Source organism: Triticum urartu, chromosome 5A (genome assembly GCF_056163025.1).
Source record: "Triticum urartu cultivar PI428250 chromosome 5A, HENAU_Tu73, whole genome shotgun sequence".
Lineage (NCBI taxonomy): Eukaryota > Viridiplantae > Streptophyta > Magnoliopsida > Poales > Poaceae > Triticum > Triticum urartu.
In genome coordinates, this window is record NC_141877.1 from 552,756,241 (window position 1) to 552,828,329 (window position 72,089).

The 72,089-nt window shown below is 49.3% G+C and overlaps 2 protein-coding genes and 1 long non-coding RNA gene across 4 annotated transcripts; 2 read left to right on the forward strand and 1 right to left on the reverse strand.

Annotated features, from left to right (window-relative positions):
* Positions 1-13,296: 13,296 nt before the first annotated feature.
* Positions 13,297-15,734, forward strand: LOC125510509 (9-cis-epoxycarotenoid dioxygenase NCED3, chloroplastic). Its single transcript, XM_048675717.2, has one exon. It carries the CDS (start codon positions 13,420-13,422, stop codon positions 15,193-15,195), a length of 1,776 nt encoding a protein of 591 aa, XP_048531674.1. The 5' UTR covers positions 13,297-13,419; the 3' UTR covers positions 15,196-15,734.
* Positions 15,735-19,685: 3,951 nt separating this feature from the next.
* Positions 19,686-21,252, forward strand: LOC125556639 (uncharacterized). The gene is made up of 3 exons (XR_007305160.2): positions 19,686-19,839; positions 20,509-20,611; positions 20,716-21,252. It is a non-coding gene; the product is annotated as an uncharacterized LOC125556639 (long non-coding RNA).
* A 13,473-nt stretch (positions 21,253-34,725) lies between these two features.
* LOC125510510 (protein WHAT'S THIS FACTOR 9, mitochondrial) lies at positions 34,726-37,345 on the reverse strand. Of its 2 annotated transcripts, XR_015602674.1 has the most exons (2): positions 35,876-37,345; positions 34,726-35,016 (listed from the first exon to the last, which is right to left on the reverse strand). XR_015602674.1 is itself a non-coding variant. In XM_048675718.2 (1 exon), the coding sequence occupies exon 1, from the start codon at positions 37,249-37,251 to the stop codon at positions 35,989-35,991; it is 1,263 nt and encodes a 420-aa protein (XP_048531675.1). In that variant the 5' UTR covers positions 37,252-37,345; the 3' UTR covers positions 35,647-35,988. The 2 variants fall into 2 exon arrangements, 1 of the variants encoding a protein (XP_048531675.1); XM_048675718.2 differs by lacking the exon at positions 34,726-35,016 and having other exon boundaries at positions 35,647-37,345.
* Positions 37,346-72,089: the final 34,744 nt, after the last annotated feature.

The following is a 72,089-nucleotide window of genomic DNA, read 5'->3' on the forward strand; positions in this document are numbered from 1 at the left end:
TTGCATCCGCAACAGCGAATTTCACGCTCCTATTCGCCACGTCGTGTTTCCACTCTCGCCGATCAGGGGCCGGGAGCATGTACATTCCACTTACCTGAGCTGGTCCTCTCCTCCGTTCTCCACCCCACAATCAAGGAGGAGGAACATGTGGGACGCAGTAGCCTAGCCTAGCATCGCTGCACTAGTACGTACGTTACCCTACGTCGACGGGTGCTTGTGGTGCATACGCCACCGCCGTGGTTCATGGCATTGCACGCACGGGCGGTAGACGTGATAACCATCGATCCCCACTGCCTCGCAACTTGCAACTTGCTAAGCTTAGCTTGCTCCATTATGCTGGGGAATTGACGGGTGCATTAGTGACTGTCTAGCTCACCAGCTAGCTAGAGATCTTATCATGTCATATATTGTCCGATCGATTAATTAGTTAGAGCGAATGCACACTTGCACGTACCGATCAAACTTTCAAGTGAACTACTGGTTGAGAAACGAGTGGATGTAATAGCAGTCAAGGGGTGTCTAACTTGCGGACGTGATATATATAAAAAAACAACATCTTTGGCATTTGAAAACTCCATTGTTTGTTTTAGCTGGAGCAAGTACAGTGAGCTTAGTTTTCTAAGCGAATTAGGTGGATCAGGAGCTCTGCGGTCCATGGGATTTGATGGAGTGCCGCCGCACGCATAGAGCGGCACTATTTCCGGTCAAGTCCAGACATCATTAGTCGGGTGACCTGACATCCTAGCCACTAAACGGAAAAACGGTAGGCGAACTACAAAGTATAGTAGAGGTCAGGCGGGCCGGGCCGGGCCCGCAAAAATGATTGAGGAGAAATAATTGTTGGCAAGCTAGAAGCATCTGCGCCAATAGCGATCCGGCGAGTGCCAAAGTGCAACAGAGATGGGTAACGGAATCAACAAACAAAGTATATACAAACGAAAATTTTATTTTTCAGAGGTTTGTGGCCAAACCTACTTGGCGAGTGACATAGGCTTAACACGTGTATGGCCGTCGAGGTTATGCCATCCAACTACCGGTCAGCAGGTGGCTGGCCATGCATTTTCTACTTATGTAAATCTTTTAGGATCCAAAAGTGTGGTCTAAACTTTTATACGCAAGCGATCGACGTGCACAGGGCTATTGCGCTGCCATTCTTTTAATTGGCTATAGCCTTTTTTGCGAGATTAAATTGGATATAGTTTTTTGTTATAAAAAAGGAGGGAATACCCAACCTCTACATCATATGATGCACACAAACATTCTATTAAATTGAGAAACAAGCTCAAATCTTCCAAAAAAAATCTAACTAATAAAATAAAATTATTAGTTATGTGCTCTGTATTATATGATTACCTTTTTAGGGAAGCTTCAAATTATACTAACTAATAAAACCATTTCCCTAAAAAAAACAAGAGTAATAAAATCATTTAAGAGAAGTGCAAGCCTGTTCTTCTAGCTAGCTAGCTAGCTAGTTGGTGCATGGCCAATTGGAGCGTGAAACGTAAGCACGTAGCGTGCAGCTCTTCCATCATCTCTTTTCCTCTGGCTCCGAGATTAAGCTGATCAATTTATCGGGTCAGTCAGTCAGTTCAGCTTCAACGAAAAATAAAATAAAAATGGTCAGTTGTAGTTGCAGTTAGCGGGGACATGGAAAATGACTGGCCCAGGAAAGTATAGAAAAGAATTCGCCGACCAAGGCACCTTTTATCCATTAATATAAAGAGGAGCGTCGACCGTCGTTAATCAGTTGTGTTAGTTAGGACAAAAGGGCGCCTGATTAGAGTAGCTAACGTACGCGATCAGCAACAGCAGAGAGAGAGAGAGAGATCTTGAGATCATTTTTCTAAATAAATAAAAAAGAAGCTCGTCGTTGAATTGATGTCAAGAAAGCGTCGATCGGAAAAGCGCACGTAGAGACAGGAGACAGAGGGAGGGAGGGAGCGGGAGAAAGCGTGGGCGGCGGCGTCGCTGTTGCCAGTGGCGGCGAGCGCCAATGGAGCATGGGCACCTGCCGTCCGTGGTGCGCATGTAACGTGCGACGTTGACCTCACCTGAGCAGAGCAGAGGAGACGAGAGGAGAACCCATCCGCCGCCGTCACTGCTTGCCGTGCCACTCATGCATGCACAGCGCAGCGCGGACCAACACAAGAAGAAAACGGAAAAAAGATGGACGGAGAAGAAGAAGAAGAAGAAGAAGAAGAAGAAGAAGAAGAAGAAGAAGAAGAAGAAGAAGAAAACCTACCTGCAAATTGCGAGCACGTTTCGCCTCTATCTTGGGTGTGCTAGCACGAAACTGTGTGTTTGCTTTGTTCGTTTCCGCGGAGGACAAAATCTGTGTTTCACGTCACCGGCCATTGTACAGTTTCCTGTCACGTACCAGCACTATACTGGTCGTTGATTGACCGGAGTAAACAGTCCGTTCAGACGCATGCACATGGTGAAGCAGGAAGAAGATATTTCAGACCCCGGAGGCGGAGGACTCCCAAATCCATGGCCGCCGAGGGAAACCCGGACGAAAAATATGCCGTCGACACATGCCCCTGATAGCAACTGCGTGCTGCAGTGCAGCGCATCGGCAACACTGACGCGCGAGTCCAAGGCCATCATGCAAAATATAAAACGACAATTAGTTATAATCCGAGCGCGATAAAGTGGTCCAAGGCCGATCCGGATAAAATAGAACGAAATGTTTTCTTTTCTTTTTCTTTTATTTCATTCCGATCCCGACGCGGAATGTACTGTGGCTTGATCCATCCGGCCATGGAAAACGACCGGCGAGACAGGAGCAGCAGATTTAACATGCAGAGCACGGCACGCGCCCGCCCGCCCCGGCGGCGAATGGGCGCGCGGCACGTGCCCCCAGCCCACGCCGTCAGCCGCTGGTCCAGGGCGCCACCTCACCGCCCGGCGGCCAGTCGCGGCGCCACACGCGTCCCGGCAGCTTTTCTCCACGACATACAAATGGGAGGGAAAGCATGTTTCCAAGTGTAGCACTACAACAGTGACGTCGTCGTCGTCGTAGGGCGGGCGGCCGCAGCAACAGAGGCGGACGCGGGCTGCGCTTTGCCGTTTTTGGGCGCTGCTCGACGCCCATCTGTCTGGTAGCAGCGAGGCTCAGGGAAAAGGCCGTGTCGGTTTCAATTTGACCGGGCTCGATCGCGGGAATTTTTTACGGGCGCGCCAATCCCCGCGCGACGCGTGTGCTGTCACGTCCTTCTCAGGGTCGGCATCATGCATGGCAAACGGGCATGCCTTCCTATGTCGGCCTTGCTCAGATTTTAGGTTCGGCCCCTTGAAAATTGTCTATCTGATTGATTAGGAAGCTTCGCCTAATTAGGCGCGTCTAATTGCGGACGCGTCCCGCTCTGTTGTGCAGGAACGTGGTTTGTTGTCGAATGGCGGTCCACACGTATACATGCATTTTCATTTCTTTCCCGACTTGTACACACAAGATTGGAAATGGAAATTTATATGCTTTTTTTTGAAACATGGTAGTACGTACGATTTTCACCATGATTTTATGAGTGGGTTTATATTTTTTTTCGCAGGGCCGTGTTGTGTTTAGTAGTACTCCCTCCATTCTTAAATATAAGTTTTGTAGAGATTTCACTATAAACCACATACGAATGTATGTAGATGCATTTTAGAGTGTAGATTCACTAATTTTGCTCCGTATATGGTTTATAGTGGAATCTCTTTAAAGACTTATATTTAGAAACGGATGGAGTATTGATAGAATGCTTTGGATCGGGACGGTTAGATCAATCCGGTAACCTACCTTCTGCCTTCCCTTGCGAGCTTGAACCAGCAGCCATGGTGATGTTGTGGCGGCTGTGATGGCAGCGAGATGGCGGCGGTGGTGTGCTTCCCATGAGCACCGCGCTAACCCTAGATCGGTAGGGTGTGTCGGTGGGGGTTGTGGCAGCGATTGACCTCGTGAAACATGTCTCGGCCCCCACCTCTGTTTATATAGTGCGGGTCACAGGGGCCCACCAACCATGGTTTGCTTGGGAGCCCCCAATCAGGGCGTGAGTCAGGGGCCCGTTCGACCCGTTGGGTTCGAACGGGAGAGAGATCAACCTAACATTCTCCCCCTTGATCTCAACTTTACTTTTAACTTTATATTTTCTAGTTTATTTGTTTCATTACATATTGGTACATAGAGCATGTTTCATCGTCACAGCTTAATTGCCGATAGAATCATACAGCTACAACATACGTTATGTTCAGAAGCAAATTCTGTTCCTTTTGGGCCTATCCAGAAATCATAAGGCTTTCCCTTAAACCCATGCCGGCTAAGTGTTCCTTGAACATATTGGGTGGTAAGCCTTTCGTTAGCGGATCCACAAGCATATCCTTTGTCCTTATATGCTCGAGACTTATAGTTTGATCCTAGATTTTATCTTTCACAACATAATACCTTATTTCTATTGTTTTGGCAGCATTACTCGACTTGTTGTTGTGAGCGTAAAATACTGCGGGTTGGTTGTCGCAGTACATCTTTAGTGGTTTGTGAATACAATCTGCCACTTTCAAGTCGGGTACAAATTTCTTTAGCCATATCGCGTGCCCCGTGGCTTCGAAGCATGCTATGAATTCTGTATACATCATGGATGATGCAACTATCGACTGTTTGGAGCTTTTCCACGAAATAGCTCCCCCAGCGAGAGTAAAGACATATCCTGACGTGGATTTTCTATCATCTCTGTCCCCCGCAAAATCTGCGTCTGAATACCCTTTTATCTCTAGGGAATCACTTCTCCTGTATATTAGCATGTAGTCCTTTGTGCCTTGTGCATAACACAATGCTTTCTTTACCATCTTCCAGTGCTCCATGCCTGGATTCTCTTGATATCTACCGAGTACCCCGGTGATAAAAGCTAAGTTAGGGCGAGTGCACATTTGTGCATACTGTAAGCTGCCAACTGCCGAAGCATATGGTACTGCTTTCATTTGATCGATCTCGTACTGGTTCTTGGGACATTGGAATTTCCCAAAACTATCGCCCTTGACTATAGGAGCAGGTGTGGCTTTACTCGCATGCATATTATACTTTTTAAGAACCTTTTCTAAATATGCGTTCTGCGATAGTCCTAAGACTCCATTGTTCCTATCTCGGTGAATTTCTATGCCCAAAACATATGATGCTTCACCAAGATCTGTTATATAAAAAAATTGAGAATAAGTATTTCTTTGTTTCTTGTAGTAGACTAACATCACTGCTAGCAAGCAGGATATCATCCACATACAAGATTAGGAAAATATATTTCCCATTTTTAAACTTTGCATAAATGCAATTATCCTCAATATTTTCTTTAAATCCAAAACTTTTAATCGTTTGATTAAAATTTAGATACCACTGCCGAGAGGCTTGTCTTAATCCATAAATGGATTTCTTCAGGCGGCATCCCATATTTTCCTTACCTTCCATGATAAAACCCTTAGGCTGTTTCATGTAGACTTTTTCTTTTAAAACACCATTCAGAAATGCCGTCTTAACATCCATTTGATGTAACTCTAAATCAAAATGAGCAACTAATGCCATTATGATTCCGAAGGAATCCTTACATGAGACGGAGAAAAAGTCTCATTGTAATCTATCCCTTCTCTTTGTGTAAATCCTTTTGCCACGAGTCTTGCTTTATACTTTTCTATATTCCCTTTAGAGTCATACATAATTTTGTAGACCCATTTACAGCCTACTGTTTTGGCTCCTTTAGGAATTTCCTCTAAGTCCCAAACATCTTTGGAACTCATCGATTTCATCTCGTCTTCCATTGCCTTCATCCACTTCGATGAATGAGGGCTTCTCATGGCTTCTTCATATGAGGTGGGATCTTTTTCCATATGAACCATTTCCGTGTTATAAACTTTAAAGTCAATAGAAATAGCTGACTTTCTTGGTCTTGTAGACCTTCTAAGGGCCTCAGTCTCTGGCACATTCTATGCCTCAACTTCTGGCACTTCTTCTAAAATTTGCTGTTGCACCTCCCTTTCATGCTCAATAATGGGTTCAGTCGACTCTTGACAGACAGGTTCCGGGTCTACTCCCATAGTTTTCATGGGTGAAGTTGCAACTGGTAGTGAGAAAAATGGCTCTTGAACCATCGCATTAGGTGCATGCACCCTCTTCTCCTCAAGATCAATTTTCCGAGCTACCAAGCTCCCCCTCATTATTTCGTCCTCTAAGAAGACTGCATGTCTCGTTTCTACAAACTTTGTATATCTGTCTGGGCAGTAGAAACGAAAACCTTTTGATCTGTCTGGATAGCCAATGAGGTGGCAACTTACTGTTTTGAGATCTAACTTTGCAATGTTTGGATTAAACATTTTGGCCTCAACAGGGCACCCCCACACCCTGAAGTGTTGTAGGGAGGGCACCCTTCCTGTCCATAACTCGTACGGTGTTTTGGGCACCGACTTGCTTGGTACTCTATTGAGAATGTGAATGGCGGTTTTAAGCGCCTCCATCCATAATCTCAATGGCAAGTTGGAATAACTCATCATGATGTGCACCATATCCATAAGTGTACGGTAGCGCCTTTCAACTACTCCATTCTTTTCTCCCAGAGTGGGATACATTAAAAGCACATGAGTTATCATATCTTTCTCTTGCTATAATTTCTCCCGCCATATGGGATTGTTGACATAATATTATGTCAGCTTTACCCCGTTACGCACGTATTTTCCCAAACTTTTCCCTCCATGCAGGTTTTATCATAATCATCTTTTCCCGCCATGCGGGTAATTCCCTATAAGGGGACATTAATGCCATAATTGGCTCTTTTGACTGCATATTCAATCATCAAATTTAGGAATAAATCCGAATGCTCTTTGACACACATGCTTGATCCGACGTTGGTCAAATTAAACACGCATGTTGCTTGTTTCATCTCAAATCATGTTGACTAAAAAATCTTCTTCATAGAGAGTACATGAAAGACATTCATCAACCAAGACTCTCAATGATATATCTCTTTTCTTTTGATGCCATTCTTTAGAGAGAACATAATCCCTCACGTTATGACATCTTTCGGGTCACAAGTACCCAGCCATTCGCTTTCACGAATGAAAGCGTGGAAAACTTTTAGTCTGAGAAAACATAGCCAATAATCAACAATAATGGGCATAAAAATAACCCTATGTTGGTCTGGTTAAAAGAAATGCACATTAAACTTTTGAAACTTTCTTTTATATTATAAATCACTGTTGTGGTAGAATTAAAATAACACATCATCCTTCTACATTAATTCCATATCACCGTTGGGCGGAAATGGAAATAATGCGTATAACTTATAAACAATGTGATGATAGTATTTCTATTAAACAACTTTGCTAAGAATTAATCATCATCATCAACTTTATTGCAGCGGGAACAAGGAATATACATTTCTCTAGTTCAAGAGCATTTCTTGATCTTTATCCGTTCTCTAAAAATTGATCACTTTGATACAAAATTTATCAAAGATTTAAACTTTGAACATAAGACTCACAGAATTATAGCATTGTTATCATCAACGTTGGTCAGAAAATAACAATACCATATTTTAACTTTAAACAAATATCTTTCTTTTGTCATAGCAGAAACTATCTGCATCTTATTTCACCCATAGGGGAAAAACATTGCTAAGAACATTTCTTTCAATTAAAATTTTCCGTTGGTTCCAATTTAATTGGATGATAAAACTTTTACTTTGCAACAGAAGCTTTACAATATTCTATTCAAAAAAAATTCTCTACTCTTTTACTCTCTAAGAAATTTTAACCGCTTGGTTCAAAAATGCATTAGAGAAGTAACAATTTAATCTTTTACTTTAGTTCTATTAACTTTTAAAAGAGCACTTTTATTTTCAATAATAAAACATGATCATGTTATTAACAACGTTGGTCGTAAAAATAACATAATCATTTCATTTCAATAATTACTTTAATATGCTCTTTAAATATAATTCTATCTAAACTTTTATTTTCTTTGTAAAAGAGCACTATTAATTATTTATGCAACGGAAAAACTTGAATAAAAAATTCATGAACTTTTTAATCTTTACAGTAACTTTTCTTTGACCAAAAAAATTCATGAACTTAATTATTTTCTTTGTAAAATTCATGAACATTTCTTTTTCTGAAAATTTTCTATTTTAATTTTCAGAAACTTTTCTGTTTACTTTTCGGTTCTCTAAACAAAATTTCGTTGGATGATTTTGAATAGGAAAACTATTTGAAAAACTGCCCAAAACTGGACTAAAACTATTAAAACGAAATTAGACGTCAGCTCTAGCCGGCCTCGGCCTGGCGCGGGAGGCCCGCAGCGGCCCATGGCCTGCTCCCCCGCGCGCTCGCGCGAGCCTAGTCTGGCCTCGGCCTGGGCCGCTGGCCTTTGGCCCAGCGCAGCCTCCTCTTTTGGCCCAAAAGGCCCGCAGCCGCCCGCCCTGCTCTCTCCGGGCCGTCGGATGAGATCCGACGGTCCAGCGCGCCTGTAGCCCGAGCAAAAACGGTGCCCAGCGCCTGCGGGGGAAAACCTAATCCATTCGCCCCCCTCCCCCCCCCCCGCGCCGCTCTTCTCTCGCTCTGAGCCGTGGCGCTCGACGACGGCCGGCCGGTCACCGCGCCGCGCCGGTCGCCGGCGACGGCGGCGAAAAGCCACTGCACGCCACTGCGCCGCGCTTCGCCTTCCTTCCTTTCCTGCGGCAGAGAGACAGGGTCGGACTTGCGCCCTCCTCTTCTCACCTTTGAGCCCGCCTATGTTTCTCTCTGTGATGCAGCGGGGTTGGGGCTCCGCCAGCCGTCGGCAGCGACGGCGCGCCACCGCGTCGCGCGAGCACCCTTTCCCCTTCCCTTCTTTTCTTTCTCCTGCCACCTACAGCTCCAACACGAGAGAGAAAGGCACGCGGCTGCGCCCCCTCTCACCCCCCTGTTTTCTGTGGTCGTCGACGTCGGAGCAACCGGTGGTTTTGCCGTTGCCATTCCCTTCGCCGGCTGCGCGTTCCCCTCTGTGGTGAGCGCGCCGCCGTCGAACGGATCGGCCGCGGTGCACTTTGCCCCTTTCAGGGGTTGGTTCTTCGTCCCTGCACCTCGGCTTGCCGATGCGTGTGGGGATCGAGAGGAACAGGCGCGGCCATGACGGCGGCGCACTTTGCCGGCGAGGCCCGAGGCCATACTCCGGTCAACTTTTGGGTTTTTTTTGTTTGCTTTTCTCTGCCCTGCTATGGATCTTTGGGGGAAGGACGATACTTTTGCTTTGAATTCTTTCTACCGAAAAGGTCTAACCCGATCTGGCTCTGATACCATTGATAGAATGCTTTGGATCGGGACGGTTAGATCAATCCGGTAACCTACCTTCTGCCTTCCCTTGCGAGCTTGAACCAGCAGCCATGATGATGTTGTGGCGGCTATGATGGCAGCGAGATGGCGGCGATGGTGTGCTTCCCGTGAGCACCGCGCTAACCCTAGATCGGTAGGGTGTGTCGGTGGGGGTTGTGGCAACGATTGACCTCGTGAAACATGCCTCGGACCCCACCTCTATTTATATAGCGCGGGTCACAGGGGCCCATCAACCATGGTTTGGTTGGGCGCCCTTGATCAGGGCGCGAGTCAAGGGCCCGTTCGACCCGTTGGGTTCGAACGGGAGAGAGATCAACCTAACAAGTATATCACAACTCCACCACAGACCCTCAAATCGAACACTGTATCCGTCCGCGAACCTATGGGGGTCAGTCTCCGGACAATGATGCGATAGCACGCCATCTAACCATGCCTACATACATATCAAATCGGATTTTAACAAATCGCAAGAGATTACATGCAAGCTGGATGATTTTCATCTAAACTGAAGCACATTCAATTTACATTTTCGACATATTTCATTGAAAAAGTGATCGAACCTAAGTCTACTCTAAATCTATGGCGGCGGCCGTCTTCCAAGCCCTTGTTACCATCCAGTGTTGGCCGTGCCCATTTCCGGTGCAGATGAGACCCACGAAGTGAAGGTCCGATCACTGGCGAGGAAGAATAGGGCACAGATCGGCCCACTTGGGACTCGGGGCCCCACCGCCTCCCACGCACTACTCCTCGTCGGAGTCCGTTGCTTGTTCACCGCCTCCCATGCACTATTTATGTATATGCATGCAACCATGTCCCCCATTTCACACCGTGAGATTGTCCAGTTACATGCTTACGATTGGTCGGAATGAAGAGAGAGAAAAAAGAAAGAATGAAGAAAGAGAAAAATGGTCCGAGATGGGCAGCGTCCTACAGGGCAGGCTGACTAGGCTTGTCCGTGAGCCCTCATATCCTCCCTAGATATGGGTTGGATATGAGGGGGGGGGGGGGATTACAGGGAGGGGGCTGGAGATGAGGATTTGCGAATAGTTTGGGCATATGGGGACAAAGTGGGGGAGGGGGCAGGGGTAGGGGTGGATTAGCGAGCTGCTCGACTCGTTAAGCTTAACGAGCAGAAAACCTTGCTAGGCTCTGTTCATTAGAAGCTCGATAAACTCGTGAGCGCTTACGGGCTCTCGTTAACATACTACGATGTGTTCCCTTCTACGAGATGAGAGTGCATGTGTGGTTTTGACAAAAGAAGATGGTGACTACATGAGTATGTGCACTAGTGTTCTACCTCCTATGGTCTAGGTTGGGTCGATTAGATGTGAGACATGCTACAAAAATGTTGTGACGAAGACAAAAATATGTATTGTGATGTACTAACGAGCTTAATGTGTTGCTCTTGAAACTTGTTAGTTTTTTCGTTGAACTCGTTAAGCTTAATGAGCTGAAATTGTTAATCGGCTCTGATCATTATGAAGCGAGCTTCGAGCCTAACAAGCCGAACACAGGCCTCATTCTGGATGGACTCCAGGATGGCCTCCACACAGGCCTCGTCCTAGATGGACTCTAGGATGGCCAGCTGCTCCGCCATCTCAGCCGCTTGTGCAACCGTGAACTCCGCCTCCGCATCCTCCATGTTGAAGCTCGGAGCTGGCGCCATCTCCGGCTGCTCCTCTTCCTCCCTCCCTCCTCTGGCTCCTCCTTCTCCTCCTCCTCTGGCGAGTCCGGAGGCAGGCCGGCAGCGATGCGGGTGGCGCGCCTCGCCCAGATCTCTTGCTCAATCTGGAATCGACGCTCTGGCGTGAGCATAGCATGCATGGTCTTTTTTTGCCGAATCATGACGAAATCGAAGGGCGTGGGAAGAGCGGCGAAGCGGGAGAGAGGAGGATGGGCTCAGGCTGACGGCGCAAAGAGGGATGAGGTGAATGTGGCTAGGGTTGGGGGGCGCCGACCGGCTTAAAAAGTTTGATTTGGCCTCAGCGGCGAGCCAGAGCGGTGCCACGCGGCGTTCACGAGCCCTACTGGAGGAAACGGCTGTCGGACCGCTGTGTTGGTGTAGCAAATGCTGATTGGTTATTTTTATAAACTTGAGCAGATTCAACATGGTTATTAAAGAAAAAAAAACACGTGAGGATATATTTTGATGGAAGATCGGAGAACATGACATACTTGCATGTGGTTATATGCCTATCTAAAAAAATAAAAATATCGCGGGAGGTACTCCACTGGAGCGTCGGCCCGAGAGTGATCCACGCCGCCGTGCACGCTGTTGTTTTCCACCACGCCGACCGCGTCGTCCACCAACCATTCTCCGACAGAGCATGCACGCTTAACCACCTTGCAAAGCGAAGTCCGCGTACTCTACACTCTGTTGTACACTACTGTACAGAGCTGAGCAAGCCCCACGAAAGTGAAGCCATCACGTATGCATGCTTCGAATCGAAAGAAAAATGAAACAAAAACCAACTTATCATTTTCGTACTAGCTATAGTTCGCGCTCACTTGGGCACTGGTCGCTGCTAGTACTCGTTAGTCAAAGACACTGTCGAGCCCGCGCGGCCCACCGTGCGGCAGTGGAAACAGAACCACCGGGCGGTCGGGGTGCACCGACCAAATCACCGTTGGCCGGCTCACTCACTCACTCACTCACCAGTGGATGCCAGTGTGAAAGCAAGATAAGGTCATGTGAAACGTGCAGTGCGAGTACTAGGAAGTAGAGAGGCCGGCCGGCAGCGAGCCGCCCAGCCGTGGCCGTGCCAAATGGGGCGCATGTGGGGTGTCAAGAGGGGCGGGGGGCATGGCATGGCCGCGGCGTGGGATGGGTGGCCGCTCTGCCGCTGCGGCTGCGTGCGTCCATCTCGGCTCCGGGCCACGGGTGACCACCTCCTCCGGGCACGCAGCAGAAGCGAACAAGCGCCCGACGGCGTACGTGGCGCGTTCACGCGCCCGTAGGGGCATGGGGGGCCGATGGTAGAAGACGCTGCCGGGCGCGGCCTGGCTCGCCCGCTCGGCCATGCCGGGGACCATGTGGGCGCGCGCGGGCGGCACCTGAGCCCACCACCCCGCGCTTGTCCCCTCCCCGCCGCTCCGCCGTCCCTTGATACTTGGAACCACCGTGCCGTGCCGGAGTATACGATCTAAGTAAAACGTGTCTCTGTTCGGCATACGGATGCTGGGCGATCCCCCTGGCATAGCCTCCGTTACACCGGGGAAATGATGCTCCGGTCGAGACAATTCAGCCGACCAGGCGCAATTGACGAGCGTGGTGCCGCCAAAGGGGCAGCAAATTAGGGCCTCCGCGGTCTGATTTGCCCAACTGTCCCCGGACGGACGATACACAAGGCCACACCGCGCGCCCTTGTCGCAGATGCTGAGCCTCGCTGTACGCTGCAGGCGCGATCGTCGACGGCGGATGGTCGGGGTACCCTGCGAGCTACATCAACGGGGATACTGTTTAATTATGCTGCTAATGGTGCTGCTACCGGAGCTGAGGGAAAAATATCTGCTGATGGCACCGCGCTGTCCTCCAAGCAAGCAAAGGAAGGGATAGGGCACATGGAAGAGTCCAAGGTGCAAGTACCAAGGGCAGAGAAAACAAGAGCCTCCGAATTGGCGCGAGGGAGAGAAACTCGATCGTTAGTCGGTACTCGCCCCCTACTGTTACCTGTCGACACATGTTATATGGATTAAAAAAGGGAAGAAAAGCCAGCAAGAAGACGCAGCGGCAGCAGCAAAGTGGGCGCTCGGGGCACGTCCCAGTCAGCTCGTCCCCGCTGCCGCCCCCCGCAGCGCACCACGTGGGCGCCCCCCCACTCCCCCCAGTGTGTGCGAGTCCTTGGACTCCCCGTTCAAACCGTCCACCACACTCCCGTCGATCCATCTCTTTTACCAACGCGTATCGGCCTCCCCTGCCCTGCCCGCCCGCTCAAACTCTATATATACGCTCGCCCTCCGACCTCCAGACATCAACCATCCACCGGTCCATCCAGACCTCCTCACTCCCGCACCGCACGCTCTCCCTCTCTCTCTCTCTCGCAACAAAACCCACGCCAATTCCGCCCAAACCCCACCGGAGTCTCGCCGCCGCCGCAGATGCAGACACTCACAGCCTCCACCTCGGTCTCCTCCATACAGCGGCACACGCCGCGCCGCACGGGCCGGTCCGGCTCGCTCAGCTTCTCCGCCCGCGCCGTCAGCTCCCCGCCGCGCGCGCCGGCCCCGTCCCGGTTCGTGCGCGGCGCCGACGCCGCGCCGGCCAAGCCCCTCATTGCCGTCCCCAAGGCGCCCGCCGTGGAGAGGCAGGAGAAGAAGCTCAACTTCTTCCAGCGCGCCGCGGCCACGGCGCTCGACGCCTTCGAGGAGGGCTTCGTGGCCAACGTGCTGGAGCGCCCCCACGGCCTCTCCAGGACGGTCGACCCCGCGGTGCAGATCGCCGGCAACTTCGCGCCCGTCGGGGAGACCCCGCCCGTGCAGGCTCTGCCGGTCACCGGCCGCATCCCCCCTTTCATCAACGGTGTGTACGCCCGGAACGGCGCCAACCCGCACTTCGACCCCGTCGCCGGGCACCACCTGTTCGACGGCGACGGCATGGTGCACGCCCTGCGGATCCGCAACGGCGTCGCCGAGACCTACGCCTCCCGCTTCACCGAGACGGAGCGCCTGCAGCAGGAGCGCGCGCTCGGCCGCCCCATGTTCCCCAAGGCCATCGGCGAGCTCCACGGCCACTCCGGGATCGCGCGCCTTGCTCTGTTCTACGCCCGCGCGGCCTGCGGCCTCATCGACCCCTCGCGCGGCACCGGCGTGGCCAACGCCGGCCTTGTCTACTTCAACGGCCACCTCCTCGCCATGTCCGAGGACGACATCCCGTACCACGTCCGCGTCACCGACGACGGCGATCTCCAGACCGTCGGCCGCTACGACTTCGACGGGCAGCTCGAGTGCCCCATGATCGCGCACCCCAAACTCGACCCCGCCACCGGGGAGCTCCACGCGCTCAGCTACGACGTCATCAAGAAGCCCTACCTCAAGTACTTCTACTTCAAGGCCGACGGCACCAAGTCGGCCGACGTCGAGATCCCGCTGGACCAGCCCACCATGATCCACGACTTCGCCATCACCGAGAATTATGTCGTCGTGCCTGACCATCAGGTGGTGTTCAAGCTGCAAGAGATGCTGCGCGGCGGCTCGCCCGTGGTGCTCGACAAGGAGAAGACGTCCCGCTTCGGCGTGCTGCCAAAGTGCGCGGCGGACGCGTCGGAGATGGTGTGGGTGGACGTGCCGGACTGCTTCTGCTTCCACCTCTGGAACGCGTGGGAGGAGGAGGAGACCGACGAGGTGGTGGTGATCGGCTCCTGCATGACCCCCGCCGACTCCATCTTCAACGAGTCGGACGAGTGCCTGGAGAGCGTGCTCACGGAGATCCGCCTCAACACCCGCACCGGCGAGTCCACGCGCCGCCCCATCCTGGCGCTGTCGGAGCAGGTGAACCTGGAGGTCGGCATGGTGAACTCCAACCTGCTGGGCCGCAAGACGCGGTACGCCTACCTGGCCGTGGCCGAGCCGTGGCCCAAGGTGTCCGGCTTCGCCAAGGTGGACCTCGCCACGGGGGAGCTCACCAAGTTCGAGTACGGCGAGGGCCGGTTCGGCGGCGAGCCCTGCTTCGTGCCCATGGACCCGGCCACGTCCCGCGGCGAGGACGACGGGTACATTCTCACCTTCGTGCACGACGAGGCGGCCGGCACGTCGGAGCTCCTGGTGGTCAATGCCGCCGACATGCGGCTGGAGGCGACGATCCAGCTGCCGTCCCGCGTGCCATACGGCTTCCACGGCACCTTCGTCACCGGCAAGGAGCTCGAATCCCAGGCCTGAGCCGATCGAGCCCGGCCACGCTTGCCGCCTCCACGTTTCCCGGAGGACGGCAAGAAGCAGAGGAGGAGATGGAAAGAGGAAGTTGCCAGAGGGAGCCTCGCCTTAGGCATAGGAGATCCCCGGAATCTTCCCTTCCATCCCCCCCTGCACCTGCGGTTAGCTCACACTAGTAGTTGGTCTCTGTTCATATTCAGTTAGCTCACACTTGCTTCAGCCCACACCAGTGTAATTAAGTAGTGCTTGTAGTAAAACCTAGCTGCCACTCATGGTGGCACAGGGAAGTGAGGATTAGAAATAGAGAGAGGGAGAGGAAGAGGGGCCCAGCTCGTAGCTGCTCTGCCGGTGCTTGCTTCTACAGAGCGACCGTAGCTCAGCTGGTGCCCGCTGCTAGTTATATTGTTCATTTGATCACACATGTTGGTATATGTACACACTGTTGAGTGTCGACTGCTATTGCCTATGCTTGTTGGCTTATGTCATGCCTCGTGTGTACATTTGTTGATAGTAATGATAATCATATGGTGATTGTGCTGACTACAGTTTCTTGTCATGTGTTCGCGTAGTGTTACTTACTTTCTATGCATCTCTGCTTGTGTGTTTCTGTTGGGGGTGCAGTGCAGTGAATAGCAATATTTGGTGCCCATGTAAAACTGAAGCTTGCTTGCTTGCCTCTCTGCTCTGTCAGTAAAAGATCAGAATCGGATAGATTGATCCATTGCTGCGAGTTACAGTAGTCCAATTCGGATGAACCGAGGTTTTTTCTTTGCTTCTAGGCGTTTTGGGTTGAAATGGGGGCTTGTCGTTTGTATTTTTTTCCCACGGCCACCGCCCGTCGTCCGTCGTCAGATGCGAGAGGGTGGACGCTGAATCTGGTGAGGAAAATGTTGCCTCTCTTGTCTTTGTTGTGGAACTTGGTTTCGTACTATGTTCTCTTCCAAACATGACCGCGGGAGGCTCGAGCCAAAACGCCGAACGAGCGATTTGGTCCGTAGTGGAGGCAGCATGGTTATCCGTCCGTGAAATTTGACCCATTTTTGTAGCTAGGCAGCCCTTTTGCAAGACGGACACCTAGTCAGTACACGGAGGAAGACAAGACTTGAAGGTGAGGGTATTAGCGGGCAGGCACGGATCGGCGGCGTGAAAAATGTGACGTTTTGGGTCCGCCCCTCCTGATCGATGGTCGGTCTGTAGCTTTCGGCATGTTTGTATGGCCCTCGATCGTCGTCATGTTTCTTGCCGCTCTATCGTGCGAGTGAGAGACGGTGACCGTGTTTCACAACCACCGCACCGCAGTACTACAAGGTGATGAGGGGTCCCCCGAAGGAGGATACAGGAACCGCACAACCCCAAAAAGCGCTAATGGCTCTTTTTAATCGGAAAGAAAAGGAGAAGACGCCCTCCCACTCTGCATCTCTTCAGAGTTCAGTCCTCAGTTCTCACCTGAACGAATGGAGCTGTGTTCCTTCCTGCACGAGTAGTTGGATTTGTTTATGTTTGTTTAATTCCACTTTCTGGAAAACGTGTAGACACACTTTCGGAGAAAACAGCAGTGCGAAAATGCTGATGCAGTACTGTTAGCTGAAAACTAATGTATCCGTCCTTGAACACAGGACTAGCATACAGGTCTTTGATCAGTCCATACGTCTTTCGAAAAGTTTTTTTTTTTTTGAAACGCGGCAAAAAATTTGCCATTTTCATTGCTTAAGAGAGAAGTTTAAGAGGTTAAGGCCCATGGCCGAATTACAACAACTACTCTCGCGGCATTATGTTACTTAAGTGCCTCGCCCCCGCCATGCTCCAAAGCGACGCCTCCTCTTTAATCCTAGCAACAATGACTCCAACCGGGACATCAGTATTACGAAAGATCCGCGCATTCCTCTCATTCCACAGCTCCCAAGAGATAAGAAGTATCAAGGAAGTGAGTGGTCTTCGCAATTGTGTCTTCTTGGTAGCATTGTGGTTCCACCACTCTTTAACGGAAGTCGCGTCACTTCAATCACTAGAATGCACATCATGGAGACCCGGCCAATCTTTGATCATGCGCCAAACTCTCATAGTGTATCTGCATTGGAATAGAAGGTGGGCCGCTGACTCTTGAACCTGCTTACATAGGGGGCAAAGGTTACAGTTTGGCCACCCACGACGTTGAAGCCTATCCGCTGTCCAGATCCTATTGTTGATTGCCAACCAAGCGAAGAATTTGCATTTAGGAGGCGCCCAAATCTTCCAAACGGTCGATACCATCTCAGTGTCAGTACGGCCAAAGAACTGTGCCTTGTAGGCCGATGTCGCCGAGTAGTGTCCATCAATGGTGAACTTCCAGGTGATAGTGTCGGGCGTGTCCATGTTGAGGTGGATATGGAAGACTTTCTCCCAAAGGATGACAAACTCAGAGAGGTGCTCGACAGTGATGCCGCGAAGGATGTTCACCTGGGAAGTCTAGAAGTTGTCGTGTAGAGCCATTCAAACCGAGCAATTCTTCTTCTTCGACAATTCATATTATTTTAGGGGCCATGTCTTTCGAAAAGGTTGGTTGACACACTAGATCAAGATCCAACTAACAACCAGACGAGCTGGTAGCAAGTCCAAGCACCCGAGCTACTGATTAGCGTGCACGACCCAACGAGGCCAGGCCATATCCCGCGTGCTTTCGTTCCGGTCGGCCGTGCATCCATCGACCGCCCGATCGACAAATGGACGGCTGGTGCACGGAGGGCCGCACACATCCGGCACGCTTGCGTGCATGCCATGCATGGCGGATGTCGATTAACCACTTTACCCGAAAAACGGCCCCGCGAGGACGGAGGGAGGCTCGGCCGTCGACGTCGGGCGGTCGGCGGGCGTGCCAGGGCAAACCAACCGCTCCCTCCCCACACGTACGCGCGGGGGAATTTAAAGCGCGCACGCGCGGCCCGCTGGCGATCGGCCGAGGGGATGAGGCGACGGGTAATATCGTTATCGATCTAATCGCGTCGCGCCGCCAACCTCCTGCCGCGCCGTTGATGCGATGCCATCTACGGACGCCTGGCCCGGCCGCGGGAATGCCGTCGAACCGACGCCGGTGCGTTTCCGGAAGGGCCCGAGAAGGATCGGCCCCGGGACGAGCGCGAGGGGGGCGACGTGTCGGATAGGCGCGGTGGATGCGATCCCTCCCCGTGGTTACACACGATTTTTATCTTCTTTCGGTTTTTGCTAATACTACTCCGTATTAATCAGCCAACTTTCAAAAAAACAAGAATTTGTAGCGCTTAGGCGTCACAACAACCGACATACTTCAAGATCCGTGCAACAGTATGTTTCATTAATTACGATATATACTCCGTCAAAAATTATGATAATGAATACCTTTTTGCTTATATGAACGCAAATTGCTAGATCACATATTTACAACTTTTTTTGCTAACCACAAGAATCAGCCAATGGTTGAATAGTCAAGAGCTGTAGCAAATAGGACACTGTTTCACAGTGTAGCAAGTAGCCCGTCTGGGCTTGCCTGGGTCCTAGCTAAATCCTGGCACTGTCACTGGTTAAGAGGATGGTGTCTCACCGATATTTCCGTTTATAAATAGATTGATTACCATGATCCAAGCATTTTTGTGTCAGCTACAGTGAAAATTGTCAATAAATGTACATTCTCCTTTATTAGTTGAATACAAGGGTACAATCCATCGATACTCTAAAAGCTTTGACTACATGGACTTCATAAAAGTTTTGCTACTGCCTTGTTTGTCTACTTATTTTCTTAAATATGAGTTGATTTTAAAGACCATTTGAGTTTTGCTTTGTGATTTACACTGGGCAATACTATTTTACGCAGAAAAAGAAAAAGATCGATGGAGATTCAAGTCTCTGAACATATTAACATGTTTTTCTTCCAATAGGATGATCGCCACGTGCTCCATTTTTACAAATTGGATACTTAAAAATCGAGCCAAATATCCTATATTAATGTCGACAAACCCTTGCTAGGTTATCCTAAAAAAAACTACACACATGCCCTTGTGAAATTGGGTGTTGTTTACTTCGTGCACTTGTCGGTGCCGTGCCAGAGTGAAGCTCGATGTCACATATGCACCTCTGAAACACCATCAGAGTCATGCTAACATTGACGCATCAACCAGGAATTCACCAATCGGAGTAAGAAGATGTTGGCGATAACAATTTGAAAAATAGATCGTTGTCCCGAAGAAGGCGAAGAAGAGGGTTGGACAACATCTAGAATCTAACTAGAGAGATTCGATGAGACATAACCTCATAAGCTCCCCGACGACAGCAAAATTGGCGAACGTTGCGGACCAAAGGAGTTACATAACCAAGACACGAAGCGACATCGTCTACTCTAGCGAAAGACATTTGATCGAAGACCACCCTTCACACAAAGGGGGAATTTGACAATTTGCCACCCCTTACTTGGCACATTGACGATTTTCCACTTTTTATTTTGTATTTGATCTGGTGACACTTTTTACCTAGTGTTTGATATTTTGCCCTCTGTCAAATGGGTCCCACAAAAAATGACGAACTTGCCCTTACCTCTCGATTGACCAGGAACAGAGGAGCTGTCGGTCGTTCTCATCCCCTCTCTCGCACGCAGGGTCGAACGCAGGTGACGACGGCGGCTACTGGATGGCGGCGGCGGCCCTGGTGAGTCCCTCTCTCTCGCTCCCTCCCTCTTTCCCCTCCCTCTCTCGCGCTCATCTCCTCGGCGGCGCCCCTAGGGTTAGGGTAACAAGCAAGCGGAGCGGCGGCGGCGGCCGGTCAGAGCCTCGCCGCTACTCGCCGGCTCGTGACGCTCCGCACAGCCCCCGGCTCGCCCGCGCATCGACGGCCGCCGCTGCACCTGGAATTCGCGGATTCTCAGGTTCATGCTTCTGCCGTGGCCGCTATGTGCTGCTGCTGTCCATCTGCGCACATACATAAGCCCAGGCGAAGACATCAGCACACAAACTCTTGCTGTACATGCAGTGCTCATACATCACAAGAATCTACATAGTCCTTTTTATCTCCTTGTCCTTTTGATCTGAGGCGGCCTTGGGGGAGCGCAGTAGGAAGATGTAAGCGCAATGATGTACACTGTCAGGTAGAGCGACCCTGGCATCAGGTCGAACTTGTTGTGCACTTCCAAGATCCAGTCCACTAGTTTGCCCCTCATCTTGGCATTGATCTCCACCTGTGAGTCCATGTAGTCGTTGTTGCTGTTCAGGCATTGATCTCCGCTGCTATGTGCTGCTGCTGTGTATTGCTTCTATTGCCGCTGCTGCTTACTTGCTGCTGTACATATCATGATTTTTGCTTGATTTTTTGCTGTTACAGACCACATAACTCAGATGAGCTAGGTGTTGAAGACTGCTGAACCGGAGAGAGGTGATCACTACGACGGCTTCGACTTTCCTCCTTTGTTTGTTCCCAAGCCGAGGTGAGAAAGCAAAGTAGCTTCTTTTTGGTGCTCATTGTCCAGTACATTAGCGAATACACACTAACTCCATAGTATGTTGCTCCTTATTGGTCATTGTCGAGTAGGCCGCCTCCTCTGCTGCTGGTCTTCACATTAACTATTAGAGTAGCTCGTTATGTCTACAAGCTTGACGATGGAAGCGAGCAAGTTGTTGCCTTCGGCATTGGCTGATGAGGTAACACATGCAGCACCACAACTTGATGTGGCTGTCACTCCAACAAGGCACATGATCACTATGCCAGCGAGTCTCCAAGGACGTCCCAATCCAGTGACAAGAAGGATGTTGGCCATGGCATAGGCTGATGAGGCGTCGCAGAAACCTACCCCAACTGTGGAGGACACCATGATAGAATATGACATGGCCTCAAGCTCAAAAGCTAGAATGTCGACCCCGAAGAGAAGGAAGTACTAGTGTTGTGCTTGATCTTCTCTATAGTTTTGGTTGTAATATGACAAACTTAGCATCCTTTACTTTGGATGTAACATGCCAGCAGCTATTGTTTGTAACATGGCAACTACTATGGCCTTGTGCTTTTGTTTGTAAAACATGACAGCAATTATGGCCTTATGGTAGATGGTATATAAACATGTTAAATGCTTTATTTCGCTATATTGTCTTCATATTCTGTCCTGGTGTATGAATATGTCCATCTGAAATATATGTTTGAATTTGGATGTTGTGCGCATACATGTCTTCAAAAGTGAAAAAACAGCCAAAATGCTGTCCAAATTGATCCAAAATGCTGCCCAAATTTTGAACAATTTTTTTGAACCACCTAGAAAATTTTCAAAGAATTACAGAAAATCATTCATATATGTGTGACTAATCTGGAAAAGTTCCATGCAATTTCGATCATCGGTTCAACGGCAAAATGCATTTTAACTTTGAGTTTAACTAGTTTAATCATATTTTGGCCGAAATTTGAAAGTTGTCAGAAAAGTTTCAAATAATTTCAAAAAATCATTCATATATGTACGACTAGTCTGGGAAAGTTTCATGCAATTTGGATCATTGGTTCAACGGCAAAATGCATTTTGGACTTTGAGCTTAACTAGTTTGACCATCTTTTGACCGAAATTTAAAAGTTGTCAGAAAAAATTCAAAAAATTACAGTAAATCATTCATATATGTGTGACTAATCTGGGAAGGTTTCACGCAATTTGGATCATTGGTTCAACGGCTCTATGCATTTCAGTTTTGACCTTATGGAGATGTATAATGGAGCTCATGGGAGCAGCAGGGGCAGCCCGCGTACGTGAGGCAGCAGGAGGAGTCGGGGAAGCTTTTGAGGCAGCAGAGGGCGAAGGCCGCAGGGCAGCAGCAAGGCCCGGCGGGGGAGCAGCAGGGTACACCGGCGGCGGCTGTGGTTATGTGCAGGGGTTCATGCACTGATTTGGATGGGAATGGCTAAGGATGTGCTCTGTTTAGGTCAAACAGGTACAAGGGTACAATGGTCCTCTATTTCTTGTACTTAGTTTGTCTATTATTTTCATAAATTGTTTTTGTGTTGAAAAGTGGCAAAAGATCAAAGTCCAAAGAAATAAGTGTCATCAGATCAATTACAATGTAACTAGTGGCAAAATGTCAAAGTCCAAAGTAAAGGGTGGCAAAAAATCAAATCGCCCCACACGAAGACACTACCAGATCCACCACTCCATAAGAGCAACGACCAGACGACCCCCCTGCCCTCCTCCGTGCCACTAGTTTGGAACATGTGGAACCCCGGAGGGGTCGTCTACTTCGACTCTTGATCGGCGAATTGTCTCGGAGAAATTCTCCCTGCTGAGAGGTATAACCTAGCTGCGGGAACCATCGGGCTTCACCAACAGACTACACCGCTTCTGCTATCTATGAGACCACCGGTGATAAGGTTGATCAGGAGTTGGGGAAATTTTATTCTAGATTATACGAGTATAACTTTTTTATGTCTCATATTTATATATCATAAAAAAGTTATAAAACAACGATGGTGGTTGAAGGTAATTTTTGAAATCCATTACGTCGTAACATTTTTTTAGCGAAGATAATTGTCACCTTACCCGTTCCATTTTGAGTTGTTGAATGCATTACAATACTTCCCACAGAAATACATAAATAAGAATGAATTATAGTACAGTATCCGTTTGCAACTCAAGCTATCCAAATACTAAAGTGACTCAACCAAATAAAGGGGATTATGAGATGGATCGAAGAAGGGAAGCTCCTGCACCACGGATAACGTGTGTGGTCCAGGATCTCATGCACTAGTGCATGTCTAGCACCGAAAAATTATACGTACTAATGAAAGTAACCCTAATATAAGTGTGGATCAAAGAGACAAGCATGACGCCCGGGGTTCCCTTTAGTTTGGCCAATTCGCTTTGCTGCCCAGATACACTATGAAATGAAAAGGTGTGTGATCAGAAGGCCACACGATCGACATATATTACTTCCTCGACCGGTGTGGCGTGGAAACGAACAGCGCGTTCACTCGATGAACTACAGCACCTCCGGACGGCATGGCTACCGAAATGAACCACACGCTTTTGTTTAGTTGTTAATTCAACGGATATGATATGATAGTGTATCTTTTCGACGGCCTACCTTTCGACCGGGGATGATGATGACGATGACTAAAAGGCGCAGGAGGAGGCCAAACCTCTGCAAGCCCGATCAGCCGACGATGCATGACATAGGCTTCGCATCCACTGGACACTGACCGGCCGTCGGCATAATTCTACTGGATCATTATAAAGAAATGGGGTTAACTAACGGAACGGACGTAGTAGTACGTCGGCACGCCTGGGTGCGAATCTTGTGCCTAAAGAGAGCTGCTTAAAATATGCGGCGCTGCGTGGTCTGCAGTTCTGTGCACGTGGGAAGCAGCTGAGCGCGCAACGCATGCTCGCTAGGCTTTCTAAGCTAAGACCAGTAGTCATTATCTCGCAGACGTGTCCTGATCTGTTGTTTATGTGGTATACTACAGTGTGCTTGGCGGCTGATCACGCGGGATCAATGCTCCAAACATTTGGTAGTGGGATTGGGATAGACTAGGGCCCTGTTCGGTACCACTCCGCTCCACAACTCTCGGAGCGGAGTTGGCGGAGCTACAGTGTAAAATGGAGGAGTCGTAGTTTCCCCGCTCCGCAGGTTCTGGGAGCGGGTGATTACCGAACAGGGTCTAGGTAGGTAGTTTGGCCAAGCTCCGGCTGGGTTTCTTGACCTACCTTTAGTTCCACGGAAAAGAAAATGCATTCAGGAAACTAAACATAAAATTCCAGTAGCTGAGAAAAAAGAAAAAGGAAAATAAATAAACACATGCACCGCACACGAAGGGTCTGTTTGGATGCCTCCACCGTTTTTGGGTCAATTGCATGTATACTCAACTAGGAGAGGCTGAGTGCAAACGACAATGTTCTGCATCGCACCACTGAGCAGACTTATACCTGTTGTTTGGTCGTCTGTATTTGTGATTCGGGTGTGAGCATATGCAAATCACAACAATTTGTTTGTGTGCAATGTGTTGTTCTGCTATGCAAATCACAACAATTTATTTGTGTGCAATATGTTGTTCTGCCCGCCCCTTTCAAATCAAGTAAACTAGCAATCAATGTGCACCACACTTCATAGCTTAATACACAACACATAAAACATGCAACAACACAAGATTAACACATCAACGGTGCCTAAATTACCAGTTAACCGACATCAACGGTTTAACATATGTTAGTTTTTAGAATAGTGGGGGCATCCCTTTCCCCCGCACCACATCAGAAGGGTGTTCCTCCCTGAGTAAAATATGGCCAGTTTTAACAAACCCACCGATCAGACTACTACTGCTTACATCAAACGGCCTTCGCGGACCTTCAGATTGCCTGGGCTGGGTTAGATGACCCTTGATAGACGCGCTTATGGCATCTTAACCGGCAAATCCTAGAGTTCTTGACGTCGATATCCGAACCTTCGGGTCGAGGTTATCAAGCTTGACAACAATAATGTCGCAGGGCTTGATCTTGTGCTTCTGGGAGAAGCCCTGCCAGCCCTGCCCTAGCACAAGCTCCTCGTTGAAGTCCTAGACATGCACGAAGTACTCGTACCACCTGTTGGCGGAGAGCTTGATGCTGAGCGTGAGGCAGGCGTATATCCACTTTCTCATCACAGGCTGAAAAGCCTTTGGGACGACGAACATGGTGATATTCTCAGCATTTCGGATCCGCGCGCAAAATCCTCGGTGGACAACCAATCTTGGGCAACAGCTTCGCCGCCTCCTTCCTCCTCCCTGACATGTCTATCCTTGCTAGTCACTGGTTCTCGGGGATGAAGTCCTCGACGCCGTGTCTTCCACGACTGGGACCTCATGACCGACTCGGTCTTACTCAGTCTTCATCGCTTTTTTAGTTCATAAGACAACAACGAGTAACATCGTTGCACTGCACAACTAGGCAGTGACTTGAGCAATGCATGTTGCTATGATCAGTGGGCATGCACATTGCTATGGCCAGTGCCTACTGATCATAGCACTGATCAGTACGTATGCACATTGCTATGAGCAGTGGGCATGCAAACATAGCAAACACATTTAACAAGCATATCATTCCTAGTAATCATGCAAACATAGCAAGCATATCATTCCTACTCTGATCATGCATGTTCTACGATAGCATATGGCAAGCACTAGGCTAACATTCCTAGTAATCATACATAGCACCAACATGTTTCTAGCATTGTTAAAAAAATCAGTAATCATAAATAGCATGGACACATTCGTAGGAACCATGCACATAGCATCAACACGAACACATTATAAGCACATGGAAAGTACAAATTGTATGCACATAGCATGGTTCAAATAGATTCGACGCGAATAGATTCGAATCTAATCTAATCCAATCAAATCATTCAGATCAAAGCAACTGCCCCAACAAAACCCTAACCGCCCCACAATTTGAATATGTAGACAAGAGATTTACTTACCAGATTTACCTGGGGTGCCACCGGAGGTGGAGGTGTAGACTGCGCTGGACCAAACCCAGATGGGAATGATGGTCCGGCCAAGGTGGATGTGTCGAAACCCAATCTGACAACCCAATTGTTGCTGCAACAGCCGTCACAATCGCCGCACTAGAGGTCCACAGCGTCGCAGTTGAGGGAGTGGCCTGAGCGAGTGTAGAAAACTCTCGCACGAGAATGGCAAACATCACCCCGGGTGCGGTCGAGGTGCTGGCACGTGCAGCTCCCATCCAGTATGTCGCCGCCGCCACAACTGAAGAACTACCGGTCCCTGCCGTAGACATTGGAGTGAACGCCGATGGAGGATTGATTGTTGCGGACCATGGCCTCCTGCAGAAGGGGGACGGGGACCGGATAGCCGTCAGCAACCGGCTGTGGTCAACGCCTTCCTCCGTTAGGCTTTCGACCTAGCGGTTGTTGTACTTTGGGTCGACATGAATGGGACTGGGGCGGCGTGGTGGTGGAGCGGCCATCGGAGAGACCGAAGCGACGGTGAGAGAGTGATGAGTGAATGGGGTCGGGCAGTGAGGGAAGCGAGGCGTGAGAGTTAAGGCGTGTTAGAGACGTCCCATCCGTCTCTTCCGCTTCCCCACAGGTGCAGGCGAGAGCCAAGCGTGGCTCGCCACACAGCCTAGCACAAGAAATAGCGGTCGATTTGGTCGTTCCCCCTCAGCCTGGTTTGGAAGTGCTTTAAAAGTCATGCGGGCAGATGCAGCTCAAGCAACTAGACATGCTATTTTTTGCACCGCGTGAGTCTGGTAGGCCCTCGTGTAGACTACCAAACGCATCCAAATACTGGCACAAGGCGCGCGTTTAACAAATTTCATGACCAAACTCTGCAATCATTGATGCCTGACGATGGATAACTAGTGGGAGCGTAGCGATCACCCAAATGCATGCTTAAGATGAGTGACAGTGAGCAATTAAGTATTGGCAAAAGCGTCTTACTCCATGATTCGTACGTAGGCAGTGATGCCATCAACAAAGCAAACAAGAAAACTTGTTGCGACGGAACACCATGGTTAGGTACTCCCTCCGTTCGGAAATACTCGTCGGAGAAATGGATGTATCTAGATATATTTTAGTTCTAGATACATTCATTTTTATATGCATTTCTCCGACAAGTATTTCCGGACGGAAGGAGTACATACGTATGTAGAAAACTAGGAAGTTCAGTTCGAGAGAATTCCAATACACCCGGCCGTGACGTAGGTAGGTGCTCTTTTTTTTTACGTAGGTAGGTAGGTGCTCTTCACAAGTTTGTGAAGAAGACTCGACGACCGGACGGACGAATTCTCAACGTGCGCGCGTGCGTGCGTGGTTGGTGTCCCCATGCATGAGGTGCACATGCATGATAACTCTAGCTAGTACTCGATCGGATCATATGTTTGGAAATCACGAGAGCCACTAGAAGTCCATAGCTTTGTGGAAGCTTTATGTCTTGGGTCTGGTCTGGGTTGGTCGATCGTCCATTCCCACTCGAATCGTAATCTGACGTACTCCTCCGCAAAGCAACGGTTCCGGGCTTGTGGCCTGCATGCGGCGATTCTGGACCTTCCGTTTGGTCGTTGCCTCGCTCGCTGCCGGCCAGAGTTGCACGGTGAGTAGAATCATTACGTAGGGTATAAGCATTTTCGAGTTGCACGCATGGTCTTGCTCGACAGGGATGGACGGTTGGTTTGCCGATTCCGCCACCACCTGATCTGATCTGCCTGTTCGAGCATTTTAGAGCATCTCTAATAAAAGATACACATATATATATATGCAAAAATAATTAATTTTTCATTTTCAAGGACCAAAAACACCTGTCCAACGGATAGTGTAGATGCAAAAAAAAATTACATCTGCGCCTTTCAAAGATGTAAGCTACAACATCTCGCGGTGCAAGTTTGCATCTCCACCTATGGAAAATGTAAAAACGCAACCGCCTGCCAACTGTCGTTCCATTCTCTTCCGCGTGACCAGCCGTCGGGCCCGCCATGACTCCCCCCCCCCCCCCACCCGCCGCCTGCCTCGCCGGCTCCAAGTTCCTCCACCGTTGGCCGCCACTAATTTCCGCCGCCCGTCGCCGCCCGATTCGGCCCAACCCCCGTCCGTCGCTCGAGTCGCCCGCCCCCACGCCGCCGCCCGACGTCGCCGCTCCGACCTCGCCCAATAACCTCACTACCCGCGCGCCTTCCACCCCGTCACCGCCGCTCGACGTTGCCCCCACGTCGTCCGCCCCGTCGCCTCTGCTTCGCCGTCCACCTCCACACACTGCCGCTCCGACCTTGCATGACCCCGCCGTCCCCTCAAATGAAGTACTAGTTGAAATATAGTTTTTACATCTCCATTTGCATCTTCTATTGGAGTAGCTGTTTTACATCTTCGTTTTGCATCGTTTGGAGTTGACCCTTTTTTTTAGATGTATAAAACACCTTTTGAAGATCTAAATTTTACATCTTCTGCTGAAGATGTTCTTAGCTTCAGAACAAACTTCCCCTCACAAGGAATCTAGAGAAAGAAAGGCTCTGAAATGTTTGCCACCTACGTCTCCGCATCGAAGGCGGCATGTACGGGTGCAATCACGTTTGGCTATCGGTTCGGCCAGCATGAGGAACCACATACACACCAACACTAAAGACCTAACGATACAGTGCGTGCCCATGTGTTTTGCCATATGCACACACATATCATCATACACGAGTACGTATCATCATTCATGGCGTAGAAATATCTAAGCATGCATCATGCCACGTTCAGATTCCGGACGTCGACATGACTGACCCAAGGAGCCTGTCGGGGTCTCAGCACCAAGCATTGGTTTACGTACCGGCGCAACGGCGTTCATCTCCCAGAGTCGGCAGCCGCACATGGTGGTACTAGGGTGCTACTCCTACTGGCCTAGCACCACTCTAGCAGGGACCCTCTAGCAGTCGGCACTTGCTCCCGGCGGTTGGGTTGGGTGCTCGCTCGGTCACATGGCCGTGTCCAGTCGTCCAGGAAACGAGGGCCAGCCATCGGGATCGGGTGCTCCGGTGGGCAGTCCATGTTATGTGTCACTTCACTCGTCGCTACCGCCGCGTACCCGGCCGACAAAGATCCCGTCCCAGTAGCCAGTAGGCGCGCTTCCTCAGATTGATTGGTTTGCGCGATCAAGTATCATGCATCTCTTCATCCATTTGGCCATTTCTTCTGCAGTGGCGCACCTGCTATGGAAGAAGGAATTAAAGAGGAAGTTTCGATTGTAGTAAAAGCTACTGTAGAGAAGAAGGCTTGTAAAGATCCCAGTGAAAGACGACGGACAATGCACAGGGATATGACCACTGGCGGTCATGCATACGATGCGATTGCTATTTTATTTCTTTGAAATTGAGGCAAAAGATTTGCCTCTTCAGTTAAATAAGGGAGAGTAGATTTCAGACTTCTTTACAACACACTCACAAATGCGGCATGGCAATTACTCGTACACTATGATGTTCCCTAGTTTCTTTGCGCCGCGGTCACCCAAAGTTTTGCAGGGTAAAGAAAAGAGTGAAGACACAAGGACCAACTAGTGGGGGAAAGGAAGGCAGCAGAATGTGCCTTTCACCAACCAAATCTTCATCACATTCAAAGATGCTAACATGCAGGCAGGGAACCTTTCGAGTGGATGCTTTCCTCCCTGGGCATGTAAGTCAGCACTTGAAGCAGCTAGTGACTCAAAACTTCCAGCAGACTAGACAGCACAAAGCTGACTGAACAGCACCCAAACAGTTCACATGGTGTGTGTTTTGGGGGAAAGATGCCGCGTCCATCATTACTGACCCCCTTCTTACCACACTATTAGCTAGTGACATCTCAAATCGGCACAATATCTTGTTTTGGTTGTACGTACAGCAACAACCCATCAGACACCAGAATCATCACACGAGATTCCGTGAGAACATACAGCGATCGCTTATAGCATCAAAGACAGGCAACACACTATGAACAATGATAGAGCAGATAGCAATTTGTTACTTGTGCAATCATATTTAGCAAAGCTCGGTTCATCTGCTGAACATGAATGTACCTCTACGTTTTTCATTTTCACTAACAGGAGGACAACTTTAGACATCATCAATCAGCTCCTTCGGAGGCAAGCATGAGCACACGTATTTCTCTAACATGTTTTTCGATGAGCAATTCATATTATCTGGGCCCAATCACCCATTTTTCATGCCCTTGCCCTGTACAGAAGCATGGTAGAACCAAACACCCAAGCAATGTCTATGGTAAGCACACGTATCAAACGTTCGATATACTCAATATCGGAATATAAACAAATGAAACTTGAACATCCTGTATATTATCTGAGGTTTCCTTAAGCTAAAATTCTACAGTCCTTCCAAATGCTAGTATTTTACCGTGTGCAGTCTCTAGGCTAAGTGGATCTCAAGTATATCAGACTAGGCAGACAAATAGACTGGGGTTGTCCTATCCCAGTAGACTAGTGTCCAGATGTCAGTGTATGTGTCTAGCAGCTCCAAACTCCTTGAGCTCATTGGAAACCGGTGTAGTACATCATGTTCTCACCATCATGGTCAGATCATCACTGTGCTGCCGGCTCGAGCAAGAGCGGTGCACGCCATCAAGGATTTTGGTGAGCTTTAGAAAGATTGGAACATGCTCCAGATATTGAAGGCAAAGTCCAGGCAGCGTTCTAGCAATGCTGCTACACACGGCCACGTTGCCGATGAGATTAGGAGCTCCTGCCTTGCCAATCATAAATTGGAGATATAGCAGGAGAGTAAAAATAAAGATGCGCTGTAAGTTCTGGAATTTTGAGAAACAGTTAGCCGATAAACAATAGTGGCAGCCACCATTGAAGCATGTCATTCCAGTGGCATGGGATTGAATCAATTAGAAAAAAGGCAGTAGGAGATTCTAGAAAAACAATTCTAAGAAAGAACCAGCAACATAGACTTAAAATTTTCAAAATCAGAACAATGGGCTGTCGGGGATTAGTGTACTCGGGTCAGTTCGGGCAATGCGTTATATGGGTCTGTATACTACTACTAAAATATAAGACGCTTTTGTAGTTCAATTTGAACAGCAAAAACATCTTCTATTTAGTTACAGAGGTGGTATTATTTTATTTAATGTCCATATAAAAGATCTGGATTGAGTTTATATCCAGTGCCATGACTACCTACATCGATGGAAAATGTTATGCTTGAAAACTCTGTGCAGGAACAACTTTAAGGTTGCTGCAGAACATGCTACTATGTTAGTGTAAATTAAACAGAGAACCCTGCTTTCTCTATGGATTACATGGTTGAACAGGGCATGTCATGACAAAAGTTTGAAAACAACCCCTTTTTGTTATCTCTCTACCACCATGTGTTTCCTTTTTGCAGCACGTTTGGAAATTCTAAATGAAGCCGAATGGACAAGAAATAACTCTACATGTGTACTGTTGTTTCATGTGAACTGCCATACGACTGTGAATACATGGGAGACCAGCTAAATGCACAAATTCAGTCAAATAGATTCTCAGGCAATATACATTTCACAGAGAAAGGTAATGCACAGTTGTATTATACTCCCTCTGTCCCAAAATGAGTGTCACAGACTTGATACAACTTTGTACTCCCTCCGTCCCAAAATTCTTGTCTTAGATTTGTCTAGATACGGATATATCAAGAGTCTACATACGGATGCATCTAATACTAAAACCTGACTTGATATATCCGTATCTAGACAAATCTAAGACAAGAATTTTGGGACAGAGGGAGTACTATTTTGGGACAGAGGAAGTATAATTTTCCTTAGCATCAACAGAAGCTGTAGCAGTTCTGACAGTAAGAAAGCAGAATCTCAGGAACCTACAAGCTTATTAAGGTCTTCATCAACAAAACATTTTCTCAGGCTTCATGAAAACAAAATTGCCAATACTAAATATATTTTGATGGCTTGGCTCTGTGTGAAGAAGCGAAAGACTGTTCTGATGCTGGGTACCAGGACCCCCGAAGCAGTAGTTCCCAGGATATGGCACTCAAGCTGGCGTTTGATGTTCTTATCCTTCTAGCGTTGTGTCCTTATTTGTCCTGGATTCTATTTAAATTCCATCCTTTATGGCCTGTATCATTTGGTGCTGTATAACATTGATAGTTGTTTCACTTCAAGTAATGGAACAGGGCGATGAGCCTTTCAATCTAAAATCAGGATATTTTGAAGTGTAGATAGTTAACTACTCCCTCCGTCCCATAATATAAGACGTTTTCGCAAACTATGTTAGCTTGCAAAAACGTCCTTTATTATGGGACAGAGGGAGTAATATCTTGAGTGTTTCTGTTCGACCTGTCTCTCCTGTGAATATCTTTTATGGTTTAAACTCTGTGCCTGCCATTATGGACATGGTTCCCGCAGTATTGATTTGTAAGAACTCAATAAAAATGTAGCCGGGGGGCTCCCCTGTTTATCGAAAAAAAAAGTGTACAGTGATATTGCCGGATCAACTAGGAAACCCGAAGAAGTCGGCCATATAAACGTAAGATGGTAGGGTAAAGAAAGAGTGAGTGAAGACACAAAGATCAAATAATGGGGAAAAGGAAGGCGGCAGAATGTGCATAGCAGAGCTTTCACCAGCCAAATCTTCATCATATTCAAAGATACTAACACGCAGGGAACCTTTTGAATGGGTGATTTCCTGGGCATGTAAGTCAGCATTTGAAGCAGCTAGTGACTCCAAACTTTCAGCAGACTAGACAGCACCCAAACAGTTTCACATGGTGTTTTGGGGACAAAGATGCCGCGTCCATCATTACTGCCTTATTACCACACTATTCGCTAGTGACATCTCAAATCGGCATAACATTTTCTTTTGGCTGTAGCACTCTTGGTACAGCAACTACCCTGTCTGTTCCTTTTCCCTATCAAGTTGTTTGTTACTCCCTCCGTAAATAAATATGAGCGTTTAAATCACTAAAGTAGTGACCTAAACACTCTTATATTTCTTTACAGAGGGAGTACTTGACATGGCATCAAACACCAGAATCATCACTTAGTAGACTGGACACCACAAAGCTGACTGAACAGCACCCAAGCAGTTCACATGGTGTTTTCGGTTGGAAAGATGCTGCGTCCATCATTACTGCCTTCTTACCACACCCACTATTAGCTAGTGACATCTCAAATCGGCATAATATCCTCTTTTGGTTGTAGCGCCCTTGGTACAGCAACTACCCTATTGTTCATTTTCCCTATCAGGTTGTTTGTTACTTGACATGGCATCAAACACCAGAATCATCACACGAGATCCCGTGAGAACATACAGCGATTGCTTATATCAAAGACAGAGGCAACACACAAAGAACAATGACATTTTAAAAAGCTCAGCTACCAAGCCTTTTACGCTCTTTTCAGGTGCAGTGTAAATAAATGAAAATGCCCGTACCTCTATATGATTTTCATTTTCCAACACCCGTTACCTGGGGGTTCACTTACAAGAGGACCAGGTAGGTCAACTGTAGACACCACCAATCAGCTCCTTCAGAGGCACGCATTTCTCTTAACATGGTTTTTGACGAACAATCCACAGAATTAAATCAACTGAGAGTCCCAATCACACATTTTCATGCCATTGCCCTGTACAGAAGCATGGTTGAACCAAGCACCCAAGCAATGTCTATGGTAAACACACGTACCAAATGATATACTCAATATCGAAATATAAACAAATAAAACTTGAAAATCGTGTATATAATCTGAGGTTTTCTTAAACTAAAATTACATTCCTTGCAAATGCTAGTATTCAATTGTGTGCGCTCTGTAGGTTAAGTGGATCTAAAGTGCATAAGACCAGACGACCCAATAAACATGGATTGTCTTGTCACAATAGACTGGTGTCCAAGATGTCAGTGTATGTGTCTAGCAGCTCCAACTCCTTGAGGTCATTGGTCATTGGTCACTGGTCACCGGTGTACTACATCATGTTCTCACCGTCGTGGGCAGATTATCAGTGTGCTGCTGGCTTGAGCAAGAGCAATGCACGCCATCAAGGCTTTTGGTGCGCTTAGAAAGATTGGAGCATGCTCTAGATATAGAAGGCAAACTCCAGGTGGCGTTCTAGGCAATGCTGCCTCCATCTCGGCTAACACGGCCACGTTGCCGGCGAGATTAGGGGCTGCTTGCTGCTGCCTTTCCAATCATAACTTAGATATAGCGAGAGTGAAAACAAAATACACAATAAATTCTGGAGTTTTGAGAAAAGGTAAGCCAGTAAACAATTGTAGCAACCACCACTGAAGTATGTCATTCCAGTGGCATGCGATTGAATCAATTAGAAAAAAGCAGCAGGAAATTCAAGAAGAAACATCTATAAAAGAACACCAACACAGACATAAACTTTTCGAAATCAGAACAATGGGCTGTCTAGAGTTAGTGTACCTGGGGGTCAGTTCGGGCACTGTGTTATGTGGGTCTCTGTCTCAAAATGTAAGATGTTTGTCAAAAAATATCTTACATTTTGAGACTGCCAAAAAACATCTTAGATTTTGAGACAGAGGGAGTATTGTTTTATTTATGTTCATATAAAAGATCTGTGCAGGAAAACTCTGCGCCATGACTACCTACATCGGTGGCAAATGTCGTTTGAAAACTCTGTGCAGGAACAATTTTAAGGTTGCTGCAGAATATGCTACTATGTTAGTGTAAATTAAACAGATAACCCTGCTTTCTCTATGGATTACATGGTTGAACAGGGCATGTCATGACAAAAGTTTAAAATAACACCTTTTAGTTATCTCTCTACCACCATGTGTTTCCTTTTTGCAGCACGTTTGGAAATTCTGCTTGAAGCCGAATGTACAAGAAATAACTCTACATGTGTACTGTTGTTTCATGTGAACTGTCATAAGACTGTGAATACATGGGAGACCGGCTAAATATTACTACTACTCATTAGCAATTGTAAATAGTCATAGCAGAAACATTGGTTCAGCAGCACAGATTAAGTCAAATGGATTCTCAGGCGATTTTCATTTCACAGAGAAAGGTAATGCTAGTGTTGTTATAGATATGGAGCCACAACGGACCAAAGCACAGTTGTATTATATAATTTTCCTCAGCATCAACAGAAGCTGTAGCAGTTCAGACAGTAAGAAAGCAGAATCTCAGGAACCTACAAGCTTATTAAGATCTTCATCAACAAAACATTTTCTCAGGCTTCATGAAAACAAAATTGCCATTACCTCATATATTTTGATGGCTTGGCTCTGTGTGAAGAAGCGAAAGACTGTTCTGATGCTGGGCTCTGGAATCCCCGAAGCAGTAATTCCCAGGATATGGCACTCAAGCTGGCGCTTGATGTTCTTATCCTTCTAGCATGTTTCCTTTTTGTCCTGGATTCTATTTAAATTCTATCCCTTACGGCCTGTATCATGCATGATGTATAACATCGACAGTTGTTTCATTGCAAGTAAATGGAACAGCGCGATGAGCCTCAATCTAAAATCATGATATTTCGATGTGTTGATAGTTAACCAATATCTTGTTGTCTGCTAAAGGTATGCAGATAGATGAGAACTGTTGTCAACAGAAAAAGTAATCTAACATACCTCCAAATTACCAAATAATATGGTTAACTGTACAAACATTACCCCATGTTTGCAGTTTTACTAGTACAGTTAATGCAGCAATTCTTTTAATATCTGAACGGAGATGAAACAGAAGGGTTTCTGTGTGTGTGTTTCATTTTTATTCTCATGAAAGTATATGCCTGATTCGAGTTTTTCCTTCGAAGAGATACATTTTCAACTTTGATATCAATGAGAATAACATTGTCACATACATTAATATTATGCGGCATCCTTTCAATATATCGTTCTCATTAGTAAATCAGGAGCACGCCTGTAGATTTAAATCCTTAAAATTTTATAAAGATATCAGTGGTATCCATGTGCAACAAGTTGGTACATAAAAGAATTCACTGAGAATCAACCAATAGCAAGGATCACCTCAATCGATTTGCTATGGACAGAAAACAAATTCTAATCAGAACACGGAAGGATAAATTTGCAGCTTTAATTGTGATCAGCAGTCTTTTTTATTGAACATGAGAGAATGGCAATAGCTATCATGCTTTCAGTAATCTACCTGAAAAACTAAGATATATATGATTAACTTAGGTGAAGCCACCATGGTACAACAAGGATGATTTCACTTAATAATCACCAGCTACTTCACAACCTAGTTAAACAAAAATAAGAACCATCTTCTAGTAGGTTTGGTACCTGTTATAGAAGCTGATTGTACATTATGTTGCTAGGTCTTCAAGCATATTCATGCAATTCAAACACACATCACCACCAACATCACAAGACCAACTATGATGCAGGTTCTTGTCTCAGTTAGCGGCTTGCTGCGGTTCTCCAGTTTCTCCCCTGTTCTCTGTATCCTCATCATCGCTCTCCTCGTCCTGTGAAGCAACACCCGCTTCAATGTTCTCCTCATCCTCTTCTTCATCCTCCTCATCATCATAGTCATCCTCATTCTCCCCATCTGCACCATAGTCGTCTCCCATCATTTGGTCGCCACGAACTGTCTTCCTCTCCTTGCCCTTTGCTTTACCAGCCTCCTCCCTCCCCATATGCATCAAATGCAGGAACTGATACCTTATCCCCATCATTGGGTGCTTGTCCACCAACATATGCCTCCGGTAGGCTTCCCGGAGCACCACCGTTTGGGTCCTCAGCTTATGCGACAGGTAGAAAATCCCTGGGTGCCTCGCAAGCACCTTCCTGAACCCCGGCGGTAGCCTAAGAGCCTCCCCAAGCTTGACCAAAACCTCCTTCTCCATCTTCTTCCCCACAGTGAGGCTGAGCGCCTCGTGCAGCACCGCCACAGTCCTCTTCTCCGTGATGTCGCTCCTCGGAGCCAGGTGTGAACCATCTTCGTACGGCGAGATGTAAGGCAGCTTCTGCCACTCATCCAGCCACTTGCGAACGTTCTTGTCGAGCTCAAATCCACGGGGGAACGAGAGCTGGAAGGCGATGGGGTCGCCGACCTTGTAGCCGCCGGTCCGCTGCGCGTAGGACTGCACGGCCGACACGGCGAGGTCCTTCCGGTAGCAGACGAGCTCGAGGAGGCGGCCGTCGGCGGAGAGCGCGAAGTAGTCCGGGTAGTGCGGGAGGAGCGAGCGGGGGAAGTCGGAGGGGAGGCCGAGGTCGAGGCGGATGCGCGCGACGAGGTGGAGCGGGAGCGCGCGGGAGGGCGCGAGCATGAGGAGGCGCAGCAGGCGGTCGGCGGCGTCGGCGCGGGTGGCGTCGACGGCCTGCGCCTCGTCGAGGTGGAGCGCGCTGAGCCTGTGCGTGGGCGAGACGGTGACGGGGTGCGGCGAGAGCGCGAAGGCGGAGGCGTAGAGGCGGAGGAAGCGGAGCGGGCGGAAGGGGAAGGGGATGGTGGAGGGCAGCGCGTGGAGCGGCACGGCGTGCGGCGGCGGCGCGGCCGTGAGGAGCGCGTCCTTGGTGAGGAGGAAGGGCACGAGGTGGCGCTCCCGCTCCACGACGTGGTCCAGCGCGCGGTCCCGGCCCCACGGCACGCGGGCCTCGAGGAGGCCCCGCACCGGGACGTAGAGCGCCGCCGGCGGCCGGCGCGGCAGCAGCGGCATTTCTCCGGGCGGTTTTGGGAGGGGTTTTGGTTGGGGAATGCGGCGGTGGTGGGGAGGAGGAGGAGGAGGCGGCGCGGGTCAAGGGTTAGTGCAAGCGGCGCCGGACATGGGCCGCCACGCAGCCCCGGAAAAAAGGCCCGCAAACTGCCGCCGGGCCGACCGCGTTGTCTGTTGCGGGCTGAAGAAAGAAAAAACTCTCCGAAGAAAAAATCTCCTCACCTCCCCCGATGGGGAAAGTTCCCACGGCAGCGCCCTCGTGAGAGCATCTCCAGCAGAACCGTATTTTGTCGAACTATAAACTGCGTTTGCAGTTTGCATGGGGCGTTTATGTAGGCTGAAAATCACGGTGACAGAATAAAAACTGTATCCAAACCCGTAAAATTTTAAAAAACTTGTTTCGTGGGAGAAGTTTAAGCAAAAGCTCGCCGGAACTCGCTCGCACAGATAGTTCTTCTTCACATAGTTAGTTCTTCTTCGCATAAGTTCGTACACAGCATGCATATATTACATATAAGTACGCCAGAGCTAGAACGGACCTACGCTACCGTACCACTACACAAAATTGAGCTCACCGGAGCTCGTGCGGTAGTTGCTCCTGCTCCCTCGCCGACCGCTCGAGGACGACACGCTTGAGGAGCTCCTCCTGCCCCGGGGGGAGGTAGTCCTCGGGCCCGATGACGCCTCGGCGCGGTGGTGCATCGGGCACGGCGCGGGGCGAGATCTCCTCCTTCGGCTCGCTCTTCACCGGAATGAGCCGCGAGCTCGATGCGCCCGATGAGCTCCCCGCGGACTAGTTGCCCGAGAAGGCATGGTGGCGGCGGGCGAGCTCACGATCGAAGTCGTCAAGCTCGTGGCGATCGAACGCCGGTGGCGGTCGGGAACCGCGGTTGAGCCACCGACGCGTCCCCTGCTTGCGCGCGGCGTCAGATCTGACGCGACGGCGGCGCTCCGCCTCATCCCGAGAGCCGTCCATGGCTTTCGCAGGCTTGCGCGCGGCAGCCGGCGGCGAGAAATCGAGCGACGCGATGGGGAATGGGGAGAAACACGGCTGCGGGGGGGTAGGGTTTCGACCCGCATCTGCCCCACAAACCCGCAGTTATACTGCTTTGGGGGTAACGGTTGTGGGTTGCGGCAAAAAAAATTGCGGGCCGGACGAGTATACGGGCTCTGTTCTGGCTAGAAAATTGGGTCGAGCCCGTATACTCGCCGGAATTATGCGGGTTCGCGCGTTATGCGGAGTCTGCTAGAGTTGCTCTGACACATCAAACAGCTCGTCCACTACTGCATTTCCTTTGTATTAGTGATCTAAACAGTATCATTACTTGAACACATCAGGCTTAAGCTTCTCCTCTGTCCAGATTCAAAAACTTTTTGTGAGGAAATATTTAAACTCAAGGAGAAGGAATGCTTAAAGGTTTGTTTCTTATTGTGGTTGTGGTGGCATGAAAGAAATAAAGCAAACATTGGTGATACAATGAGAACCATCTCCGAAGTATCATCATCTATTGAGTATCACCTACTTGATTGTATTTCGTCCAGGTCACAAAGGAATGAGCTGAAGAGGACGATGGAGCAAAAACGGAAGCCTCCTCCTACTGAAACCCTGAAGATAAATACAGATGGGGCCTTCTTTGAAGCAGAACATACAGGCGGATGGGGCTTTGCAATTCGAAATGACCATGGCATTCTATTAGCAGCTGGTGCAGGTAATCTGGAGAATGTCTCAAATCCCCTGCATGCTGAAGCTTCAGCACTACAACAAGCAACTAAGAGAAACTCCACTTGTTCGCCCCCCAGCGCCCCCATAACATGTCTGCCCCGCCCACCCCCCCATCAGGAAAGCCAGATCGGTGTTCCTCTTCTTCGCGGCGATGTTGGTCCGGAGCAGGTCGAGCTTGATGGCGATGTTCGTCATCAATGCCGACCATCGCGCCTCGGATTTCTCTTCCCTCTGGGCGGCGCGGGTCTTGGCGTCGGCGATGCAATGCTCAATGGACTCTTGCAGATGCATGATAGCCGGCGTGGCATCCTTCGCCGACTTGGCTCGCTTGTTGCCGTCCAGGCGCCCATCGTCCGTGCCCGGTGTCGGCGCGTCCGGCTTGTACGTCTCCTTGGCCTTGGCGAGGGTGCACCGGACTTCTTCCCACTTCTCACACTTCTCGATCCAGGAGAACACGTGGAGGTACTTGAAATCTTGGTCGGTGTTGTTGTCCTGGCGATACATGGTGAACATCTGCACCATCTGTGCCGAGGAACAAGTGTCCTGGCCGCCCGCTTTTTCTTTTTCCCTTTCCTCGCCGGAGCAGGCGTCGGCTCCTCGTCCTCCTCCTCCTCCTCTGGCTCCTCCTTGTCGTAGTCGAGCTCGCCATCCATGTCGCCGTTCAGGTCAATTGTATCTTCTTGGGCTGTGAAGCCGGGGGAGGCGGCGGCGGCCGAGCCGGTCGTGATGATGTCATCCATGTCGGCCTCCGTCGCGTTGGGGTCGCCGAGATGCGATGAGGAGGCTTGTGAGAAGAGCAGCGCGCCATGGCGCAGAGGTGGCGTCAGGGAGGATGCGTAGGCCGGCGGTGAGTAGGTGTGCGGGGGGTACTGGACGCCGGCGGAACGCGGGTGAGGGCGTGCGCTGGGTCGGGTGGCCATGTGGAAAGGTGATGTTGGGGTTGAACCTGTCGTGCGCGTCGCCGTCAGCGTAGCCAGGCGAGGGCATGCACCCCCATGGGTGTGGCGACGACGAGAAGCCGACCGGCGACCCGACGCTCTGTTGGCTCCAGGGAGCGTACGGGCCGTGGCCGACGGGCAAATTCATCATCCCCGCGCGAGAAGCCTCTGCTTGTTCCGCCGCGCGATCTGCCTGCTCCGCCACGGCCGCAGCTGCCGCCGCCGCGAGCATCGCCTTGTCCCGAGCCTTCTTGGCGTTGGCCCTATTCAGCCGGTCGGCAGTGACCGTCTCCCTGCGCTGAACTTCCGCTTTCCAGTCGGCGTTAGATATGCCCGGAGGCTTGGACGACGGCGCCCTCTGCTCCCTCTGCTTCGGCTGGGTGGCGGTGGCATCAGTAGCAGCGCGAGGTGCCATGTACGTCTTCGGCGGCATGGCGGCCAGATGGAGAGGGGAGAGGGATGAGAATGGCGGGAGAAAGGGGGAATGGAGGGAAACGGAGGGGGAAAGCAGGGGGATCGGCGGGAAAAATGACTTCTCTCGCCGACAGAGCAGACCCACACGCCTTTTCGCTTCGGCAAGCGCCCCCAGGCGACCCCCGGGGGCCTGGGTTCGGCTCGGGTTCGCCGTCTGTTTTTTTGGCCCAAACCGGCGATAAACGAGATCCTGGGGGCGCGACTGAGCCAATTTTCAGACGCCAGCGCTAAAAAATTGCCTTGGGGGCGGTTGGGGCGCGGCTGGAGATGCTCTAATATAGTTGTTCAGATGGGGTGCCATCAGGTGATGTTCGAGGTAGATTCAATGGTACTAAAACAGGCTATCACTACAACAAAGTATGATCTCTCCGAGTTAGGCTCTTTGTTCCAGGATGTTAAATTTCAAATGCGTGTGGGCTTAAATGTTTTAGGTGTTGGTCGTGCCGCATGCTCCTGGCTCCCGTGGCCGGCTGTGCTGCCGCGAAGGCCTCACCGCCCCTACTATTCCCACCGCTGGCCAGGCCCTGCGGCGACGACAGCCTCACACCGCAGTCGAACCAGTGAACCCTCGTACTCCTTTCAGCGTGGGCATCCACTGTCGCGTCTTCCCCGACTTCGCGTCGTCCCCTTCCCAGGCCTCGCCGTCCTCCACCGCCCTGGTGCTCTCAGCGCGGTGTGGTCAACGTGGTCAAGGAACGACTTCCATTGGAAGAGTACTGTACGTGTGATACGTCCATTTTGCATCATGCTTTTATATCAATATTTATTGCATTATGGGCTGTTATTACACATTATGTCACAATACTTATGCCTTTTCTCTTTTATTTTACAAGGTTTACATGAAGAGGGAGAATGCCGGCAGCTGGAATTCTGAGCTGGAAAAGGAGCAAAAATTAGAGACCTATTCTGCACAACTCCAAAGTCCTGAAACTCCATGAAAGTCAGTTTTGGAATATATTAAAAATATTGGGCGAAGAAAGCACCAGAGGGAGGCCACACCCTTTCCACGAGGGTGGGGGGCGCGCCCTACCCCCCTAGGCCCCTACCTCATGGCCCCCCTGGCATGCCTCTGGTGCCCATCTTTTGCTATATGAAGTCTTTTACCCTGGAAAAAAAATCAGAAGGAAGCTTTCGGGACGAAGCATCGCCGTCTCGAGGCGGAACCTGGCGAAACCAATCTAGGGCTCCGGCGGAGCTGTTCTGCCGGGGAAACATCCCTCCATGAGGGGGAAATCATCATCATCGTCATCACCATCGATCCTCTCATCGAGAGGGGGTCAATCTCCATCAACATCTTCACCAGCACCATCTCATCTCAAACCCTAGTTCATCTCTTGTATCCAATCTTTGTCTCACAACCTCAGATTGGTGCTTATGGGTTGCTAGTAGTGTTGATTACTCCTTGTAGTTGATGCTAGTTGGTTTATTTGGTGGAAGATCATATGTTCAGATCCTTTATGCATATTAATACCCCTCTGATTATGAACATGAATATTTGTGAGTAGTTATGTTTGTTCCTGAGGACATGGGAGAAGTCTTGCTATAAGTAGTCATGTAAATTTGGTATTCGTTCGATATTTTGATGAGATGTATGATATGTTTCCTCTAGTGGTGTTATGTGAACGTCGACTACATGACACTTCACCATTATTTGGGCCTAGGCGAAGGCATTGGGAAGTAATAAGTAGATGATGGGTTGCTAGAGTGACAGAAGCTTAAACCCTGGTTTATGCGTTGCTTCGTAAGCTTAAATCCTCTGGAGCACTTTCCTTTATATAAGAGTTTGTCCAGGCTTGTCCTTTGCTACAAAAAGGATTGGGCCACCTTGCTGCACCTTGTTTACTTTTGTTACTTGTTACCCGTTACAAATTACCTTATCACAAAACTATATGTTACCGATAATTTCAGTACTTGCAGAGAATACCTTACTGAAAACCGCTTGTCATTTCCTTCTGCTCCTCGTTGGGTTCGACACTCTTACTTATCGAAAGGACTATGATAGATCCCCTATACTTGTGGGTCATCAAGACTCTTTTCTGGCGCCATTGCCGGCGTGTGAAGCGCCTTTGGTAAGGAAAAATTTATATAGTGTGCTGAAATTTACTATCACTTGTTACTATGGAAAGTAATCCTTTGAGGGGCTTTTTCAGGGTATCTTCACCCCGACCAGTAGAGCAAAGAGTTGCTCCTCAACCTACTGGAAATTTTTACTGTGAAATTCCTTCGGGTATGATAGAGAAACTGCTAGCTAATCCTTTTACAGGAGATGGAACATTAGATCCCGATTTGCACCTAATCTATGTGGATGAAGTTTGTGGATTATTTAAGCTTGCAGGTATGCCCGAGGATGTTATCAAGAAGAAGGCCTCCCCTTTATCTTTAAATGGAAAGGCATTGACATGGTTTAGGCTATGCGATGATATTGGACCATGGAACTACAACCGATTGAAATTGGAATTTCACCAGAAGTTTTATCCTATGCATCTGGTTCATCGTGATCGTAATTATATATATAATTTTTGGCCTCGCGAAGGAGAAAGCATCACTCAAGCTTGGAGAAGGCTTAAGTCAATGTTATATTCATGCCCCAATCATGAGCTCTCAAGAGAAATTATTATTCAAAATATTTATGCTCGGCTTTCTCTCAATAATCGCTCCATGCTCGATACTTCTTGTACTGGTTCTTTTATGATGAAGACTATTGAATTCAATGGGATTTATTGGAAAGAATTAAACGCAACTCTGAATATTGGGAACTCGGTGAAGGTAAGGAGTCAGGTATAACACCTAAGTTTGATTGTGTTAAATCTTTTATGGATACCGATGCTTTCATGAATTTAGCACGCCCGTGATACCCCTGAACCGAAAGAACCGCCTAGCTCAAATCGGTGGGGGTAATTTTGTAACTTACCCAACATTTCGGACAAGCGCGTCCCTAAGCCATGGTTCCCCACTCCCATCCCATCCGCCCACCCATTCATACACCGAGGCCACAAAAACCCGCGAAGCCCCACACCCTCCTCCGTCCGCCACCTAGCCGGAGCCTCTTCCCCGACGACGTTGTCCACAACAACACCTCGACATCCCTCATCCACCGTACCAGATGAGGGTCCGTCATCGATCTCATCGTCTCGCCGGTTCAGCCACCCCTCCTCCACCTCCAAGGAGCTGCCCCGACGTTCCCCTCGTCTTTCGCGCCACCTCCATTCCCACACCACCGTCTTCACCTGCACCACCGGAAGAGCATCATCATCACCGTTTCCTCGGATGAAGCTGAGGCCTAATCAGCGCCACCAAAGGGGTTGTACACTAATTGCCGCATTTTCTTCTTGATTCGATCTCACGGTGCTACCGGCGCTTGGTCCCAAGCTGACACGGCGCGGCTCCATCCACGGCGGCGTCGCCGGCCACTTCCTCCATGGTGCCGCTCCCTCGGCGGCGACGTCCACATCAGTAGGAGTTGCTGCTGCTTTAGCTCTCGCTCGCGCTGCTGCTCTGCTCTTGCTCTGCTCTTGCTCTCGGTCCCCTGCTTGGTCTGCTCTTTCTACTGCTCTTGCTCTTGCTTGTGTTGCTGCTCTCGCTCTTGCTCTTGCTTGCGATGCTGCTCCGATTTAGCTACACTTCAGTCGACTGAATAGACTTTCGGGTCAGTCGATTTTCAGGGGGTGGGGGGCTCGTCGGAGTTAAGGTAGAACCAGCCACAACGGAGAGGGGGGCTTGCCGCAGAGGTACCCCCACTATCTATCTTAGGGTTCAGGGTGGGGGCGGTGGTCGCCGGCGGTGGTGGGACGGTGGCGTGGGGAACGCCGGAGAAAAAGCTCGGCACGGGGGGCCTAGAGGGATAGCGGGGCGGTGGCGGACCGGCGGTGGGGAGTGGTTTTGGGGCGGGCGGGGCGGCGCACCGCCAGCCGCGGGCATCGGAGGACAGCAGTTTGGTCGGTGGTGGCTGGGGCTCAAGGGGGTGGAGGTTGAAGTTGAACTGCACGCCCATTGATTTCGTATCCAACGGCTGGAAAATTGACTGACCAGAGATGAAAAATTCAGTTGACCGGCTCTCGCATGCGCTGCTGCTGCTATTGCTTTTCTGCTACTAGCAAGTGCATTCAGTTTTTACAGTAAAATTCAGTTTCGACAGTAAAATTCAGTTTCGAAAGCAAAATTCAGTTTCGACAGTTAAGTTCAGTTTCGACAGTTAAATTCAGTTTCGACAGTTAAGTTCAGAGATGAGCGGCTGATGTATTTTACATCTAGCACTTTGTGGTTATGTATTTTACGTCATCTATTGGAGATGCTATTAGAATTCCACTCAGGTTAACGTTGTCTCTCCTGTCCTGCTTCAGCCTCGGCGTCGTACAACTCACCGGAGTTGCTCCAACGATGAAACCCTCCATCACAGCGGAGCAGTACCCCGGGCTCCATCTCAAGATGCCTAAGATATTCTTCCCCTCCTCCGACAGCCAAGTCAGCCGGATCATCCTCACCAACCAACCCAATCACGCTGAGACTGACATGGCTTCGCCAAAGAGGTTGTACACTTGTTGCATCTCCTTTTTACTCTACATGTTATATATATTGTCCCTTAAGCACACGTAGTAACGTGAAATATGATTAGTTTCTCCTACTATATGACAAGCAGTGAGGTACCAGGCAACTTAGCTATCCGTGATGGACTCTCTTGAACGCCATCATTATTTATCTCTCCGTGTTTGAGCTGTGCATTTGTCGATGGGCCTGGGAGTTGAGCTAGTACGGTAGTGGCCTGGATCCAAAGTAGTAGAAGTAGGCAAGTAGCACAAAAACATTTTTTTAGTGTAGCTTTTCCTTGCTCAAGCCTGCCTACTAGAATCGCCAGTGCTTGAAAGGAAAAGTGAAGGAAAAACATAGGAAATTGGAAAGTTTCCTATGGTACTACTATTCGTGCATTTGGTTCAAAGGAATGGAGTAAAGGAAAACTGTAGGATTTGTTCCTTTAGTGTCTCCTTCAAAGAAAAACCGTACGGATTTTAATTTCCACTTGTCCTCCTTCTCAAATTCCTACATGAAGGACAAGACTAAGAGATAGTAGCATAATAGCATTGTAACCGTACATTTTCTTGTGGTTTGACTTAATCTCACCATGCTTCTTTGCATCCTGTGATCTTCCAATTCTTGTGAACGAAACACCCAGATTGGCAGAAATACTGTGTTTTTAAATTCTCTGTTTTGCACGTGCATTCCTATCCTATTACTGTGTATTTCCTATCCCTGCGTTGTTAGAATCCTCCAATTCAAACGAGCCCTTACAGAATTACTTCTCTTACAGATAGTTGTCAAAGAAAACCTTGTGTGGTTTGTCCCGCTCCTGCTGCGCCATCGTCCACCCAAGTTCAGCTGCTCCAATGATAGAAGGGTCCAGCACAGCAGGGATCCGGCCTCTAGACTGTCTTTCGCCGCCTCAGATCTTCTTCCCCGCCACCGGCAGTCATGACAACTGCATTACCATCATCAACCGAGCAGATGACCTCGAGGACTGCACGGGTCTGCAAGAGAGGTCGCACTCTTTCGTGCCTGCTTACGTTATGCATCGCTTAATGTTACATGCTACTTTATCGTCCTGTTCACTGATTAGACTCAGCTCCAAACTAATGGTCAAACTTGAGTTTTTAAATGGTTGTGGGGTACATATCGGGGCCGCGATCAATAGTATCTATCTACTATCTGGTTAACCTCTGGTGTCTACTATGAGTTTCATGTTGGGTGGGAAACATACAGTAAAGAAGCCATTATCTGTATTTTTTAACTGAGGCCATTATCTACCTGCTTTCATTGGTTTTGGGTCTATCCACAGGTTGCTACCATCACTCTGGATTTCTGCATGCACTCCTTACATAATCTCACTATGTTTTATTCCTATGCATGTCCATTATTGTACACAATGGAATAGAACATGTAGAGCAAAAGAGACGAGCCTTGTGTGGCAATAAAATTTTATGCAGACATCGCTCCATGGTAGGCGCAAATGCAGCCCCCCTCCACCCATTTCGAATTGTAATCGAGAGGAAGATATCTGTTCTGAGGGGGATTCACAAGGAGAAGACCACTCCTATTTACCCCCTGAGGTCTTCGCTCTAACTTGGCATGCTGATGTTGGTTATATCATACATATGGTGCCTTGCATTGCTTATTTTATACATCAAATATGTCAACAACTTAGTTTAGACATGCTTTATGTGAATGCCATCTGCTTAGCTTATTCATCGTTTATGTGAATTATGCAACGCCATCTTGTTTAGCCAGGCATCATATATGTGAATTTTGCAATGCCATCCTGCTTAGCCAGTCATCTTATATGTGAATTATATCAGGCCATCCTTTTTTTCATTACGTATTACATTCGTCAACAATGTTAGTACATTCAACTATTCGCGTGCATCAGCCATTTGACACGGTGATGGAAAATTCTGGAGTGAAAACAAAGTCTTCAGAGCAGACTATGCTATCTGACGAAGCGCATATCTCGCTAGTTAAGGATAGCTCCTCAGAGGAGGATTCAGAGATAGATGACCAGTCCTATTCCCCCCCCCCGAGGTGTATGCTCTAACTTGGCAGGGTTATGTTGCTCATATCGTGCGTATGATGTCTTGCATTGCTATGTCATTTGATTAGTTTAGACATGCTTTGTGTGAATGCCACCTGTTTAGTGTCTAATTACCATATATGTGAATTATGCATTGCCATCTTGCTGCAAGACATTATATATGTGAATTATGCAATGATGTCTTGTTGCAAAGGCATTATATATGTGAATTGTGCAATGCCATGCTGTTGAGCCAATCATCATGTATGTGAATTATATCATGCTATCATTTTTTGTATTACGTGTTCCATTTGTCGACAACAATTGTATATTCAACTACTCTTCCTGTGCATCAGCCATTTGAAGCGGTGATGGAAGTATCTGGAGTGAAAACAAGGTATTCAGAGCAGACAATGCTACCTACTGAAGCAAACATCTTGCTGGATACAGAGAGCTCCTCAGAGGAGGATTCAGAGACTGATGACCAGTCCTATTTCACCCCTGAGGTCTATGCTCAAACTTGGCAGGGTTATATTACCCATGTCATGCATGTTGTCTTGCATTGCTTAGTTTTTACATCATATATGGATTGCCATCTGCTTACTTGCTTACTATATAAATCATATATTTGAATTATATCATGCCATCATGTTTACATACACAACATCTATCTGAATTATGGCATGGCAACCCATTTAATAAAGACATCATATAGTTATATCATCTCATCCTGTTTAGTGTTTACAGTCATCATATTTTGAATTATGTCATTCTATCCGGGAATTATATCATGCTATCATGTTTCCATAGGCGGCATGTATGTGAATTATGGCATGCCAACCTATTTAATAAACACATTATATAGTTATATCATCTCATCATGTTTACGTAGTCATCATATTTTGAACTATGTCTTTCCATATTTTTTACTTAGCCATCATAATGTGAAATTGTGTCATGCTATCCTGTTTAGTTAGCCATCATATATGTGAAATTGTGTCATGCTATCCTATTTGGTTAGACAACATAAATGTGAATTATTTCATGCCCTCTTTTATTCCCCACTATCCATTGCACCTGTCTATCATACAATGTCTGTACATTCAATTACTTTTCTTGTTTATCAGACATTTGAATTGGAGAGGGTGATGGCAGTATCTAAGGGAGTAACAACACGGTCTTCAGAAAAGATAGTGCTACCAGTTGATGCAGATAGAACCACGGTTGTACTTGCCCAAGAACCAGCCCCACCACACATAACCCAGACTCTCGCAGATTGTACCCCTACCCAGTTGGACAAAGAACCATCTACACCCCTTCTAACCCCAACCCCAGCAGATAGTAACCCAGTTCCAGATGACACAACACTGTCTCCACCATAGAGCACCCAAACAGAAGCAGTTAGTAAGGGAATTGCAGTTCCCAAAGCAAGAGGACCACCACTCCGAATCCCAACTCAACGCTTAAAGGAGAAGAAGAATTGTTCCCAGGTCAGGTCCTGTAGCTATGGTTCATACTCCTTTGCTCTTGCATCACTATATTTACTCAGACCAACTATTTTCAAATTTGAAGGATGGAATTGAAACTCCAATGGTGCAACAGGTATGTTTTAAACCTGTTGCTTTAACTGGTTTGCTATTGCAACTTGCTCTATGTTGATTTCAGTTTCAATTGAATAAACAGTTATGTTCTCATGTCATGCACATTACAAGTGTTTTTATTGCTCTATAGTTTCCCACACTTATATTCTGTCTATTCTGCTTTGTCTTGAACAAATATAATTTGAACTGTGTCTCTATCTTGATTTGTCAACAAAACTAGAATGATATAGACCATAAAGTGACCATGGTACATAGATATATGTTTGTTTCATGTTGTTATCCTGTGCACTTTACTACTGAACTGATTTACCAAAATGAGTTTCATATACAACATGGTAAACCTATGATGTGTCCGGTTTTTTCTCTTTTAGAATGCGGAAAAAATATTGGAGAACAGTACCCCCGTTATGCAATGGTAAAGAAAGTAATGCAGATAAGGTTCAAGATAGTGAGACATCCATGTTGGTCTCCAAGAAAGCTGATAAAAACTACCTTGACGACAGTGAGAGAACCCAAAAGTCATGTCTTGATGTAGTGTTCAAGTTACTGGCCACTACTGCTGGCACAAGCTCTTCGGACTCGCTGCCTGAATCAGTTCATCTTCTTGAGTCTCAACTTCAAGTTGAAAGACATCGATCAGATGTGCTGCGATAGGAAGCTGAAGGACTAAGGAAGTCCCTGCAGAATTCAGATGCATACTTTCTGGTGCAACAGCAAGCACCGGAGGATTTAAGCGCCAAACAAGAGAAAGTTAATAAGCTTGCTAAGCATCTTGCCAGCATTATGGGTACCCAGGATATTGTTTCTTGAGATCTTCTGAAGTGGTTTCAGTTCTGGACTTGTTTTGCTGCGGTGTTTATTTGCACTGGTCACCAACTTTGACAACCAGTGTATATCATATGCTATTTTGTTCCCTATATTTGCACTGGTGGTGAACTTTGATGCCCAGTGGATGTAATATGTGTAATAGCCGTGATAGCCTAGCGTAAGTTGCTTGCTTATTTATTTCCTTGTTGTCTTGTTTATTTGTTTGCTTGTAGTCAGTGCTGTTCTTTTTCCTCGGTTTGCTAGTGGCCGCAATAACCTATTTTTTTAAAACTAGGCCACAATAACCATGAGCTACATATTTACTGTAGTTACCATGGCCTCCTACGGGTCGTAGAAACAATGGGCCTTCTTAGGGCCATAGAAAGAATGGGCCTTCTACGGGCCGTAGCATCAATGGGCCTTCTACGTACTGTATGATTGATAGGCCAAACATGCGCCAATAACAGACCGCATTATGGGCCGTAAACGGGCTAGATTTGGAATCGTCCGTTCATGGGCCGACAATAACAGGCCATCGTTAATCGTCCGTATTTTATGACGTTATGAAACGGCCCAACGGAGTAACGGGCCGCAAATGGGCCAATTGTAACCGCGGGCAAAATTTGGCCCATAGGCAGAAAAGGCCAATGACGGGCCGTAAGTAACCGAATGCTGGAAATGAGCCCAATAAATGGGCCCTGAGAAGGCTGAAAGATAACATGGGTTGGAAATGGCCCAATGGAATAATGGGCCGTTAATGGGTATAAATGGGTACACTGTTCATTGCGGGCCAGATTCACCACGGGCCGTTAATGGGCCAAGAGTTACAACTGGTTTCGTATGGGCCGGAAGACATCATGGGCCATACATGGGCCGGAAGTTACAACGGGCTGGAATCATATTGGAAGGCCTAGATAAAACTACTGGGCTTAATTCGGATAGGTCGTAACGGGCCGTGAGTTAGCGGGCCGTAAATGGGCTATATACGAACATACCGTTAACAGGCTTCCGCGGGCCGACCCGTTACCTTTTGACCAAGTCAAACGGGCTGGCCTTTTCACCGGAATGGGCCTCTGTTGGGCCGTGCCACGTGTCGACGTATCATAGGTGCCTCCTGTCCAGTGAATGGATGACATCTGTCCCAACGGTGAGCCAACACGTGTTTGCTCCGGCCAATGAGAATTTTACACGTAGAAAATCCTCATTGGTTCGGGCTGTTAGCGGGTTATCGGATCCAAAATTGGACCCGATAGCTTAACGGCGTTCCGTTACGATGTATGCCACGTGTCGGTCACCCTTGATGAAAGCACTACCAAGACGCGCGACTTATCGTCAGGGAAGTGGACACTTCCGTGATGATAATTTTGGTAATGTCATGGAACACTTCTACGACAGCACAGGTATGACTATCTTGATTCTGTCATAAATTTGTCATGGATGTACATGCATGACAGAAAACGTGACCTACTGTGACAAACATGTATCATCACGGAAGTGTCTTTTTTTTGTAGTGATGCCCGCATGTGTATATCTCTAGGTTTGATATATGAATTTGAAATCATGAAATCCCGGCTTAAAAAATGTACCTCCGTTTAAATGAATTATAAAAGCTAATGATGGAGTCGAATTCCAAAATTCCAATCTTAGGTTTGTAATTCTGGTACATCAAGGTATATCACGCATGTTCAAAAGTATCGTTATCTCATAGTCCAGACTGTGAAACAAATTGCTTAACCATGAGTGCACACACTATTGACCATATATATCTCAATTATGCTAAAGTCCCTCAAATAAAGACACCTAACTCATTATCTGAAGCCAAAACCCCCCACCCCACCCCTCCGTCGCCCCCCACACACGCCGTTCTCTCCCCCAGACACGAACACACGAGCACATTAACACCCCCTCTATTCTAAAGTCCGGACCCCAATATAGGTCTCTTATCACTTTGTCTCTCGGGCATGCACACATCTCTTTCCCCACTCTCCAGGTCTCCCGGCATCTCTCTTTCCCAAGCACACACACTATGTAGAGTGTATCTTTCTCATACACACAAAACGTCGCCCCCAAACGTCTATCTCCCTAGTTATGTGGTTCTCGCACACTCACCTCACACACCACCCCCACTGCAAACAAGCACACTTTGTCTCCTTGTGCACCACTCTCCTCTTTCTATCTCTCCCACATGCGGACCCGCCCCAGCTCCTTCCCTATATACATATATGCCGTGACTCTTTCCATAGCTCCCTAATGTATCATCGTTCTCAATCTTGCATGTTGTTCTCTACACCATCTATTCTAGATCTCTCATGAAGTCCCTATCACACACACGATGACTCGCTTCCCTTGCGTCTCCGTACATAGGCCAATTTCGAACAACATCAACATTGTCTCCTATCTATACGCCACTTATGGACACAAACGGCCCCCCTCTCCCCCCTCTTTTCCTCTCTCTCTCTCTCTCCGTCGCTAGCTCTCTCTCTCTCTCGCTCTCACACCCTCTCCCACACACACTCGATGTCTCTTCCAAATAGTCTGCTCCCCGCCCGCACCCATGCTATCCCGCTACTACACATGCCGTTGTCTGTCTTTGACACACATGTCACACCATTCTCCCTTCCCTTATACTAGGTTTACATCATTAGTGGTCTCTCTACTCCACATACACACACTCCCTCTCACACACAAACGTGCGCACAAACACACACAGACACACACAAACACCCATCTAGCTATCTGGATCCTTCTTTTAAGACACACACCCTTGCATATTCTCTACAGCTCTAGATATGTATATACCCCCCTCTCTAGCTCAGATGCACACCAAAATTCTCCATCTCTCTAACTCACACATCTCTCCCCATGTCCGCATGTGTATCTCACACACTCACTCTCTGATTATGTCTATGTGTCTCCATGTTACACAACACAAAGCCCCATGTACATGCCTCTCTCTATCCTCCACACACATAGACACAAAAGAATCTATTATCATTGCCTCACTCTCTAGACATATCACACATGCACTCTCTCTCTCTCTCGCAAACACGATCAACAAGGCTTTCCCCGTGAATAACTTACCATCTATTCATCAACAGTCATGGCAGTACGACGAACACGAGACATGACAAAGAATAAATCTACACGTGCGTAGACCACCTAGTATGACTACTATGATTAGAGCAAGCCAAAAGCGCACCGCCGTCTCCCCCTCCTTATCGGCGACGGGAAAACCTTTGTTTTACACAGTCAAGAAATCATTGTGCTAAGGCCCCACATGCTGAGCCATTGAATAGAATGTAGATTATAGTTTACGGAAACAAGTATCAATAATACATTTGTATCTCCATACTTATATTTCTTCTCTTATAAAAAACCGAGTTGGTGATGATGGTATGCATGCCATGTTGCAATAGACCGTCCGATCTATATCTGACGGATGAAAATTAAACTAAAAGATACCCGCACCTCTGTCCACATTTGTAGACAAGGCCTTCCCTCGTACATCCTTATCTCGAACAACCACATTGTTGAGCAATTAAAAAAGGAAGCCTCTGGAACAAACTGGCCTGGTGGCCGCTGCCGGCATCGTCCATCCCCTCGCCTCCGCTCAGTCCAACCACCAATCACCACCACGCCCCACTCCTCTTCACCTTATATCCTCTTTCACGAGATATCATTAGTTTTTACACATGGGATTAGTCCTGCATGGGTCAATCACAAACAAGTGTTTTTGAAAAATATGCATCTTGATGTTCCATGCAATGCACGGACATCTTGCTAGTACTCCTACAGAAGACTAAGTTGGTGACGATGGTGTGTCTGCCATCCGTCATTTCTGACCATTAGATCTACATCTAACGTCTGTGAGGTACGTTGTTGCCTTTTCTCACCAACATCCCACCTATCTACCAATTTGCGGAAAAACCCATAATTAGCATCTTAAAACCAACCACACCCCTCCCTCACCTCACCAAAACAGCCCCGGGAATATTTTCTGATTGAAACATAATATATCTCTAGTGATATATGTATATCAAAATTAGAGTGTTTTGTATCAAGTTTGTGAATAAGTATTATTCTAATTATGATTCATTGCAACGCACGTGAACATTGCTAGTATTTCCAACCATTCCCCAAAAAATGCTAGTATTTCCATAGTTTCGAGTTTTCCATGAAGATATTAGTCACTCATGGTTGATATTTACTTTCAATCACGTACACATAGGCACTATGTAACTAGCCTTGCTTATTGGCTTCCAAAGCTTAACTTCCACTCCTACTTACGATATCTAGAGTATTTAACAAAAAACTACCACTTTCAACCAGCCCTAGGAAGAAACTATTGTACAAAAAATAGCAAAAACGTACCAAAAATTTCTTAATCCGTGCCAAAAACTACTACCTAGTGCCGATTAGGCTCGTTTAAACCCATTTATGACAGGGTTGGCCCACACATCAGTGCTGACGAGGCGGCTTAAACCAACACATTTGGTTTGACCGTTGACACGAGGGACCCACATCTGACCTTCTATCCTGTTATATTCCCCCTCAAATCATTATTTTTCCTGAACATTACTTCAAACAGTACTGATGCATGTTCGTAAGTGGCGCCGGTGATGAGGGAGTTGGCCGCCGCTCCGTCGGACGGGCCGGACGCCGCGCTGGCCTCCGCACGGGTTGGCAGGCTGGCCCGAGCTAGATGGCTGGCCTTAGTGCGGCGCGTGCGGGCAAGCCGCCGCGCCGCCATGCCAATCTAGCTAGCAAACCTTGCAGACAAGCAGCTGGACGGAGCTATCTTGGCTAGCTAGCAGCCGCGAGGGCCGGACAGAGCTGGCATCCGGGCTGCCGCAAGGTGGGCTCCACACCGCCGGCGGTTTTGACCTCACATTCTGCCGGCGGCGGTAGCTGCGTCCTATGGCCGAGGATGACTAGGTGGACGGGCCGGAGGTAGGAGGTCACTCGGGGATTTTTGTACAGACTGACATGTAGGTCCTACAAGTCATAACGCCTAACTTGCCGGTCGAATAGAAGGCATTGACTTAAGGGGCGACAAGGGTTGAAACGTGCCTATAACGGCACTTTGTAGAGTAGTCGTTTCTTGGTAGGGCTGGTTGGTAAGGGCATGTACAATGGTTGATAAGGAAGTCTTATCTTAAGTCGGCCACGTATGCAAGTGGTAGAAGTTTCTTGGCATTATTAGTGGTTTCTTGGCATTATTAGTGGTTTCTTGTAAGGAACAATGTAATACTAGCGACAAAGGCGATTCTAGGTTGCGTTGTACTCCAACGAGAACTACTAGTGGTCGCAGGAGTTTATACCTCGTTTTGTGGGTTCGATCCCGGCCGAACGCACGGCGAACTTTTTTTAAATAGTAACTTCGCTGCGAGCCAATATTGTACACGGGTAGTTTGAGTTTTGAAGTCGAACGGACGTGTCGCACCACAATCTGGGTGCACTGGATAGCCCAGCCACGTGAACGGGTTTTCCTTCCCATCATCTCGCGGCTCACATGCTCGCCCTAATCACACTTTCTTGCAGCTTCCTCATCATCTAGTAGCATATTTAAACTAGCACCTCTCAATTAAGCCCGAGGAGTCGGAAAAGCCTGGCGCGGCATTGGGAACTGTGCAATATGGCTCTGTACGTAAAGTGCTGGTACTCTACTACTCTGTAGCCTGTGGCGTTGCACGCATGGACTTCACTCCATTATCGGCTCTATAAAAGAAATTCCTCTTGGTGTGATTTTTTTTGAAACGGAGGCAAAAGCTTTGCCTCATCTCATTCATAAAGAAGGAACTACTAACAAAGTTCGACAAGACCCATTACATCTCCACAAATGGAAGCAAAAAGCCTAGTCTCGCTGTATCAAATAACTCAAATGTTCTGCCCCCGCAGTAACCGTCGATGATAAATAGGCTGCTAGTGTGTTCATGAGAGGAGCGGCTGAGTAGGCCAGCTACGCGCTTGAATAGAGCACCGAGAGTACCCACTACGCAGGTGTACTTTCCCTGCATTGATAGTACAACGATGGTTCTAGAGAACAGTAGTACCCTCCACTTCCAACTATAGCTCCTCGGCCCTGAGATTAAGATTTCAAAACTGGTGCACTATACTAGAAGTACAGTACATTGCACTACTAGTTGAGAAAATAGTACTAGTACTGCTACAGTACGAGTACGTAGTAAATAATAGCCTCACCCCTTGGCTAAGAAATGATCGAGGAGCTACAGTTGGAAGGGATGAGGCCCTCCGGTTACTACGCTCTTATCTCCTCCTCGCCAATTCCCCTCCCCCCGAAGAGAAGGCAGTTTGTCGCTGCTCCCATGGATTCGCCAGGCGGTTCTCCTCCTCGTCGGGGCTGGGAGACCTTGGACAATGATCCTTTGGGAGAAATCGCACGCCTCTCCGACGTCCTCACCGCCGCAAGTCTCGGTGCTTCCTGCACCAACTTTTTCCATACGGTGCTTAAACAGGCTTGGAAAAAGGCCATGCTTGTTGGTCTTCCATGCATCCTCGAGGAGAATGTTCTTCTATGGGACAATCCTTCGAACAGTCCACCGCTCCCTGGCCATGGTTGCACATTGACTCTGCTAGAGTTGCCGACGTTGAGAGGTAGTCGGATTTTGTCCGATGAGCAGGTCAGTCATGGAGTTTGATCATGTAGTACTTAGTTATTCCATTTCCATCCCGTAATTTCTCCGCTGCCCACCATCTTATATATAGGTCTGAGTCAGTGCCAATGAAGATTTGCTTGCATACCTCTGGCCGGATACCACCATCATTTTGCACAACATCCACAACAGTGCGGCCGTTCCCGTAGTGTCACAGCCCTAGAATTTGGTTGCAGATAGTTGCATAAGCATTCATGACATCATGTTAATTTCAAATGAATTTGAAATGGGGGATGTTCAAACCCTAGCATCGAATGAAATTCAAATAGGTTCAACCTAAAAATATTTTCAATGATCCCAAAATGCCCATAAAAATGTTCATGATTTAACGAAAACGGTGTAAACCTTATCCTGTGATGATGCATATTTTTCATTGGCATTTCAGGTCTTTGAATTAACTGACTACTTATTTGAATTGGAGTTGTAAAATTCTATAGGTAATATTATAACTCCAATAATTCTGGAAAAGATGGTGGGTCTCTGTAATAATCCATTTTGCATACTCAAAGTTTTTCCAGAATTTATAAGAAATGATTTGGTGTTAAACTAAATCAAAACAGAGGCAACCAATTCGAAAACAGAACAAAAGTAGAAATTAGAGAGAGAGAAACTCACCTGGGCCTTACCTGGCGGCCCAGCAAGTCAGCCCAGCCGACTGGCCCCTGCCAGTCGTCCCCCTCCTCTTGCCAGGAGGACAGGGGCACGCGCCCGACGCACGCCATGGCCACCTCCTCCCTCCCTGCCTGCCTGGCTCCTCCTCGACGCATCTGGACAACGCCATGCGACCCCCAGAGCCATCCTGCTCTCCCTCTCTCTCCCCCGAACGCTCTCCCCCTCCTCTGTTCTCCTCACCGAACGCGCCCGCCGCCGCCGACAAGCACCACCGCGGCCATCGCCTCTCCCTCGTCCCCTCGAGCAGCCCAGAAGCACCGCCGCGTCTTCCTCGTCCTCTCCATCGAGTCGTGCGGCGCCAGAAGCTCTGCTTCATCTCCAACGCCGCTGTTTTCCTCCTCGGTCGTCCGGGATCGCCGCCGCCCGTACGTCACCGTCCGGCCTTCCCCGAGCTTGGTTCGACGCCTGCTGCAACCGCTGTGACCTGCTGCTCCTCCTCCTCCTCTCCGTTCTCGCCCTCGCACACCGCAACCGCATCCCCGCTCGCACCTGAACTCCGGCCGCCACCTTTGAGCTCGCCGCCGTCGATTTAGGTTGCCCCCGGTGAAGCTGATTGCACCACTAGCTGCGCACGGACACCAGCTCGCCGTAGCTCCAAACCGCGCCGCAAAACACCGCCTGTAGTGCCGTCCCGAGCAACTCCGGCGTGCCACCGCCGTGCTTTTGGTCGCCGGCATCAACTGCTGATGTGGCGCCGGATTAGTTAGCACTAATGACCCTGCTAAACACCCCTAGTGCCGCTGCCATGTGCACCCTGTGCCTGTTTAGCTTAATTTAATTTTCTGTTTAGATTAGTTCTTAATCCGATGGGACCCACGTGTCACCTTTGACCCTGCTGATGTGCCCGTTGACCTGGTCCCATGTGTCAGCCTCTGTAACCAGCACTGGGTCACTTACCAGTGGACCCCACTGGTCAGGTTTGACCTGGACGGCGCCTGTTGACCTGCTGAGGTCAGCATGACACGATGGTGACGCAGTAATAGGTTTTCCTGGAATTATTCTTATTCAGGAAATTCAGAAAATGCCCAAAACTTCTAAAAATCATAGAAATTCAACCGTAACTCCAAATGAAATAATTTATATACGAAAAATTATCAGAAAAATGCAATCTATCCATCTGTATAATTTTCATGCATGTCAAACTAAGTTATACCTGCTGTATAGGTGAAAACATGATAATGACATTTTAAATGCTAAATATGGAGTTTGCATATGAACCCTTAGCTCATATGGACTTCATTTAAACTGTTGCTAGATGCATTAGTGTAAATCATAACATTCTTGACATGTCATGATCATGAATCGTATTGTTGCATTGCATTAATTGTGTTCCCTCTTTTTGCCGGTGTTTGTCCCCTCTCAGTAGACATGGTTTCGACGATGAGTTCGATGACACTGATGAAGAGCTATACTATCTTCAGAAGTGCCAGGCAAGCAAAACCCCCTTGTTAATTCCGATACAATCCTACTCTCTCACTTCTGCTCTCTTTTACTGCATTAGGACAACAACGATTCAACTGTTACATGCTGCAGTAGTTGAACCCCTTTCCTCTGCATGACCTGTCATTGCCATAGTAAATAGATGAAACCCACTAGCATGAGTAGGAGTTGTTTGAGCCCTCATGTGCCTACTCATTCATGCTTGTTTGTCATGCCTGCTACTGCTTAGAGTTGAGTCAGGTCAGGTTCATCGGGGATGAATTGGAATGGTGATGAACATGTCCTACTGTGTGTGTGAGCTAAGTGTGTGAACACGATTTGGTAAAGGTAGCGGTGAGAGGACATGTAGGAGTACATGGTGGGTTGTCTCATTGAAACCGTCCTCAGGAACCGAGTTCTGTGTTTGTGATCCATGAAACAGCTACTACCACACGTTGGGCCAGGAAATATGACCCCGCTCGACTTATTAACCGCCCTTGTCCTCTGTCCAGGAGTTGCAACTAGTTTCTAGTGTTTGTAGGATATGTGTTGGAGGCCGTGCGTAGCGCTGACCCTAGGGGTGGGCTATGATGCGGTAGATACACCGTGGCCCGGTGTACCGAGTCGCCCGTTTGGTGTCTCGGGAACCCTGCACACATCGTTTGGGGCTGTGAGCGAAACCCCGGTCGGATCTCCTCGCTGATGGAACCCGAATAGGCGATAAACCTAGACTAGAGACTTGTGTGGTTAGTCAGGTCATGGTCTACACCCACGTCCGCTTTCGCTTGAAGTCTGTCGAGCACATGTCGTGTGCAGACGCTAAGTGGTGGAAACATGTGTGAAGGAGTACACCCCTGCAGGGTTATAAATGATCTATTCGAATAGCCACGTCCACGGTAAAGGACTTCTGGGTTGCCTATAACAGTTCATAGACAAGTGAAAGTGGATACTCTAAAATGCTCAAGATAAGCGTGAGTGCTATGGATGGCCTTCTCGTAGGGAGACGGGAGCGGATCCATAGTGGTGTATTGATATGGTGAATATGTGGACTCGTGTGCGCCACCTCAAAAGAGTTACTTGCAGTCGTAGTTGAGGATAGCCACCGAGTCAAAGCTGGCTTGCTGCAGTTAAACTCCACCACCCCCTTTGTTGATACCGATGCATATGTAGTTAGTTCTGATGTAAGTCTTGCTGGGTACATTTGTACTCACATCTGCTTATTTTATGTTTTGCAGAGAGACTTCAGTCTCACTAGTAGCTCCGCGTGGATTGTGACATTTAGCTTGTTACCTCAGCTACGATCTTGTACCCTTGGGAGGGTCTTGTAGATAGTCAGGCTTCTTAGCCTTTTTCATTTGTAGTTGTCTGTACCCAGACATGTTTATGCTTCCGCTTGATGCTTGTATGCTCTGTATGTTGGGTCATGAGACCCATGCTTGTAATGCTTGGCTCCTCGGAGCCTAATGAAGAAATACTCTGAGTCGTAGAGTCTTGTTGTGATGCCATGTTGTATTTACACATATCGAGCATATTGTGTGTATGATTGAAATGGTTGGTATGTGTGGGATCCAACAATCTAGTTGTTTATCCTTGGTAGCCTCTCTTATGGGGAAATGTAGTCTGGTGTTTCCACTGAGCCTTGGTAGTCCGCTACAGCCCCGTTTACCGGAGTCCTGTTAGCCCAGCACTACTGCTCCGGAACACTTAGACTGGCCGGCATGTGATTCACTTGGTTCTTGTGTCTGTCCCTTCGGGGAAATGTCATGCGGTGACATCCGGAGGCCTGCTAGCCTGCTACAGCCCGGGTTCCCGGAGTCCTGTTAGCCCAGTTGCTACAGCCCGGATTCACACGCTACTGACCGACATGCTCGATGTTGTTTCATGTATGCCTGTCCTCGTAAGTTAGTGCCACTTTGGGTTCACGACTAGCCATGTCAGCCCGGGTTCTCTGTCATATGGATGCTAGTGACACCACCATATACGTGAGCCAAAAGGCGCAAACAGTCCCGGGCCAGGTAAGGCAACACCCGTGGGAATACCGTGCGTGAGGCCGCAAAGTGATATGAGGGTTTACATGCTAGATCGGTGTGACTTAGAATCGGGGTCCTGACATCTTTGGTATCAGAGCCTGACTGCTTGTAGGATTACCAAGCCAAACTGGTCGAAGTTGAGTCTAGAAATGCTTTAGTTATATAAGGGAATTGATTGTGGATGGGAACGTAAGTCTCTTTTTACTTCTTATACCCTATGCCCTTCTGATCTGAGTCACCCTCTTCTTTTCTGCGGGGATTAAGAACTAGGCTTTCTCATCTTCTATCAGGATCACGTGTTACTAATCTATAGACTTATATGATTGTTGGTTTCAAGCCCGAGTTCAGTTCCTACTACTTCTGTGTGTTGACAGTTGATCTCAGAACTTTGATATTGTGATGTTATGTGGTTATTCCACCATTTTGCAGGATGTCTCAACTCATTTTGAGCATTTACAGCCGTTATGCTGTCCGAGTCATCCCAGGTTTCTAAATAGTCTGATGCATTTGCAAATCCCTTGTTTCCATTCCTGACGTCCCTTTGGGCCAGTTCAACCACACTAATCAGTGAGTTGAGGTACTCTATTGCCTCGACATATATGTTGGAGCTATTCTTATGACCCTAGGTGTCTGAGGGAGTCACCTAGTAATCTAGCAATGTTTTGTGTTCCTGGTGTGATGATTCTGGCCACCATTCTCGAAAGCATCCCGTGATGCCATTTAGTAGTAGGTATTTTACTCCTAGGTTCTTGACCCAAGATTCACTCTACTTACCTCGTGTTGATAGTGTTGCTCGTACCTTTAGGATATTAGTAACCTTTGCGATAGTCCTCGAGATCCGTGGTATTTCCTTCCTCCAAATACCATGAACTGCCTATGGCAGAAGTTCTTTGAACCAAAAGATCACAACCAGAGTGATCTTAATGAGTTCTCCATTCTGCATTGTGAATCTGCTAGTTCTACCTTTCTGCATGGGTTATCTGGAAGAAATGTTGAGCTTTGCTCGACATACTAATCTATGCATCCACAATTCATAAAATCAGATGTTCTTTTGAGTTGTCCCTCTTTAGTTGTTTTCTGGCCCTCGTTTATCAATTGATAGTAAGGAGTAGTTAGCAATTGTGTTTGTCGATGCCTATCACTCTAGTGGTCCGTCAAGCCATTCTATTTCAGAATGACTAGGAGAAACAAACTCTAGTACCTCATCCATATCTAGGATTGGGTCAAAGTAGTTGTATTTCGCAGATCAAAATGCCAATCCAGCTTTTGATTCTGTTCTACCCTGAAGTATTACCGTCTTATGTCAAGAATGTCATGGGAATTGCACACCATCTTATGAATTCTTGATACAATGATACCTCTCGCCATCGTTGTTCATTCCTCGATTCCCGTGTTGCTGCGACCGAAATACCGACAAGTGAATCATGATGTGTGAAATCAATACTCCTAGCAACTAGTTGCTTGGTAGTAAATGGACAATATTCTCATTCTTAGCATATTGGTTATTGAATCATCATTCTAGGATAGATTGAGCTACCTAATCCTTATTTCTGGTGCACTCCTCGATTAATGAGTGAGGATTATTCAATCCCTTGCTTATTTGATCATATCGTCTTGCTCTGATAAGCAAGATTGTTCTCAAGCTTAGTAACATATCGGTGGTTCGTGATGTTCCGAATATCTTCTCGGAAGTATTACCAGGTTGTCACCTGACCGCTTTGTTGAGTTCGTGATCATGTTGGGTTTCCTCCAAACCACCCATTCTCCAAGAATCTATGTGGGATACCCCTGAGCTAGTTGGTTAAGCCAAACAACAACTTGGAGAGTTGGAAGATAAAAGCTTGTCTAACTTAGTTCATGTTAAGGGATATCTTTTTGGTGTGTGTGTGTTGAAGAAAGATGATATCTCCATCGATTGGTCCTTGAGATCAGTTGTTGGATCTATTGCCTTGTCAAAACTTTGACTTGAGTATGGGCCATCGTCAAGTCAAATCAGAACCAACGATGTTCATAATGTTGTCTTAGTCGTGGTTGATCCCTCGAGCATACACCATTACATCTTTTGGTCTGACCAATGCTATCACCGTGTTCACATGATGGTGGGAGTCCAGTGATATGGAAATTCCGATGAGTTGCTGTTGAGCCCATCAGCAGCATTTTGTCTCCCCCATGATTGATGTTGAACATCAACCTAGTGTTGAAAATTTTGTAAGCAATGCCTTCGTGTTCCGTTCATGAAGCTTATGCTTGGATGGAAGAAGTGACTTCCTCGAATTCATGTGCATTTGGTGCAAGTTGCCGCCATGAGTTCGAGAAAGATTGTTTTTGTTTCCTCTGGTACCATCCCAAGTCAGCTATGCATTTGTGAATGTATTCTATGGTTTGGTAGATTAATTACCTCCACTCCATATGTATTCCCTAGCACACCAAGCCACTGAATAATTTGTTCAAGGAAAATAAGTTCTTGAGTGCTAACCCTTAAGGACCCAAAGGTACATGCGCAGGACTTCGCTCTCCGCAATGATGGTTCCCAATCAGAACTCGGTAGTGTTTTGTTGTAAGACTACTATGTGGTCATGCTTGTCTTGGACAACGTGTTCACATGTATGTAGTAGAACCAGCTCATGTTTTGGAGCTTGCTATCGTAGTTCATTCGCGAGAATCTCGCAACGTCATCTCGTCGATTTGTGTTGCAAACTTTCTTTTCCAGACATGCTATCTGAAATATTCCGTTACCAACCGTATCTGAATCTCCGGCAGATATGATGGTTGGAACTTTTCCAAGATCTATGATGTAGGTCCCGACAAGGTTGATGTTGGCTGACACACCTAGCCGGAAGATCTATTATTGTAGCTTCTTGATTAAGCAATTTGACCATCTTCTCCATGAGGATTTCGTATGATCTATACTAAAAGTTGATTCTTATGGATGTTTGTGCCCCCGAAGTCAGACCTTTATTTGATGTTCCAGATACCGGATGATATTGAGTTAAGCTGGTACATCAAGGAGAACATTCGAAGCGGAGTGCTAAATGTCTCTCGGTCGATAATCCAGATTTTGTTTCCTTGGCATCGTCAAGGTAAAATCTGAGGAAGTGTTGTCCTCCTCTGCACCTGCATCCTTCATCGTTATTCATCAAGGTAGTACGAGGTGTCACCAGGATCTTGGCATAGATGTTGGTAAAACCTTGATGAATATGGAAATGCTCAAGTTCTTGAAAGAACGCTCAGTCACTAGGTTATATCCTTGGTATCAACTGGAATGTGCCTTCCATTTGCCGAGTTGTTCTACAACCATAGTTTCCTTTCCAAACTGAGTATATCATCCTCTCGAATTCTTTCAAATGATCAATTGTGATTTTCCTCAGGCTGGTTGTCGGCGTTCTGGAAACGGGGGTCCCCAGACTTGCCTGCCTGCGGCCTGCGGCGTGGCTCAAAGGGGGGCCCAGCACGGCCCATCTTCATCAACACAGACCCAAGACCCTCGCGAGGGGCCAAGCCTCGCGGGGCAGACGACACGGAGCTTCCTCAGGCATGGCCTCATCAGGCTGGCTCGCGAGGAGGTGGAGAGATCAAGGCGGGGTACCTCACGAGGTGCCCGTGACGCAAGCCATGACGACCAAGGGCGCCAGGCGGGCGCCAGCCCGCGCAGTGTCCTCCTTTCCTCTTTGGTGCAAAGGGAGCAAGCGCAGGCGAGAGCATCAAGCAAAGGCACCCGTTTCGGTGCAACGAGACCAAGACCAGCCCAACGGCAGGGAGGAAGTCATTGTGGAGCCCGAGCCAGCGTCACAACCAGAGCCTTTGGCAGGCGAGGACCAACTTTAGTCAGGATAAGTGTACCAGATGTTCCCCTTCAAAATGGCCAATTGTTAGCGCCCTTCCCGCTCAATATTTGGGGAGAGGCCCAGGGCCTTTGCCTATAAATAGGACTAGCCACCCCCAGGGTAGAGAGGATCAAGAATCTAAGGATCGAGATCGGAGGGAGAGATCAATCGGCCAATCCAGAAACAAGCTGGGATCGGATTGAGTAGTATCACAGAGAGAGATAGAGAGAGAGAGAGAGAAGGGTGACTGAACTCCTCCTAGCAGTTCATCGCCCCAGCCAAGAACAGACCCTCGCGAGGCTGTTCTTCCTTGTATTGCTCATCATCATCAGCCCAAGAGGCAATCCACCACACCACAAACTAGAGTAGGGTATTACACCACAATGGTGGCCCGAACTAGTATAAACCCTGTGTCTCTTGTGCTGTTCTTTCCATAGCTTAGATCTTAGCGAGGCGGTGGGGTGCAGGTAGGTAAAAGGCGAAATCTCCGCGCGCACCCCAGTGTTCGAACCTCAAGGGTCTGCCGGAACCCTAAATCCGACATTTGGCGCACCAGGTAGGGGGTGCGCCGGAATTCGTCTTCCACCGCCCCGTTCTCCTCCGACCATCGCGTCCATGTCTGACGCTCGTCGGGCCCGCGCCGAGCACCGAGCCGCTCTCGCTTCCCGCATCGCCCAGACAGCTCCTGTCGGCGGGCGTCCTCGCCGTTCCCCGTCACCTGCCGTCAACGCCGCCACCGGCCCGGCGGGAAGCGAGCAACAAGCGTCGTCTCAGCATCCGTCCGTGCGGCGAGATGGCCGCACCGCTACTCCCTCGCTCACCCCAGCTGGTTCTTCGCCTCGCGCGCTCCGCGCACCCATGGAGGCTCGAGCTGCGCTCATCGCGGCAAACGAGCTCCTGCGCTACCGTCCCGTCGACGACGTCTACAAAGAATGGCTCGACCGCGTCGCCGAGCTCGTCCGCGCCGCAGGGGGCTCTCCTGCGCCGTCCGTTCCGCTGCACCGCACCCCACCCTGCGCGGGAGACAAAGCTCCGGGGGCGCCCTAGCCGCCTCCTCCTTAAGAAGGCGCCCTGGCTCCAAGGCGCGCGGCCCCTGGGCGGAACCCGCTCCATCAGGTGCCAGCGCGGCAAGAGCAGAGCTGCCAAGAAGTCCCTCGCCCGCAAGAAGCTGCCCAGGCGCTCCCTGCTCCAGCATGTCGCGACCATGCTCCTGCTCCCGCACGTCAAGACCCCACGCTGCTCCCAGCTGCAGCGCATGGGGACCTGCAAGACCAAGCTCTCTGTCACCCAAGGCCTCCTGTGGCCACAGCAGGCTGCCGTGCCTTCACCACCGAGCTACGCAGCGTCGCGTGGCCTGGCAAGTTCAAGCCAGACCTGCCTCCTTGTTACGACGGCACGGCTGACCCTGCGGAGTTCCTCCAGCTCTATGAGCTGGGCATCGAAGCTGCCAACGGAGACGAGAAGGTCATGGCGAACTGGTTTCCCATGGCGCTCAAGGACGGGGCCCGCACCTGGCTCCTGAACCTGGCTCCAGGCACGATCTCCTCCTGGGACGAGATGCGCACCCGCTTCATCACCAACTTCCAAGGTACTCGCGACCGGCCACCCGCCGTGAGCGACACGCGCCGTGTCAAGCAACAACCCGGAGAGACCCTGCAGAAGTACATCCAGCGCTTCAACAAAGCACGCCTCAAGATTCCCAAGGTGACCGAGGAGGCCATCATCTCAACCTTCTCCGACGGCGTGCGCGACGTCAAGATGAAGGAGGAGCTGGCGATGCATGAAGACCTGTGCACTTCCTTGGAGCTGTTCAACTTGGCGACCAAGTGCGCCAGGGCTGAGGAAGGGCGTCTCTTCCTCCTCGAGCTGCCTATCGCGGACCCAGAAGAGAAGAAGCCCAAGGCCAAGGATGTGAAGCGCAAGGGGGCTGCCGTGCTCGCGGCAGAACCAGACACCAAGCGGGGCAGAGATCAACCCGAATCTTCCAAGGGCAGTCGGTACTGTGTGTACCACGACCTCCACACCCACAACACCAACGAATGTCAAGAGCTCCGAGCCGTGCGAGAAGGAAGGATCGGCCGTTGTCCCGACCGTGGTGACTGGGGCTACGGTCGAGGAGGAGGAAGGAACGCAGGACGCTGGGAAGACCGCGGCCCGCACCAAGGGTGGCGCGATCGACCTCGCGAGGATCGCTGGCAAGACCCGCCTCGCGAGGGAGACTGGAGGGATCAGCCTCGCGAGGATCGCCCGCAAGGCAACGCAGGCCTTCCTCCGCTGCCGCCGCAGCCAAGGAGAAATGAGGACCGCCATCAGGACGAGGGGGCTGGGGGCTTCCAGGAGCCGCACGCGATCGCCTGCATCCTGGGCGGGGTTCAAGCCCCAGCCTCTCAGCGCATCTTCAAGCAGTTAGCCCGCGAAGTGAATGCAGTCCTCCCCAAGCTCGAAGCCACGCGCCCTCTCAGGTGGTCGGTGTGCGCCATCACGTTCAGCTCAGCGGATCAGCTCAAGTGTGCGGCCATAGCCGGAGTCCTCCCGATGCTTTGTTCCCCGATCATCAGCAACGTGCTGGTCACCAGGACCCTCATCGATGGCGGGGCAGGGCTCAACGTCCTGTCCGTGGAAACATTCAACAATCTCCAAGTGCCCTACAACCAGCTTCAGCCAAGCAAGCCTTTCTCCGGAGTCACCGACGGCTCCACGGTCCCGATTGGACAGGTCCGCCTCCCTGTCACCTTCGAGGCGCGCGACAACTACCGCACCGATCACATCGACTTTGACGTCGCTCACATTCGCCTGCCGTACAACGCCATCCTTGGGTACCCAGCGCTGGCCAAGTTCATGGCCGTAACTCACCACGGCTACAACATCCTCAAGATGCCAGGAAGTGGCGGAGTCATCACGGTGCCCTGTGAAGAGAAGGACGCGGTGTGTTCCCTGGAACGAGCCTTTCAGGCCGCATCACTGGAGGACCCAGATCGCGGAAGCAGGAGGTTTCCCGAGACCACCCCCAAGAAGAAGAAGACATCGTCCGACCCAGCCCCTCAGGAGGCAGGCCCCTCAGGGCCTGCGCCTGCCCAGGGGGAACCTCCTTCCATCGCATAGGAAGGCGCGCCCGGTGCCCTCCTCAGGCAGGGCTCGGGGGCTCTCCCCTGGAGGGCCACCGACCTGGCTAAGGTCACGAGGGAGGCGCTTGGGCACCACATGGAGGCGTGTTTCGAAGCACGTTTCCCTCAAGAAGGAGTAAGGCAAGGCGGGCCAGACCCTCAGGAGTTCGTCAGCAAAGCCATTCAGGAGCTGCAGGAGTCAAGAGTCATGAGAGGCGGCCGCCGCCTACCGGCTGTGGCTCCCCATCCAGGCGAGGATGGTGGGCTGCGTGTCTGCATTGACATACCAGGGCTCAATCGAGTCGCCTCTCTGGAGCGCCTCTGGCCCTCGCGAGTGGGGCGCTGCGAAGGTCCACCCCACAGCCACGCTCGCATGCCTTACGGCTTGCCGAACGCGGCTGCCACGTACCAGCGCCTCATGAGGGGCATCATGGAGGCTCAAGAGGCCAGGCGTTCCGCAGCCTTGGCGGAGATGGAGATGGTCCATGAGGAGCCACCAGCGCCTCCGGAGCCTCCCGAGGCCCCTGGGCCTGGGGGCTCGTGAGGATCGGCTTCCGCAGCCCACCGAGTCTGCTACACCAACACTCGTTCGTCCTCAACATCACCAGGTGACATCTTTCAAGTTTCATTTCCAGCTGGGAGCGCCCCCCAGGGCTGCATTATTCCCAGGCTGCGTGGGTCCGTCCCTGCGGCATGTATCCCTTTTATTTCATGTTGTTAGCTTACTTTGTTGGGGGCGCCCCTCGGGCTGCATCATCCCCAAGTCGCTCGGGCCCGACCCAGTGATGTCCGCCTTCCCAGCATCTATTTGAATGAATCCACTCCTTCGCGGCTAATGTGTTTGACCTAGTTGCCCGCTCAACTGACGCCAACTGACGGAGCTGCTCCCAAAACGGCACGACGCTTGCGCATGGGTCCGTCCCTGCAACGCCGACAAACATGAATGGCTGAGCTCTGGCCGCGGCAGCCCCGCATGGCGTCACCTCGTCAAGCCTTCAGTGCCTCATCGCCCCTCGGAAGCAATCAATGGCTGACTGTCAATTGTCATGGCAACCCCTCGTTCTTTCTATGATGGGTCTACAGGATCTCCTAAAGGAGCTGCGTCAGGCGAGGCCCTTGCGGTGTCTCCTTCACTCTCATCCGCGCGAACCGCTTGAACGTTAAAGGGGGGTGCCTGAGCATCGCGACTCAGGGCTCCTACTGGCTCTCCAGCCCTCACCCTCTGGCCTTGACCACGGCATCGCGACCTGGCATACCAGCGACGGCTGAGACTCGCTCGAGGGCCGGACCCGAGGACGTAGAGAAGAAAGGGGAGCAAAGGCGAGAGGGGAGGGACATGCGAGGACCTCGCCGAGCAACCTCACGCCAGCCGATGCATGGACTCGGCGACACACTAGGGAGCGGTCCCTGATTCTTGAGATAAGTCACCACCCGGAAGCACCAGCTACCGTGGCACCATCCCCGCACCTAATGCAATCCCGTGTTAGCGACGCCGCTCTCCTTTCTCACTGAATGACGGCTGCTTGAGCGCTAAAGGGACCTCCTGAGCATCGTGACTCAGGGGCTCTTACCGGACCCCGGGTCGCTCACCTCCTGGCCTTGACCACGGCATCGCGACCTGGCATACCAGCGACGGCTGAAGCCGCCTTGGGACTGGGACCTGTCGGCGTAGAGCACCAAGCCCTCATGAGGTTCGAAAGGGAGAACTGAGCTAAGACGGAATGAGCAACTCCACAATTCTGCGACAAGGGTTATATTAACAAACAGGATCACAGGCACCTTACAAGCCCCCACGGGACGCGTCTTTGATTTCTCACAGGGAACAGATCCTAAAAGAACGCTAACTACACGCGCCCCTGCAAGAGACGCCATCATCAACAGTGGGCCGTCAGGCACCGGCACCAACCCCATCCAGATCAGAGTCGGCGACGGCCTGACGAGCCCGCCCTGCTCCAGGAGCGGCGCCGGCTTAGGGGCTCGCAACTGTCGTCGCTCGTCTCCGGAGTCACGAAGAGCTCGCCGGAGTCGCTGGATCCTCCGGCGCCTCCGCCGCCTGAGGAGCCGCCAAGGGAGTGGTCGGCGGGCCCAGTCCTCAGCGTAGCAGGGTCCCGACCACCTCTCCCGGGGCAGCACTCCAGCCGGGCCCATTCGCATCGAAGACCTTGAAGAACATCACCGAAGCACCGTCGTACTCCAAGTGGATCGCGAAGCCGCCTCTTGTCCTGCAAACCCGGGCGATTTTGCCCCAGCCTCGAGTCATGAAGACCTCGCCCGGGGCAATGACCGCGACCTCTGCCTCGGTCGCGAGGGTGCTGCAGCCGGCGTGCTGCAGTCAAAGCTCCAGGAGTTCTCCCTACGGGATGACGGAGGTGAAGAAGGGAGGAAGGCGAATCCAAGACTGAGGAGGCATGGCGTGGTGGAGCACGAACTCTTGGGAGGAGCCCTCGGTGTGGACCCCAGGGGGGACGACCCACACCTTCATGACCCGTCGGCGCCGATGGCGGCGCCGCCCGTGGCGATCGGCATCGACTCCTTCAGAGCCCTCGATGTGGGCGTACAAGGGAAGCGGGCACCCCGGCGGTGGCTGCTCGCACCAGGGCCTTGACACCACCTGACGGGCCCCCTCGTCCCGGCGGCAGAGGGCGAGCCGTTTCTTCGGCGGGAGCGGGTCTGGTTCCTCTCAGGGAGCCTTTCCCTTCTCTGCCGCCGAGAACTGACGGATCGGAGCCATCGTAGCAAGACGGAGCGAGGACCGGGAAGAAGGAGAAGCAAGAAGAGATGGACTGGAAGGGCGCGTGCCGTTCCGTACTTATGGCCGGCGAAGGCCAACCGCCGACCTCCACGATCGCAGGTAATCATGACCCGCTTTGCATGCAGGGACTTGTCCAATCCGTGCAGTTGCCGAGGCACCGTGGGGAAGTGGAGACGCCCATGTCCAATCAACCGCCACGTGGCGCCCAAGGCCGCAGGCTATTAGGGCCCGCGGCGCTTTGCCCTTGCCCTTTCGCCTCCCTGCACGGCCAAGTCCGGGAGCGCCTTGGGCCCGGGGGCTACTATCGGCGTTTTGGAAACGGGGGTCCCTAGACTTGCCTGCCTGCGGCCTGTGGCGTGGCTCAAAGGTGGGCCCAGCACGGCCCATCTTCATCAACACTGACCCAAGACCCTCGCGAGGGGCCAAGCCTCGCAGGGCGGACGACACGGAGCTTCCTCAGGCACGACCTCATCAGGCTGGCTCGCGAGGAGGCGGAAAGATCAAGGCGGGGTACCTCACGAGGTGCCCGTGACGCAAGCCATGACAACCAAGGGTGCCAGGCGGGCGCCAGCCCGCGCAGTGTCCTCCTTTCCTCTTTGGTGCAAAGGGAGCAAGCGCAGGCGAGAGCATCAAGCAAAGGCACCTGTTTCGATGCAACGAGACCAAGACAAGCCCAACGGCAGGGAGGAAGTCATTGTGGAGCCCGAGCCAGCGTCACCACCAGAGCCTTTGGCAGGCGAGGACCAACTTTAGTCAGGATAAGTGTACCGGATGTTCCCCTTCAAAATGGCCAATTGTTGGCGCCCTTCCCGCTCAATATTTGGGGAGAGGCCCAGGGCCTTTGCCTATAAATAGGACTAGCCACCCCCGGGGTAGAGAAGATCAAGAATCTAAGGATCGATATCGGAGGGAGAGAATCAATCAGCCAATCCAGAAACAAGCTGGGATCGGATTGAGTAGTATCACACACACAGAGAGAGAGAGAGAGAGAAGGGTGACTGAACTCCTCCTAGCTGTTCATCGCCCCAGCCAAGAACAGACCCTCGCGAGGCTATTCTTCCTTGTATTGCTCATCATCATCAGCCCAAGAGGCAATCCACCACACCACAAACTAGAGTAGGGTATTACACCACAATGGTGGCCCGAACTAGTATAAACCCTGTGTCTCTTGTGCTGTTCTTTCCATAGCTTAGATCTTAGCGAGGCGGTGGGGTGCAGGTAGGTAGAAGGCGAAATCTCCGCGCGCACCCCAGTGTTCGAACCTCAAGGGTCTGCCGGAACCCTAAAACCGACACTGGTATGAAGAGTTTCAATGATCTATGGATCAAAAGTAATTCTTTTTGCCACTTAAGGTAATAATTCTATGAGTCACCTCTCCCAAGGTGCCCTGTTGTGGAATCATGGCAATTATTTCCTCGCTACTTTGAAACTATGCACCATCCTACCTCAGCGTGGAATTGTTGCCTACCAAATTGAACCTACGTCATCTTTCCATCCCTCTCGATGGGTGCCTTGTGTCTCAACTTGAGATGTTCAACATCTCATTCCGCAAGTTGATCTTGAATAGGCCGATCTTCGAGAAGATCAATCCGAGTAGAGTTTCTTTCAATCGTCATCGCGTGGATGAAGACTCAAAAGCGAGGATGTCAAGATCAACGTGAGGCAACGAATCAACAACCTTATGAGGAGCAACCTGGATTGTGAAGATTGTGTTGGTCTCGTGCCCCTCTGTCTTCTTACCTCACGTCTTGAATCTCGGGACGAGATCCTTGTTTAGTGGGGGTGAGTTGTCATAGCCCTAGAATTTGGTTGCAGATAGTTGCATAAGCATTCATGACATCATGTTAATTTCAAATGAATTTGAAATGGGGGATGTTCAAACCCTAGCATCAAATGAAATTCAAATAGGTTCAACCTAAAAATATCTTCAATGTTCCCAAAATGCCCTTAAAACTGTTCATGGTTTACTGAAAAAGGTGTAAACATATCCTGTGATGATGCATATTTTTCATTGGCATTTTAGGTCTTTGAATTAACAGACTACTTATTTGAATTGGAGTTGTAAAATTCTATAAGTAATATTATAGCTCCAATAATTGTGGAAAAGATGGCGGGTCTCTGTAATAATCCATTTTGCATACTCAAAGTTTTTCCAGAATTTATAAGAAATGATTTGGTGTTAAACTAAATCAAAACAGAGGCAAACAATTAGAAAACAAAACAAAAGTAGAAATTAGAGAGAGAGAGAAACACACCTGGGCCTTACC

What these genes read in the sequence shown, in the direction of transcription:
- LOC125510509 (XM_048675717.2), top strand. Translation starts at nt 13,420, where the DNA reads ATGCAGACACTCACAGCCTCCACCTCGGTCTCCTCCATACAGCGGCAC.
- LOC125510510 (XM_048675718.2), bottom strand. Translation starts at nt 37,251, where the DNA reads ATGCCGCTGCTGCCGCGCCGGCCGCCGGCGGCGCTCTACGTCCCGGTG.